Here is a 72,089-nt window from a genome sequence, read left to right as displayed (position 1 = left end):
TCTTTTGCTTCCTGTATTTTTTTATGTAGTTCATTGTCAAAGTAATCTTTCACTGCCTGTATTTACTCTCTTATGTCTTCTTTGAGTTCACAGAACATTTTAACCATGTATATCCTAAACTCCTTCTCTGTCATTATTCCTGCTGTGGCTGCCAATGATTCTAATGATATGGTGTCTTCATTTGTTTGGGGCACTTTCTTCCCTTTTCTTTTCATGTTGCTTGTGTGTCTTCCTCTCAAACTCTTTGGGTCTAGATTATTATTGTTTTTACCCTATAGGTTTGTAGTACTCTTGTAGGGTTCTAAGACCTCTCCTTTGTGGGGAAGGACAATGTTAACAGATCACAATATCAACAATATACCACCTATGAACAATTTGTTGTTATTAAGACATTTACAGTTTAGTCTTGTACAGAAAGGTTGGATTCAATTATTATCTAAAATATAATCAGTAGTTTTGTAAAAAAAAAGTTTACGTTTTTCACGGTGGACAATAAACTGGGGGTGGGGCTTGGACAATATGCTGAGGAGGTAGGATGTAAAGATATAGAGTTAATATATCTTAGGAAATAAAAGGGAGAAATCTAGTCAAGAGTGTTAGTAGCAAGAGAATAGACAGGACGTAATTCAGGGTAGGCAAGTACGTGGGATGCCAATAGAGTACGTAAAACAAACACACATATGTATTTAGAAAAATATAGATGTTAAAACAGTAAAATTTGGAGGGAATAAAAAGGAAAAGAAAAAAAGGGCTTATGTAACCTCTCTATATTATATTATTCATATGACTCAATCCTCAAAGTCCTATTTCATGCAAAATTATTGGTTTCACATATGTTAGGGGATGTGAGGGCCAGAGGATGGAGGGGTAGAAGAGAAAAAAAACAACCAACCAACCAAAACTCAAAGGAAGAGGCCAGGGTTGTAGCTAGCTTTAGAGATCTGTATCTTTCCTGCATCTCTTCTCACCCAGTAGGTGGTGTCGTCTGTGGTAAGCTGGTGTCTCACCCTCTGAATAGTTAAAGTAACCAGGGAGGGAAGACTGGTCCTGGCACAGGGTGCTTGGACGCGGAGAGTGGCACCCAACAGTCCCTGCAGAAAGACTGCAGCTCACGGGTCTCTTTTTGGGACCACTCATATGACTAGAGCGCCCAGTACTATCTCCCTCTTTTGCCTGGAAATTTCCCAGTTCCTGATCTCTCCCTCTCCCCTAGCAGTGCCCAATTGAGGAAACTCTTACCCCCGGGGTTTCCGTGGGCGGCTCCCTGGTCACACTGCACACCTGTGTTGGGCAGCTACTGTGTTGGGTTACTGATGCTGGGGTCAGGGAAGGTTGGAAATCCAGTACCTGGCCGCTGGAGATCCGATCTGGGAACTGCCTCCAGCTGAATGGTGACAATGTTGAGTCAAGATGGCGTTGGCCTGCTTTCAGCGCAGGGGCTTCTGTTGAGGTGTGGGGAGCCTGGGGAGGTTGGGGGAGCCAGGCGATGGCATTGCGCTGTGGGTAGGGAGCAGCTGAGTGACTTGTGTGGGAGCGAAGCAAAGTCTTGGCGATCTGTAGATATGATGATATGTGATTCTGCTAAGGCGCTCGCCAAATCTTTCATGGACTGGAACTTCCTTTGGGCTTTGGGTCCTGCTCCAACGCTGGGCATCTTACTTGAATGCTGAGGCCTGGAGCCCCGTCTGTGGTCACAGCACTGGTGATTTCTGTGGAGAACAGCTGGATAGGGGTCCTCTAACACTCTCAGAGATGTAGCAGTCCGACTAGGCAAGATCTGTGGGTCTGGCTGCGCAGGGCATGGGCAGCTCACTCCCTTCCCACTGCCACATTCTTCCTCATGATGTGAGATGATATCATAGAGTAGTTTCAATTTGCATTTCTCTAATTGCTAGAGATGATCAGCATATTTTCATATATTTGTTGATTGATTGCATATCCTCTTCTGAGAAGTGCCTGTTCAGGTCCTTGGCCCATTTGTTGATTGTGTTATAAGTTTTTTTGGTGCTTAGCTTTTTGAGTTCTTTATATATCCTAGAGATTAGTGCTCTATATGATGTGTGAGGGAAAATTTTGCTCCCAGGATGTAGGCTCCCTGTTCACCTCACAGATTGTTTCTTTTGCTGAGAAGAAACTTTTTAGTTTGATTCCATCCCATTTAATGATTTTTGGGTTTAATTCTTGCACTATATAAGAATCATATGATCATCTCAGTAGACACAGAAAAACCATTTGACAAAATACAGCAAACCTTTATGTTCAAAACACTAGAGAAATGAGGGATAACAGGAACATATCTCAACATTGTAAAGACTACCTATGCTAAGCCCCAGGCCAACATCATTCTAAGTGGAGAAAAACTGAAGGCATTCCCTCTAAAAACTGGAACAAGACAGGGATGCCCTCTTTCATCACTTCTATTCAACATAGTTCTTGAAACACTGGCCAGAGCAATTGGACAGACAAAAATAAATCAAAGGGATATGTGTAGGAAAAGAAGAACTTAAATTAGCACTATTTGCTGACGATATGATTCTATACCTAGAAGACCCAAAACCTCCACCAGAAAACTTCTAGAACTAGTAAATGAATTCAGCAAAGTAGCAGGATATAAAATCAACACCCATAAACCAAAGGCATTCCTGTATATCAGTGACAAATCCTCTGAGATGGAAATGAGGAAAACCACCCCATTCACAATAACCTCAAAAAGAATAAGATACTTGGGAATCAACTTAACGAAAGAGGTGGAAGTTCTATACAATGAAAACTACAGAACCCTAAAGAAAGAAATCAAACAAGACCTTAGAAGATGGAAAGATCTACGTTGCTCTTGGATAGGCAGAATTAATATTATCAAATGACCATACTACCAAAAGCACTATCCAGATTTAATGCAGTTCATATCAAAATCCCAATGGCATTCCTCATAGAAATAGAAAAAGCATCCATGAAATTCATCTGGAAAAATAAGAGACCCAGAATAGCTAAAGCAATCCTTAGCAGGAAGAGTGAAACAAGTGGCATTGCTATCCCAAACCTTAAGCTATACTACAGAGCAATAGTAACAAAAACAGCATGATATTGGCACCAAAACAGACTGGTAGACCAATGGTACAGAATAGAGGACACAGAGACCAACCCACAAAATTACAACTCTCTTATATTGGACAAAAGCTCCAAAAACATGCACTTGAGAAAAGATAGCCTCTTCAACAAATGGTGCTGGGAAAACTGGAAATCCATATGCAACAAAATGAAATTAAACCCCTGTCTATCCCTGTCTCTCACCATGCACAAAACTCAACTCAAAAAGGATCAAGGACCTAGGAATTAAACCAGAGACTCTGTGTTTTATAAAAGAATGAGTAGGCCCTAATTTTCATCATGTGGGATTAGGCCCCAGCTTCCTTAATAAGACTCCTATAGTGCAAGAATTCAAACCAAGAATCAATAAACGTGATGACCTGAAACTAAAAATCTTCTTCTCAGCAAAGGAAACAATCTATGTGGTGAATAGAGAGCCTAAATCCTGGGAGCAAATTTTTACCCCTCACACATCATATAGAGCACTAATCTCCAGGGTATATAAAGAACTCAAAAAGCTAAACACCAAAAAAACAAATAACCCAATCAATAAATGGGCCGAGGACATGAACAGACACTTCTCAGAAGAGGATATGCAATCAATCAACAAATACATGAAAAAATGTCCATCATCTCTAGCAGTTAGCTAAATGCAAATCAAAACTACTCTAAGATATCATCTCACTCCAGTCAGAATGGCAGCTATTATGAAGACAAACAACAATAAGTGTGGGCGAGGATATGGGGGAAAAGGCACACTCATACATTGCTGGTGGGACTGCAAATTGGTACAGCCAATATGGAAAGCAGTATGGAGATTCCTTGGAAATCTGGCAATGAGACCACCATTTGACCCAGCTATCTCTCTCTTCAGACTATACCCAAAGGACTTAAAAACAGCATACTACAGGGACACAGCTATATCAATGTTGATAGCAACACAATTCACAATAGCTAAACTGTGGAGCCAACCCAGATGCCCTTCAGTGGATGAATGGATTAAAAAAATATGGCATATATGTATATACAATGGAATTTTACTCTGCAATAAATGAGAATAAAATCATGGTATTTGCAGATAAATAGATGGCATTGGAGAAGATAATGCTAAGTGAAGTTAGCCAGTCCCAAAATAACAAATGCCAAATAAGGAGGCTGATTCATAGTTGCGTAGAGAGGGGGAGCATGGGAGGAATAGATGAATTCTAGATAGGGAAGAGGGGTGGGAGGGAAAGGGAGGAAGCAGGGGTTTAACAAGGATGGTGGAATGTGATAGGCATTATTATCTAAAGTACATATATGAAGACACAAAATGGGTATCAAAATACTTTATATACAGAGATATGAAAAATTGTGGTATATATGTGTGTTAAGAATTGTAGTACATTCTGCTGTCATTTATTTTTTTAAATCAATAAAAATATATAAACAAATGAATAAATCTAGGATAAAAAAGAAATAATTTCCAATGACAAATGGAAAAAACTATCAATATATGCAATAACATGGATGAATTTCAAATCTTCATGCTCAATAAAGAAGACAAAAAACAAAAACCATGGTCTATATTACTCAATTTAGATAAATATAAATCCCCAATGTACACACTAGCTTAGAATGACAGAACAAAGATCAGTGGTTGCCTGAAGACTAGGATAGTAGAAGGAATAGAGAGAACCGATGATACAGACACCATGAAAGTTTGGGGAGAGATGAAAACATTCATTTTCCTGACTAAAATACAGATGTACTCACAGGCCAAAACTCATTAAATTTGACAAATTCTTTTTGTGCAGCTTACAATACGTCAATTAAATCTCCATGAAGATATAAAAGAATGAAATTATTTTAATTTTGATATTTTTTATTACTAATGGTATAGAGCATTTTTTTGTTCTGTTAATGAGCATTTGGATATCTTCCTACATAGAGTGATTTCTTAATCTTTTTATCCATTTTTCTTTTATAGTTGATTTTTCTTCTAGACTTGTAGGAGGTCTTTATATATCCCTTTATTAGTTCTTTGCCAGTTATACATGTTGCAAATATGTTCTACCTTTTCATTTTATTTTCAGTCTCTTAATAGAATATTTTAATATAAAAGTTAATGGTTTCTATGTAGTTGAAATTCAATATTTTTCTTGGTTAGCTTTTTGTGTCCTACTTAATAAAACAAGATTTAATAATGATATCTTTATCTCCAAGTTACATAGGTAGACTTCTATTCTTCCTAAAAACCTTGCAGTGTTTATATAGTTAATCCACCTGCAATTGACTTTTGTGTATGCTGAGAGGAAGTAATTCAGGTTATTTCTCCATATTAATGGCCAACTGAATTAGCACCACTTATCAAGCCTGTTTTTATCCACTCACTGGCAAATTGACTCCTATCATATTGCAAGTGTTCATACATGTTTGAGTCTACTTCTGGATTCCCTGTCTTGTTCCATTGATTTGTCAGTATACCTCAAGTAAGTCAACATTCTCTTAATTAATTTCTCTTTACATCTGTTTTTCCTACTTTGTTCTTCTTCAAACATGTCTTGGTTATTTTGAGCTCATTATGCTACTCTTCATATTTTAGGATAAAAATAATTTCATAATTCTGCTTCTCATTTTCAAATGATATTTCAGAATTAACATACAATATATTTCTATCACAGAATATTTGTTATTATTCAAAATTAAGCAACTAAAATCACATTTAAAAACATCACATTTTTCCATACAGCTATAAACCAGAAAAAAAGTTTGATTCAATAGTTGAGCAATAAAGTAAGTAATAAACCTACCCACTTACATCAGAATAATAAAATGACATCAGATCATAAGTGTACATCAATATTCCAGTTATGCCTGATGCTTTATAGCAATGATTGCTTGAACCTTGATATGCCCACCATATTCTGTGTGTGCTGTACTTAGTCATGGAGGAGGACAGTATTGGACAACTAAATGTGATATTCAGCCAATTAGAATTTGTTCAGTAACTGTTGTTTGTTTTGCTTGTTTATTTCATTCCACGTTCAAGGTGTGAATGTCATGAGAGATGAGGCTGAATATCTGTGGATAATCTAAGGTCAAGAAAGTCATTATCCACAAGGAGCACACAGCATAGCTGTCCTGATCTTTTTTTGCTGCCTTTGCTGTCTCCCGGTGTTCCTGGAAATGTCAGGCTCAAATGACAGGGTCACTAAGAACTTCGTTGAGGAGCAATTCGATAAGGAAAATGTGATTTTAACACTGGTCCCAGTTACAGAGGAACAAGAATATCCAATTGAAACAAGTGTTTCTTCAACTGCAGAAATTAAACACGAAGTCTGCCTTCCTCAAATAAAACCGAATTGTAAAATACCATCCCTTCCCTTGCCGACCATTTTGCCTCCAATTAATAAGGTTTCTCGGGATACTTTGCAAAACTGGTGCCAACAATTTGAGTACTGATGGCCAGAAAATAGAGGTTTATTTGAGGCTACAGAAGCATGCATACCCTGAACAAAAATATGATATTCCTGAAACATCTCAGGAGGCCAGATTGAAGCCAGTTTCCAGGAAATGGAAGGCAGTGGCCAATACAGCAGGGCTTCAGAAAATTCATATAAGGTTAAAAGAGAGGAAGAGACTAACATGATTGAAGTGGTAAATTCAGCTCAGGAGTCCATATTAGCATCTGGGGCAAGGATCGCTGCCAGAGCCACTCAGCGCAAGGCTGTGAATTTGTGTCCCATCCCTACTTCTGTGGAGGCCTTTTGCTGCAAACCTCTGGTGTCAGGATGTGTGTGGTCCATGGCCAATTTCTTTCTGCAGAAATAGCAGGCTGGGTTCGCCTGCAGTTCCATGCAGGTCAGACTTGGGTCCCTGACACTCCCAAGAGGATGATTTCCCTCTTCCTGATACCAGCCTGTATTTTTCCACCCTTGGGACTAGAAGATAATATGTTATGCCCTGAATGTGTAGAAAGGAATAAGAAGATGATGAAAGGATTAATTATAACAAGAGAGAAAAAGCAATGCACTGTAGGAGACCAAAAGGTGCCACCTTAAGCAATGTTGAAGTACTATTTTGATCTGAAGGCAATTGAGAAGAAACAGACAAAAAGTTTTCTGTTTTCCCACTATTGGCTCCAAAACAGGACATAAATTTGCAAATATTCCTCTTCCCTCCCAGGACAAGTGGTAGAGAGCCATAGGTAAATCATCACGCAGCCTGATTATTGCTGGGCTGGTTCCTGACCAGCTTTCATTTTCAGTGTCTCCTGATCATTTGTGTCAGACTCAAGTATTAATTATACTTTTTTTTTAAGTAGAGCTAGGTTTATGGGAAAACGGAGCAAAAGAGTTCTTTTATACTTCTCCAGTTGGTGCGTTTAATATTAATTGTGTGTGTGTGTGCTGAAGATTGAACCCAGGGACACTTTACCACTAGGCTATAACCCTAACCCCCTGTCTTTTTTTGTTTGTTTATTTTTTGGTACTGGGGATTTAACCACTGAGTCACATCCCCAGCCCTTTTAATTTTGAGACAAGTTCTCCCAAAGTTGCTTAGGGTCTCGCTAAGTTGCTGAGGCTGGCTTTGAACTTGTAATCCTACTGCCTTAGCATCCTGAATCCTGGAATTATAGGCATGTACCACTACTACCAGCAAAACTAGCCCCTTTTAATTTTTATTTTAAGACAGGGTCTCACTAAATTGCTGAGACTGCCCTTAATCTTGCAATCCTGCCTCAGCCTCCTCTAAGTAGCTGAGATATAGGTGTGCATTATCACACCTGGCTTTAATATTAACATGTCCTATTAGTGTGGTACGTTCCTTAATTGATGAGTCAGTATGGGTATATTATTAATTTTGGTGGGGGGTGGGGTACCAGGGATTGAACTCAAGGGCACTCAACCACTAAGCCACATCCCCAGCCCTATTTTTGTATTTTATTTAGAGACAGAGTCTCATGAGTTGCTTAGCACCTTGCTAAATTGCTGAGGCTGACTGAACTTGAGATCCTCCTGCCTCTGTCTCCTGAGCCATTAGGATTATAGGCATGTGCCACCAAGCCCAGCCTATTATTAATTATTAACTACCTATTATTACTAATTATAATGAATAATTATCTTTATGTGGCACTGAGGATCGAACCCAGGGCCTCACATATTCCTTACAAAGAAAACTGATGAATTCTCTCATTGACCCCAAAACTAAAGGAAAGGCCCAGCTATTCCATTTTGCTTTCCTGAAACTTCTCAACATATCATTGTAATCTATTCCTAGGGTAACTTCTCATAATTTTTATTAAAACAATTTCAATAATGCTGAATATGCAGACATGAAAATACTAAAAGACTGAAGACCACCAAAACCAACATCATTAACTAGAGTTGGAATTTCCTCAGTAAAGTATGTTTGCTATGAACATACACCTTACAAGTGTTTTGATATCCCCGTATCACATGGACTTTTTTATTCACCATTATCTACACATTTTATAGGTATTGATAGAGGCATTCAACTGCATGTATAACTTTTTAAAAATGAAATTAACTTTTTCCTTTACCAAACAGTTTCCATCAGTCATGTATCAAATGGGAAACCTTTTCATCTGGAACTTCATTAACTATACATTATTTTCAATGATGGTTGTAAATGAATCTATATATTCTCTATTATACTGTACAGTATGGTAGAGATTTTTAAATGATCCTTAGCACACCACAAATCAATAATAGTACATTTCATTTTACTACCCATCCCAATGAAATTGCCATGTTCAATATGCTATATACATTTCTGTAACTGGGATAGTTACCAGAGACCACTGTTCAGTAAATTCTGAGTACCATCTGGTGAAGGAGAAAAAACATATGCCAGCCACAACAAAATGGGTTTTTACTGATACAGACTTCTCCATAGCATCTGCTTCTCAAAAGGAGGAAACAGTATTGATCTACCCAATCTTAACCTATTTAACCATGGAGAACATGGCCATCTCTCTTTTTTTTAACATTTAAAGCAAGATTTATTTTATTTTCTGATTGTTTTTCTCATACAAGATCATCTTGCATGTGTATAGAAATTTAAAAACAAAGACATTTCAGAATATACCCCTCTCCCCCCCCAAAAGACAATTGTATTGAAATTATAATAGGCTGGTCCTCCATTTCCATAGCCTATGCCTCTGATTCATTCAGCCACAGTTTCCATGTGCTTACTCACTCTACCCTCTTGCTTTCCCTCATTCTCCCTTTCTTCCTCCCTCCCCATCCTTTCTTCCTTTCTTTAATTCCCTCCTTCCTTTTTAAACTTTTAATAGCTTCACTATCTTTCTAATTGGCCTTTCTAGTAACAGAACTCCTTCTAATGTCCCTTACCTGAATTAAAACTCTTTCTTGAAATGATGGTAAGCCTCTAGAAAGAACATCTTACACTTGATTCATCAAGTTCAATTCCTAAGGCTCTCAAATCTCTCTTGGTATGTTGAGGTCACTATTAGTTAATACTCTATAAATATAATTGCCACTGACTGCTTGTGCCATGGATGCTGTCCAAGTATACAGTTGAAACTTATAATATTGATACTCCAGGAAACTGTCAGTTGATTGCTTGATGCATTTAAAGCCTTGTTGCATCAGGCTTCCACATGGTCTTTTTCAAAGTTTCAGAGGCAAATAGTTCATATTCTTTGACAATTTTTAGGCAATAGTTCATATTCTTAGACACAATTCTGTCATCCTGAATATCTTAATGGCTTAAGGTTCCTTCCACATTAGCATGTGGTTTAGTCAAAAGAGCAAAGGAAAGTCCACCCTATGAGAAGGATAGTTGGTGACACGTTTTTTCCATACTCAGCTAAGTCACAACATACCCACTTCAGCTCAGGGGTAGGATTTCTCTCCAGGATAAATAGAATCGATGTGATAAGTATTAAGCAATAAAATCAGACCCAAATGAAAATTCCAACCAGCTAATATTGAAGGGAGGCATCAAATATATCTGATATCTTTTTTGGTAAATAACAAAACCAGAGTTCCCTTGTAGTTGACTTCATTGTTGATCTCCTTCTCAGAGAGGGAAAAAATCCAGGATCTTCTTCCTGAGTTGGCATTGTATCTGAAATAGTTGAGTGTTTTTCTCCTGCTCTGAGACATATTTTTAGGAAAAGAGTGATGCATCCCACCTTCATTACACATTTCCATCTGCCATTTTTTACCTATTTATTACAAGATTTTACTACTCAGATGTGTGTCTACTGCTTACCTACATTGACAATGGCTGGAATAACCCTGCCTTGGCTTCTCATCTCTATTTCCTTGGAAGAAAGAGAAGAAAGGTAAATAATGATTTAACACACACACACACACACACACACCCACTTCGAGGCAATTAATCAGTCTTAGTTTAGACACATGAGGTGAGTTCTATCCAGTCCTTCATTTCCTTACCAGTATGCAAGTCAAATTCAGAGGAAATGAAATAGTACTCTTAATAGAGATGCCTTCTCTTGTTGGGATATGCGAGATAACACAACTAGATGTGGCACGGTCAAAGACAATTTATGTTGGAAAGATAAATGTGTGTTAGTGCATCATTGTTCTCCACTTGCTCTACAAGCATGTGCCCAAAACACTTCCAGTGGTTTTTCTCTGGAAAATATCTAAATTGATTCATTAAATATTTAATTATTCATTAAATATTCATTAAATAAATATTAAAATACTTATTGATAAGTCCTTCATGTGCTTATCAATAAATATTTTAATCACCCAATCTAGTTCTTCTTTGTGGGGAGGGGAGTTCAGATACTTTTTAAAGATGAGCTTTTAACTTTGTTTTCATTTTTATAACACATAGGAGAATCAAGCCTTGTTGCCCCCATTGGATGGAATCCTGGGTGCACACTCTTTTATAACTGGTTCTATGACCAGGTGACAGAACCCATGATGACAGGACTTTTACCTCATCTTTATTGTTTCCTATGACCCCTGTGAAGTTATCTTCAAGTTTAAAAACATGCCATCTTTTCTCAATTACTTTCATTGTCAAATTACCATGATCAGATGTACCTTTTTTTTTTGAACTCTGGTTTGCTTTTCTTGATTGTACCATAGAAGGACTCATTCCAGGTTTTAATCAAACTGTTACTAAATAAAGGATATGGAAATTGGTTAAGTTTTTATGATGCTACGTCTATTGGCTCATTTTTATACATATACAACTGATCTGATGAATTATAGCCTAGAAGACTGGGTTTCTTCACAATATGTTGTTTCAAATCTTTTAAGTGTCCTAAGATTTGGCTAGAATCAAGGGTAAGCAAAGTCAACATCTAACATGTAAGTAACAGACATCTTCCAGAGTTTAGTCTGCACATGTCTGCCTGGTACTTCCTGAATAATTCGTGCATCAGCATAACATGTCTTTAATTGTGCTACTTCAGCTACAGCTCTTCCTTTGTAAATCTCTCAAAACCTCTTTTGTTCCAGACCCCATTAGAAGTCATACTTTCTTTAGATTGCTTGATATATAAAGGTCAATAATATCTTGGGTGCAATAAATGTATCCTTCAAAATCCAACTAGCCCTAGCCCTACAAATTATTGTTCCTTCCTTATTAGTATGGCCTGGCAAAGATGCAGAATATACCTACCAAGAAGTACATATTTTCATTACTGTCTGCTTAAAGTTTTCTATAATACACTCCCAAGTTTTCCCTTCAAAATTGAACTGAATGTCTTGTCACAGTACTCATTTCTGCCCCAGGTTCCTTCCTTTTCTGATGAGGAATTTATCATGATAGTATAATTATAATGAATCAATTTAGTGCAGATAGATAGATGATCAAGTAAAAGTGCATCTCTCTAGTTTATGTTAGCACACGAGAGTTTACTAGGATGGTGGATACTAGGATGTACAATGTATACTGTGACTCTTTCCACGAGAAAGTAAATTAAGCCTGGCTTTCTTTTGATAAGAAGAAAATTATGCAACTTTGAAATCCTACAAAAGTTTTTTTTAAAGTGAATTTTACTTTTTGACATATTTACAAAACTTTTTTTTGTCACAAATCCTATAATCTTTGAGGGGAATTAGATGCAAAACATACCGATGCATATTATTGTTCCTTTCTAGCTCGGTTAATCCAACAGTGGCCATGTCCACAGTTAACTCTTACACTATTAAATCACCATCCTTGGCAAGGCACAACCTGAAATGGGATGATCATTTTTTTTTTCTTGCTCCCTGGACAAAGTGATTGTTCCTGGGTGGAGACACATGACTCAGACCAGATCAACTACAGTTCTTTTGTACAATGAAGCTAGGAAAGAAAAGTGCTCTTTCTTTTCTGATCACAAAGTAGAATAAATGTGAGCTTGATGCTTGGATACAGAAGGCTTAAGATTTATCAAGAATGCTAGCCTGAGAGAATGACAGCAACACATAAACTTGAGGAATGAAAAGGGGCGTGTGAGAAGAGACAAAGATACAGACAGATAGACATACAGAGAGAAAAACATCATCCCTGAGGCAGTTCAATCCCAGAATTTTGTATGGTTTGACTGACAATCCTGTTTTTATTCATATACTTCAGATTAAAGTTTTTCACTTGTAACTGAAGTAGCCATAAAGAGTGATCAAACTATAGTCCCTGTCAGTATTAATATTGTGTAACCCTCATTATGTTAATCACCACATCCTGGAAAGGTTCAGATATTAAACAAGAAACAACTTTAAGGTAAAATATACAACATTAAGTGGGGACCCAAAGAGAATAAAATTAAATACTTAATAAATAAGATAACATAAGACCAGTTTTGATACTCAGCACTGCAAAATAGATAGATAAAATGAGGCAAAATTAAGACAAACAAGGTAAAGATTAGAAGATGCTGACAAATCTTATTAAAATAAACTTTTCCCCCCAAAAAATCACACATACTCAAGTTAGATCTAGATTATATAAATGATATTTTATTTCTCATAGATATACAATATAAATCCAAGAAAAATTATGACTATCTTTCACAATTAATGATAAAATCTTGCTGTTCCTAGTTATTGCAGAGACTATGATTTTGCAGATACTATTAATCCTAGAAATAAACAGAATCCACCCTTTTACTCTTAGCTACTTCTCTCTTCCCTGATGTGACAAAATTTTCAATTTGTGTAAGATTCACATATTTATATTCTTCTTTGCATACTTGATAATTCACTTCTGGGCACTGAAAAAAAAAGGAAACAAAATATTTCTAGTGGATTACATGGTGAAAAGAAACTGGAGGGAAACGGGGCACTGGATAACCAGAGTCTAAACACCTGACTTCAGAAGCATGTACACCATGGAGATGGAGAGCCCAAATAGCAGAGTCAGGCCAGCAAAGTTAGTGTGTGAGACTTTCTCTATTGTTTGAGAGTAAGATAGAATTGGAGAGGACATAATATTATAATTTGATTTTCCAAGAACTAAAATAACATAAAATAAAATGAAATATTGAATAAAATAAAATGAAACCTCTGTCTCATCTTTGATTGTAACAGTACAACATATACTATGTGCAGGTTGATGTAAGAGAACACACATAATGCCAAATCTGAGACCATAAACATAAAAGACATATTCTCTTGCTAGCACAGACCATATTGCCTATAGAGAGAGGAAGATGAGGGAGAATAGTCCAAAAATTCAAGTCATAAGTATAAGATCAATACTGTCTTGGGTGCAATAATCCAACTAGCCCTACAAACCATTGTTCCTCCCTTATTAGTAGGGCCTGGCAAAGATGCAGTATACACACACCTAGAAGTACATATTTTCAGTACTCAATGCATAAGTATAAGATCATAAGGAAGGGACAAATAATCAGATTACACCTGATAAGATACAGTGCTGATTACCAATCCAGTTCTAAGTATATTTGATGCTATGTCTCTTAGCTCATTTTTGTACATACACAACTCGGATATGTGTATTCTGATATGATGATGTATAGTATAGAAGACCGAATTTGTTCACATTATGTTGTTCCAAATCTTTAATGGTGTTCTAAGCCACTGCTATAAGCAAAACATAAGCAAAGTCAACATCTAACATGCATTTATTCTAATCAGGACTTAGTGGAAGTCACTCAGGTAACCACTAAAGGTTCAAGATATTTTACCTGCTGGCCTTTTCCTTCAGAGAATCTTACCCAAAATCTACTTTCGGAAATTCTCTTTCTGCTAGCCTGCTGGATGTGTTGTTGCCATGTTAGCAGTTTCCATAAAGGAGTCTGCTATGGTTCCACCTACTATTTATAACTTGAGCATCCTTTTTCAGATTATGCACACAAAGAGATGCATCCAAGGAATGGGCAAGTGCATCATCAGCCTTTGGATTCTAACCTTTATGAGACAACAACCACTTTGTATCTGGTGTTCACTGATATGTTCCATTTGAAGTCTTTCACAGAATCCCGCAAACTTCCATGATGTAATTCTACTCACAGTGCATTTTAATTATATGATCATGTGGATCCTATCTTCAGTGAGTGCAAAGATAATGACCACAGCATGAGTCATAAAGATACAGACATTACCCCCGGTGAAAATCCAAATTTCCTGCATTCTTAGATATGCTGCCTTCAGTTCTACACATTGTATGGACTTAACTTTGCCTTTTTCAAACAACTTTTTACCATCAACAGGGTGAGAGAGATTAGGCTTCCAACATGCATTATTTCTCTCAGTTAAGGGATTCCCTTCAGGAAACCAGGAAGCTTATGTTGCTTTAGTAGGATGAGAACCATAGGTTCTGACTTTTGGTAATAGAAACTAGCAATTATGATGGTTCTATCGCCTGCCTCAAAGGCAGAGCTGCATTCTGCTTATGGATACATTTTCCCAAAGACACCCTTAAGTTACTATTCCGTTTCCATTATATCCACCACTGGATCCATTATTACTGGAATCTCTCTCTGACATTACTCAAGCCTAATTAGTGTTTCAGATCTCTTACTACTTGGATTCCCTTCAATAGTGGGAGCTATTGTCAAGGAAGTCTTTTGAAGTGACTCTATTAGTTGCTGCCATCAGGTAACATACAGGTCAAACTACCCAATCCAATTCTATTTCCCAAGCAAAGAAACATATTCTGAGACAGGAGGCCAAGGATAAAACAAGGGATTTTCAGACTGTGAGAATGACAGAGATAGATCATTTCAAAAATTTTGTCTTAAAACAAGACAGGGAGGAAGAGAACTAGTATGAATTCTCCAGAATATATTGAAGGAAGTAAAAAGAGGAGGCAGGACAGTGCAACCAGCTAGTGGGTTAAAGGGCAGGTCTAATCACAGGGCAAGACTCACAAGGAGACAGAGAACTAACTGCAAGGTATACAATAGATCCAGGAAGGAAGTAGCGAAGTAGATACTTTCAAATTTCTACACCACCAAAAGCATCTACCTGTTTATTCAAAAGGCAAATCCTCTAAGAAGTCATCTGCAGCCCACAGCATCTGTCTCAGTGCAGAGAGTATTAGAATATCCTTCACAGGGTTCAGCTCCCACTCAGAGACATAATTGCTGACCACCAAGATGTCAGAAAGAGCAAATCCAAGTTTTCTGTGGACTGTCTCTAGCTGTCATACAGAAATTAAAACACATGGATCTTGACACAGTAAAACAGATATGGCAATGTAAATTATGAAAATAATAACAAAAAGTAGGAGCTTAGCAATAATTTTACTATTGTTAAAAAATTGAACATCTGACCCCATAAAGTAGTTTCTGGAAGAACTTCATTTTGTCAGGTTCTAATATCACTGATAATTTTCATTTAGAATACATGCAATAGATTCATTATAAATTAGAAACAGAAAGTATAGTTTCTATTAGAGAAACTTCTATGAAATTGAAGTATTTTCTACATACACTAGAGTCCATGATTTTCCTGTTTCTCTTCACAAATTATTCTCAGAATAAGTAGAGTTGACTAGACTAATGCTTAATTCTGGCTTCGACTAGTTTGTCTCTGGAGCCGAACTACCTGAGTTCACAGTATGGCTCTGTCATTTCTTAGCACTGTCAATAAACATTGGAAATGCTGTATTCTGTGTGCCTTTTCTTTCTCACCTATACAATGTAGTAATGACGGGATACATTTCATAGGATTGTTGTTAGCAATGAATGAGAAAATCTATCACATAGTGCTTAATGAATATTAACTATTATTACATTTTGCAACTGGTGTCCCCACAGCCACATCCCTTTGGACTCTAATGTATCTGCCCACAGTGGCAAACAGATTAGTTTCTGTGAAGCTTAGCTTTGAACATATTGCCACCCTTTCAAAAAATTGCTATGATTCCCCACAATGCAAAAATTAAGCAACATTATCTCATGCAAATATTCCTTTCTCATTTTACCTCCCTCTGCAAAGACCCAGTCCTCCACTAAATTGAGCAACTCCATGCCTCCAGGCAGGCTGCTTTCTCCTCCCTTAAGATATTGACTTTCCCCAATTTGTCTCTTCACTCCCTATTTCTCCTTGAAAGCCATTTCCCAGTGCCACTTCATTGGTGAAATCTTCCCATGTGACACTTTCCTCCTCTAAACTTTGAAGGCACTTTGTTTTTAGTCATTTCATGTTACCTATCATACTTAATCATATCATATTGTTTTGTCAATTTTTTCTTATCCCACTTCCCCACCCTCTCACCCACCTATGAAATGATAAACTTTTTAGAGCAGGGGAACTGTTATAATTATCTTGAATCTAGTTACAGACTATCATACCAGCTTGATCTTAAGGTAATCAATAATAGACTTAATTGAACTGAATTACAATGAATGCAATTATTAATCAGTATCATTGTAAAGATTATATAGGTAGATATAGAGATAGATTATAAACACACATGTGTCTTTGTGTACATTTAATATTTTAAAAATTGAGAATGAGTCCTAATTATCTAAGAAACTATTTTAATTCTTCTTAAATTCAGTATATGTCTATTTTGTTTTTATACAAATGTAATGTTATCATAGTGACATATCCAAAAAAAAATGTGTTTACATGAAGCATAATTCATTACCTTGAGTTTCACAGGCACACAGCTATAGATGTCTGGGAAGTCACCTACTGTAATCAGATTGATGCTATCCACATGAGTGAGCAAAGCCAGATGTACCACACCTACATCAAACAGATACATATTGTTTTTATCATCACACACAGCATCAGTATTTTAAAGTTAATTAACTGTCAACCAGGCCATAGGTTCCCCACGGAACAATTTTAGATTTGGGAAGTTCCCCCACATCCACCCCTCAAAAAAAGTTCTCCTGGATTATTCACAGTATCTGGAATTTCTCTGACATGGGAAGTCCCCTTCATTGCATTCCATGGTGAGAAATGAAGATAAAAATAAAACCACATTTTGGGAAAAGTAAGTAAAATTTATGCTACAATATTACTAATTCATATTATAGAGAAAAGACCAAAGGGCTCTAATGAAGATGTTGGGGAGAAGAGACATCAAGGAGACAGAATGCATCAGAACTTCACAAATAAAAAGTTTTTAGCAAGCACCTCTCTATACACCACCATTGCAAGATTTTAAATTTCAGTGAGCAGGTAAATCCATCATTTCCTTTTTCTAATTTGATCAAATTTGTGAAAAACTGACTCATTCCCACTCAAAACACATAAAGCCAAGAAAAGTCAAACATGGGGCATTTTAACTCCCCGATCCTTTTTTCTTTCTCCAAAGCCTTTCTGCTGCCTCTCCCTATAAAACAGATTACTTTTCTGCTTCTTTGTGTTTTTCTTGCTGTTAAGTACAGTTAGTAATGAACAGTGAGGTGAATAACAAGGCCACGGGTCTTCTTTAAATTGCTTTTTTTTTTTTTTGTCAGGTGCTGGGGATCAAACTCAGGGCCTCACACTTTAGGAAATCACTCTACTACTGAGCCACATCCCCAGACCCTTTAAGTTACTTCTCAAGTTTTTATAAATTCCTTCCAAGGCAGATGTGTAAATAACTTGTAGCAGATAACTTGTAGGAAAAACATCAGATGCACAGACCTTGAGAATAAGCAAACAGAAGCAAAAGGAGCTCACTGGAGAGCTAATTGGGGAAATATATCAAGAAAGAAGGATTAATGGGACTAACTCTTGACAGGGTGCACTGAGGTCAGGGTAAAGCTAACCATTATGGCCATAGGTATCTCCGTATATTTCATAATAGAGATTTCTTTAGTAACGCAGACACAATTAGGTAACTCCTGTCCAGCCACTGACCCCAGCACCCACACTAACATAGGATCAACTGTAGAGGAAGATCTCCTGAATAGGATGGGCACCATGACAGTTCCACAAAGGACAAAGTAGTGTTAAAAACTCCATGGCCTGGGATCTGGGGTTGTGGCTCAGTGATAGAGCACTTGCCTGGCATGTGTAAGGCACTGGGTTCGATACTCAGCACCACATAAAAAATTAATAATCAAAATAAAGATATTGTGTCCGTCTACGACTAAAATATTAAAAAATAAAATAAACTCCATGGCCTAACGTGAAAGAAGAGTTGAACACATGATTGGCAAAGAGCAAAGAAGGAGGACCCAAACGTACTGATTTTATTGATTAAAAAGATGAGGCATATCATGCCAATGAATCAGGAGAGATTCAAATTTGCGATTACATAAGTCCTTCATCCTGCCCTACCCCCAAAACATTCTGCAATAAAGTCTAGTCAATTACCCCTAGTAGCAAAGTGGATTGAGACTCACCATACTTTATCATCTCCCTTCGTATTCTCTTGATCTTTGCCACCATCTCACCAGAGAGTTGTTCAACAGAGGTGGCATCAAACACAAATGCCACACAGTGGATTCTGTCCTGCAGTGATGGGGAATGAATATAGTTACGATGCCTTGATGTGATGGGTTCCATAGAATTAAACTGTAAGGGAGAAAGAAAACAATGTATGAATCAACAAATATTTATGAGCATATGCTATGTACCAGTCACTGTACAAGTGAACAAAACAGTGAACAAAAGAGACAAATCTCTAATATTACAAGGGTAACAATTTGGTAGAGAAAATCGTCATTATGTATGTAGGTGGCTGCCCTTTTACCTAGTCAGATAAGGCTTCTGTGAGCAAGGCTCACACAACATGAGGGCTAGAAAAAGGCAGAGTTAGTCTAGAAAAAGTATTGTAGATAAAAGAAGTCATGTGGGGAAAGACAGATGGAAAAGAATTCACAGAAAGGTAGTATTAACAGGCAGAGAGTGGGAAGGGAAATGCTTTAAGATGCAATGGATGTCTTTACTCTTAAAACTAGCAATTGCTCTGCTGGGATCTGTCCTACAGATAGAGTAGCAAAATGCAAAACTATGTAGAGAGAAGACAAGGCTGTTTGCCATAGGACTATTTGTAGCACTAAAAATCTGATATATCCATAAAATACAGTGTTCTACCACTTCTCTAAGAAAAGGAGAAGCACAAATCTATATGAATTTTCTTATATATTAAAGAAATAAACTGTAAACTTTTCAGGATTACTTGTAGAAAGAGGGAAGGAAATTATTTGAAGGTGCAGGGAAAGTAGATTCCTTGAATACTAAAGAAACAACTTGTTATTTCAAAAGTTCATAAAGTGGACAAAAATTCAAGCATATTTCAGACTTTTCTTTTGTATAACCACAAAATATGTAGATGAGGGGAAGTTTTTCCTTCATGTGTGAAAGGATGAGGAATGATAAAAGTAGAATATCACCATTCTTACGTCCTTATTAGTAAATGGATATAGAAATTGAACATGAGTAAATAACAACACTAGAGAAGCAAGAAAACCCAAAACATTTATGTCCTCATGAAAGAAAACAACACCATCTATGAAGTAGAATCTGATTCAGAATACATGTCCATATTCAACTACCAATGGTCAGGATCTACAGAAAACAGAGGACCACGTAAACCACACAGAAGGATACAAAAAGTAGAGTACAGAGTGCATAGAAGTCTACAGAACATCCAACTGGATATCTTAAAACAAATTTTAAGAAAAAATAAAACATATAAAGACAGGATATATAGGCTAAAAGGGATGGAATATATTTGATTCATTTTTCAGAAAAAGTCTTACATGTCTGATACTTATATAAGACTATTAGAGATTTGAATATTGAGCAGTATTTGATGAGGAACAAGTGAACATGTTAGATGTGATAAGGGTCTTTAGCTATGTTTAAGGAAAGATATATGCCCCTGTGTATTTATCTGTATACTTTTTAAAAAAGCAAACTGAAACAGTATCTACAGGTTAACCCTATTTTAAAGAATGAAATAAATTTACATGAACAGAAAATTAAGTCTCTGCTTCTGAATAGAAACACTGGATATGTAAAGATATGAATAAACTTTCAACATGAAAATGTTAATAAAATTTCAATCAAAATAACAAATCAAGCACAACCAAACATAACACAAGAAAGCTTGCTTCAAAAAGGATATGTGTTAAATTGTCAAGAAAAACAAGTCATAAATAAATAATAAATGTGACTTATCAAGTGATTAATTGAGAAATAATTGGCTGCTATGGTAATTAAAAAATTAATATGGAAAATTAAAATGATATTTTAAAGGAATAGAAAAATATATCAATAAAACAACAGAGAATAAATGAACAGATGATGGTGGCTTTGACAACAAATATTTATTTCTCACAATTCTGGAGATGGTAAAGTCTAAGAGCAAGGTACCAGAAGATTTGGTGACTATTGAGGTTCCTCTTTTGGCTCACAGACAGCTATCTCTATCCTTGAAAGCAAAGGAGATTGCGTCCCAAAGCCCCACCATCAAACCATGACTTTTGGGTATTTAGGGCTTTAACATGTGAACTTTGAGGTGGTGGAGGACACAACCATTCAATCCTCAGCACCTGGAGCTGAGATGTCTAAAGGGTCAGAAGGATTTCTGAAATTACTTAACTTACAAGCTTCTACACTGGCTCCAGTCTACCTACCTTCAGACTTCTGTTACATAAGAAAAATTACCTTATGGGAAGTTGAACAGAATTTATGGCTGTTATGAAGCCATGACAGAAAGTCCTTGAAATATTTTTATTCTTTGTGAAATTCACCACCAAAAATGAACACAGAAATTTCAACAAGTATATTTTAAAAAGAGGAGTGCTGATGCACTAAGTTAAACCAGGCTCTGATGTCACGGATAACAGGCAAAAATACACATTTTACAAATCAATTATAATTTTTTAATGATTAGCTTAATCTTACCTGATATCTGTCAGGAACGTGGCCTTTCAAGATGGAGACTATGTCTTCCGCACACAGGCCTTCCTTCTCACTCAGCCCCAGTGAGTCACACAGAATAAAGGGCAGGCATTGGCCATCATTCACATCCTTAATGGGATATGTCCTGTACTAAAAAAGGGAATAAACAAACTTCAAATGTACGTTTTTTGTTGTAAACTGTGATAAAGTCTACATGCAAAGAAGAGAGCTAGGGGCAAGATGGGCACTGGAAAACTATTGTCCTCAGTAAAAGCCTTTTCAAAAATAATTGCCTTGAAAAAAGAAGAAAAAGTTGTGTTGCCTAGAATATACCAACCTTCTTAGAAATCCCAGTTGCATCACAGCCCACCAGCACCTGATTTGTCACATGGCCTCGAAAAATAGATTTCACTGAGTTGATAAAGCTAGATTTCCCAGCTCCAGTTGGACCCAGCAGCAGAATTCTTATTTGGTGAACCATGTCTTTATAAGGCTTATAAGTACTCATGGCAAACAGCAAGGTCCTCTTGAGCCTATTTAAACACATTTTTTTTTACAATGACTGAGATTAGACCACAGGAATTTACCATAAATTTTCCTAGAATTTATTTCTTTTCCTATGTATAATTTGTCTTATTATTAGCAGTTTTTCTTCTTGCACAAAGACATGCAAATGACCTCTTTTAAATTCTATTGTAAAAGAAGGAAAAGCAAAAATAACAGTTGAAACTAAAGTCAGACATAAAACTTTTCAGACTCAAGCTAAAAGACCATATACATTATTAGGAATAAACATCAGCTGTTAAACATGAAGATAAATCAATAAAAATCTTCCAAAAACATATTATATCACATTTGAAGTTTATAGAAGTTAAGGATTTCTAACATGTCCTTGTACATCATTACCAGATTTTCTCTAGCTAAAAACCAACCATTTCTTTCACAATAGTTCTCCAAAGTAAACAAAAACAGACATTCCATCAAATAATTTTTTAAAGTATATAATAACATTAGAATTTATTCTCTCTACCCAGTGTTGTTCTTGTTCTTGTTTCACAATCATACTTTTAATTTATTCTAGACAATCTGCAAATTATCTGTGATAATTTGTGTTGCCATTTTTATTGATAGAATCTATCATAAAATAAGTCAAAAATCATGAACAGAATAGTATACTCTTAAAAATATTAACTTACACAATGACTCCTTCTTCCTTTCTTTCGTCCAATAAATCTAAAGGAAAGAAAAAGTAAAGTAGATTATGAATTGTTAAATGATTGATTGTCTGAATGAATATGAACAAATTCACTAGGGACAAATGCACAAATAGCCTTGCCATGAGGATAGTGAAGTAAAGTAAAAAGCAGGCTGAGGAAATGCTGGCAAATCTCATTAATATCATCTTGTTTGCAAAGAAGAGAGCTAGGGGCAAGATGGGCACTGGAAGACTGTTGTCCTCAGATCTTTCTTCACCCAATTGCTTATCAATAGTGGACCATTCATTCTAACATGGGCCTTAGGGGTGGGAGTGCATTCTGAAGCTAGAGCTAGAGGAAGGTAGATGCAGGGGAAAGACTGGGAATGCTCCAAGGTATTTTCCCTGAAAAAAATCCAACAGGTCTGAGATGATAATGTACAGAGACACTCAAACAGCAAGGGGGAATCAGACTTTCTTCAAAACCTGCTATCAACAATTGGAGCTCTAGGAACTTCATGTCATATCATCCCTCACCCCAGCAGAATAGAAGATAGGGCAAGTGATGTGGCAATCAAAGAACAGTGAGTGGTCGAGGTGTGCCGAGGACTTCTTTCAGACCCATGAGTTTCAGACCCACAGGTTTTTGCTTCTGGGAAAGGGACATTGTTTTGTTGTGGATTTAAAACCATAAGGATTCAGTTTAGAGATACTGGCAATCCTTTATAAACTACAGAAAAAGAATAGAATGTGAAAACCTTGTTTATATGGCCACAAGTAAAGTAACAGAGTAAACTTCATTAAATCACCAAGGGTAGTATTCATAGACTTCATTCAATGACTATAAAAACTAGAAAAGAATAACTATTGACAAACAGAAAAGCAACTTTTTGGTATTTTACAAAGCATTTTCTTAAATAAATATGATAACCAAAAAGAAATGTAAAAACCAAAATTATAAATACATACCAATTCACAGTACAAACACCTTATGTCAACCTTGTGATGAAAGCACATTTTATTAATGATAAGAAAGAAGAAAAGTTGTGAAAACAGAACATAGGAACAGAAACAATAAGTGAACCAATCTTTGGAATATAAAAATGAATAATTAATAAAGATAAATTTTAAAACTAGAAAAAGGATACTTATTAATATGATGATTAATTATTCTAAAATGTGAAATAAATTACTAATGTAATCTAAAGAAAGCCAAATTCACTAAATGTTGTGCCACCATGCACATATCAGAATAGTACATGTTTTAAAATTGTTAATACAAAGCATTGAAGAAGATTTAAAGTAGATAGAAACTCTCATATACTATTTGTCGTAACAGAAATAGGTACAACTACATTAAATATTTTGTTAGTATCCACTGAAGCTGAACATAAGCATATGGTATAACTTTATAATTTTATTCTTGCATTTTTTAAAAATATGCATATGTGTGAACCATATATGGTTTCATCATAATGTACTTTGTAAAAATGAAAAGGGATGACTCACTATGCAGAGAGAGAGTTAGAGCAGCTAAATTATGATGCCTTCACTTACTGTGCTAGGGAGTACTCTCAGGGAAAGAAAAAAGACAAATGACCTAGACCAATTTCCTTAAAAATATAATTTTACATCCTTGTAAATAAACTAATGATATTTGCTACAAGGAAGAGTACTCACTTTTTGAGTATCCTTAAAGGATGGCACAGAATTATATACAGTAAATAAATGTAGATCTCGTGAATTTACAGGGCATACCTTCCTGGACAGTGCCATGTAAGCTTGTGTATATGGGTTCCACAATCTTACCACCTTTGCATGTGTAAGGTGACCCATAATTTTCACTTTGCAACCCTGCCTGTTTTTGTCCAAGAAACTCATGTCCAATATGGAAAGGAAGAATCTAGATAGACACACAGAATATACCAGTACTGTTTCTTCCTTGAGATTTTTGATTGTCATTATCTTTGGAATTACGAGTATAGCTTCGTATAGAGATATCTGATTTTTAAGAGTCATATTTTTTTTTCAATGCAATCCTCTATATTAGCACAATCTCACAAATATACCATCAACTGAAGGGGCCAGAAACAGAAGAGCACATGATCTGGTATAGTTCTGTATATCTACCATTAAAATATAAGAAATATAAATTAATGTTAATATGGACAGAATAACGTTTGCCTCAGGCAATAAAAGGAAGACGTCATAAAGGAGTGGTCTGACCTAATGGTAAAATCTATTTCTTCATCTGAGTAGTGGTTATAAGAGGGAGTTTTATTTATAGGTTTGTCAGTTGGTATACTTATCAATTGAGTACTTCTTTTTATATGTTGTATTTCAATAAAAAGTTTATTTAACTGATCTAAGATGACCAACATCATGATATATCCAAGTTAATTTACCAGATTTTTAAAAAATTAAATGTTTGGAGCAGTCAGTAAGAGAGACTGAATCACTCATAGGGGGAAAAAAAGTAATAACAGATAAATTTGACCTTTGTTTTTCCATTGCAACATCAGTGCAGTGGAAATATTACAATTACTCAGCCTCCCAAATAAAATTTGATACAGAAATATTCTCATACAGTCATTCCAGTATAATCACCACAGACAATTACTTTGGAACATGCAAATGCTCAAGAAATATCATCCCCATTATACCTTCTTTAAATGGGTAGATATAAATATTTCATGTAATAAATGTAAATGACCAATGCACATATACTTGTTAGTGAATGGGATAAACAAATACGAAAATGAGGAAACATCCTTTCACAATCAAATCAGCAAATGAAGTTTGATAATATCAAAGACTAGCAAGGATACAAGGAAACTGTTATTTTCATAAAACTATTGGGGATGGTATTGACGAATGAAACTTTTGAAAGCAACTGTCCAAATGCAAATGTGCATAGTCCTTAAACAGAAGCTCCACTTCTGGAAAGCCAACATTAAAAAGTATTTTTTTGAGCACAAAGTTAACTGCATAAAGATAGTAAAGGAGGAGCATTGTTCACAACAACAAAAACTGGAAACAACTTAAATGTCCTTTAGTGGAAAAGTAAGTAAATTAATTATTGTTTTTTGATTGGTGGAAAACTCAGCTGAGTAGCAACCTAAATGTTCATCACTGGACTTGGACGAATCAGTTCTAAAATGTGGTATATACCCCACAACAGAATATTATTTAACCTTAAAAAGAAGGAAATCCTGACATTAGTGACAACGTGTGCACCTAAAAGTTATTATGTGCAGCAAAAGCCAAATAGCAGGACAAATACTCATGATCCCACTTATATGAGGAATCTAAAATAGTCAAATTCATAAAAGTTGAGAATTATGGCTGTGAGGGCCCATAGAGAAAAAGGAGAAGTGGAGACCAAAAGATAGTTTAATTATGCAAAATGTTTAAGTTGTGAAGGTCTACTACACAGCATAATGCTTATAGTTAATAATACTGTGAAGTACACTTAAAACATTTTTAAGAGGATACATCTTCATATACACACACACACACACACACACATATACACACATACATATATATATGTACACATATATTTCCATGTTTTTATAAGTTGTATTTCAATAAAAAGTTTGTGTAACCGATCCAAGATGACCAACATCATGATATATCCAGTTAATTTACCAGATCTCATATATGTATATTTTATATACGTATTTCTTTTTAAATGATGATTGTGTGTTAGCAAGCAATTTGTAGCCAGTTTCATTGAGGACCATCTATCCAGAGAAAAGGGCAAGTGAAAAGGTCACTTCTCCTTAAGGAGACAGATCAATTGGAAACCTACAAGCATAAAGAGAAGAAATCTACACAGATTTGCATGATCTGATTAAACCTACCTTTACATCGAAAAACTTCACATTCCTGAAAGGATGTAGTACAAGGTTGAGGTAGACCAAGTTCTTCACTTACTTTTGAGCTCATAGCCACCCTTTTATTTCCTAGATCCATCCAGAATCCAGCAGGAGGCTTCTTAATATCAACTCTGTAGCCAAATGCATCTCTATACATGTCATAGAACAATGTCTCTAGTCTATGTGATCCTGTTTTGTATTCTGAAATCTCAGTCTCTTGAAGTGCAAAAAGAATGACAGGAACTTCCCTTTCTTCCTGGAGACTGTCTAGCAGATATGCTCCAGTAACATAATTTTCACTGTAAATCACAGTTATTGTGGGTCCTTGGTTACAGCATTTCTCCAACAAGTTTTCAGAAGAGAATTCATGGACACTAGCCTTGTAAAGAAGGCTAAACTGCTTTCCTCCAAAATGATGTTGCAGTCTCTTTTCTTGCAACCATGTCAAACGAGTTGTCACTGCCATACTTCTCAATCTGGTGAAAAATCCAATATAGTTTCCATTAAATATTGAAAATAGATCCATGTACTTCCAAAAGCTCACAAAGCTCACATTTGTTTTTCTTATTAACATAACAAAGGAAAGGAACAAACACAAGGTGAGCAAGTAGCAAGAAAAACAATTACTCAGCTTTTCATTCTAAAAGATTATTTTTAGAAATCAGAAAAAAAGAAAACTTGTTTAATTGTAAGGCAGTAATTTACCTGTTTGAAGAGTCTGTATGAGGACTGGAGCAGAAGCTTGCTACTCTGTCCAGAACGCAAAGTAGGCACAAAATGGGAGGGGTAAAAGCTTCGGCAACTTGACGTTTGGGAGACTCAGGAAAGGAAACCGAAACACAGCAAGCCCCGCCCAACTGGCAGTGTGCCCACTCCCCTAGGCGAAGGATTGTTAACTGATCCAGTGCATTTAGACAGTAAATTTAGCTAAATATAATATTAGAAAGAACCTAGACATTGATGTGAGAGATAGGGAAACATATATGTTCACCGACCTAAGAATTTTTTAAAAGGAAATTCAACTAGTTTCTGATTAGGGACTTGTAAAAAAAATGCCAACTGTTCTACCTCCAAAATACATCTCAAATTCATCCACTTCTCTTGATCTCTGCTATCGATTTTATTCCAAACTAGCATACTTCCTCCTATAGATTACTACAATAGCCTCCTGATTCAATCCTCTGCTTTTCTGCTTGTCCCCTCCAATTCATTTTCCTCCCCATAACAGATTTGTGAGGCATAAACCAAAACCTGTATATTTCACACTGAAGTCCCTTTTATTACTTCACATTGCTGACCATCACAAATCTGTCACATATCCCTTTTAAATACCTTTTTAAAAAATTCAAATGTATATTCTTTACATTGTTGGGCAACCACTCTCCAGCTCCCTGTTGTCCACACAGATCCTCTGTTGCTTTATATCTGACTGGTATATTTACTTTTGCCCAGAAAGGTATATAAGGTGTTCACCCTACTAAAAAGAATAGCAATATCAAAAATATATATTTTAATCAACTTGTAGATATTACTTACTTAGTTTTTAAAATACCATATAAGTTGTTAGATATTTCTTATTTGCCAGGCACTTTGCATATATCTTACTTATATTTCAATAACCTATGAGTAAGATAACCAATGTTGTTGCCAGTTTTCAAGTAAATAAACAGAACCTGAGAGTTAAATGATTAGCTAAAGATCATCCAGTTACTAAATTTCATGGTCAAGATTTGAACAGAGGTATAATGGATTTCATTTGTCAAAACATTTAATTATACATTCTTAAGGTGTGCAATTTGGTGCGTGTCAGTTATACATTACTATAGCTTTAAAAAAAAAGAAAAAAACTCCACACTCTTCAAACAACATATTACCTTGTTTCTCTGTATTGTAAGGAATATTTTAATACAATCAAACTTCTTGGCCAGAGTTTAAAGGCAATGGCATCCATAAATAAATTTTTAAAATGTACTCCATTAATATGAAAACAAAGTAAAAAAATGTGATCTAAGAGATCTCCATCCTTCCACTTGAGTAGAAACCCCTTCCCAAAAGTCACTGTTAACTCCAATATCTTCAGTTTGCAAAGTAAGTATTAGTTGTATTCCCAACTGTGAATCTGTCTTTCAAAAAATACTTATTAAATGCCAACTGCAGATGCCAATAAAGTTCTTGCTCTCAAGAAGCTAGATTCTTCTCTGGGAAGCAGGCAGTCAGCAAACAAATGTCATCTAAGTACAAGTGCTATGGAGAAAAGAAAAGGAAACAAGAGTGAGGAGAGGGAATAATCGGCTGCTTTAGATCTTTCCAGGAGATGACATAGGAGAAGAGTGCTGAATGAAGTAAATGTGAGGACCATGAAAATATCTAGGGGGAAGAGCATCACAGACAGAAAGGCGAGTCTGAATGCCCATGAATGGCAGGCTATTGCAGGAAGTAAATCATTTTGATTTGAGCAGAGTAGGTTTGGAGGGAAATAATAGCAGTGGACACTGTGACTGCTCTGTGGAGAATAGATCATGAGAAGAAAGGACAGGAGAGTTACAAGCCTATTGCAATATCAGTTGAGAGATAAAAGTAGTAGATGCCCACCAGAGCGACAATGATGAAAGTAGTGAAAACTGGCCATATTCAGGATCATTTTAAGCAAGAGAATTTACTATTAGTTTGGGTATGGGGTGGCTGACCCTGATCCTGTCCTGTATTCCTCAGCAGTCTCCCTCTATTGACTACCCCCAACCCCTTGGCTTCCCCAGTTCTGTTCCTCTCTACAACTGTGTCCAGTTTCTCTTCCTTTTCCCTTCCCAAGATGGTTAACTGTTATGCAGCCTCTACAGAAATGGAAAAGATAAATAGCTCTCTTATGTTAACATTTTAATCAATAATTATTCTCTAAATTCTCTGTTCAGATTCTTTCATGGCCTTGACTCCAAAAAGTCTACAATGAAAATTTAAAAGGCTGAACATTGTTTCTGGTTGGGTTTTTTTGTTTGTTTGTTGTTTTTTATTTGTTTTGTTGTTTCTGTTTATTCACTCCCTTACTTAAACTAAATTTTCAGGAGGAGATGTGATTCTGGGAAATGAGGGAAGAACATGTGTAAAGAAGTACAGAAAAAAATACATGAATTGCTGTCTTCCGATGCTGTCTAACTATATGTGATACGCATTTGAAGTGTGTGAAGTCCTATCATGCAGATGAATTACTTTTTCTTCTTGTTCTTTTCAGTCATGGGATTTAACAATCCACATTAAATCTAATACTATCTACCTGGCATAATAGAATCTCGTATATTCTGAGTCCCATAAATGCATTTATCTTGGTATACTTATTTAAATTGTAGTAGTCCATTTATAAGTGAATTACTTTCAAACCACACCAACAAATGGAAGACAAATGAGCTCAGAGGCTTAGACACGTTTACTTGCATTATTAAAATCTCAGCAGGCATTATCATAGAATGTGCAAAAAAACACCACTTGTTTTATAAAAAATGTATATTTAAATATTATTTTTAGTACAGATCTTTAGTTCATTAGTAGACTTCCGATCTCTGCCCATTTCTGCAATCTCCTTTTGCAGTTTCATTCACATGACTTGTGTCCTGAATTCTGAAACAGCTTGTATTTGAATTGTGTTGAGGAAGGAAATAGGTTGAAGTTTACAACATAATAACAAACTTCTATGACATGGTTGGCCTCAGTGTCCTGAATTTTCTTCAACACCAGAGAAAAATCTTGCAATGGTTTACAACTGATGAGATCTGTTTAATCTAAGACCCTCTATAAACTGGTCAGAGACTAATATATTAAGGATGAGCCTTGAAGGCTTTCAATTTCCCATGACATTTAGGGATACCTTGAGGACTTTGACCAGCCTTGCCATCTTATACTTTAGCATCAGATTGAGCTATATCTTAAAAGATGATTATTCATCAACTCATCTCTGAAGTATTGGAGCTCACTTGGGTCCCTCCATCAATTTTTTCATTATTGTCTAATTGTGAGCCTGCCTTTTTCTATGAGGAAGTAACATGATAATCCTTAAAATTGTCCTTCTAAAAAAGATATCAGCTTATGTATCATCCAGTACAACCCCTCTTGCTATTTTATTGAGGAAGAGGTTGGGCAAGTTTGCACAAAGAACTTCTATTAGAAACAATCACTTTCTAACACAACAACCTGGCCTATCCACCCAAATCTCACAGGCTTAGGCATTGATGCTTAAGCTGTTTCCACAGCTTTAGCTGTTTTAGGATGATATGCTACCTTGCTCCATTCTTATGTTTTATCTACTATGTCCCTTAGCACTATTTTTAGAAGGAGTTTAGTGACTTTGACTGAGCTATATACTTAGTTTAATGTTAAATTTTGTAAAATTTCAAAACATCAATTTGCTCCTGGAAATCCACAATGGGTGGAACTGCAAATTGTTATTGAGGTTTTTAAACAGTGTTCTTTTCCTTTTAATCTTATTTCTGACTCCATCTATGTGGTACAAGCACTAAAAGTCCTGGAGGCCGTGGGAGCTATTAGTAATGCCCATAACGTATCTGCTTACTTTAATCAGCTTCAACAGCTTATCTGTAGCCGCACTGCTCCTTTTTATCCAATGCACATCCGGGCTCACACCTCTCTTCCTGGTCCGTTATCACAGGGTAATGCCTGTGCAGACTCAGCCACTAGAGGTCAGTGGATATGCTTGGCTTCCTCCTTAGAGGGGGCTCAATTATTTCACCAGAATTTCCATGTTAATGCTTTAACACTGCGCAGGCGTTTTTTCCATTTCAAGAGCGGATGCTCGTCAGATAGTATTACAATGTCCCCATTGTGTCACATTTCTTCATCCCCCTAATTATGGAGTGAACCCATGGGGATTGAAGCCATTGGTTGTCTGGCAAATGGATGTGACACACATACCTGACTTTGGTAACCTCAAGTATGTGCATGTTTCTGTTGATACGTGCTCTGGAGTTATTCATGCTTCTGCTTTATCGGGAGAAAAGGCACGTAATGTTATTACTCATTGCCTAGAAGCATGGGCAGCATGGGGTGCTCCTGCATCCCTTAAGACTGATAATGGACCTGCTTATACTGGCAGACAATTTACATCCTTTTGTTCTACCATGGGAGTACAACTTACTCATGGTCTGCCTTACAATCCTCAAGGACAAGGCATTGTTGAGCATGCTCATCACACCTTAAAGGAAACTTTACAAAAACAAAAAGGGGGAATAGGAGCTGAACACACTCCTAAAGAACGCCTGTCCTTAGCTCTCTTTACCATTAATTTTTTGAATTTGGATATTCATGGTCGCTCTGTGGCCGATAGACATGTGTCCCCTCAGCCCTCTGTGATTGGCTATGTTAAGTGGAAGGATGTTCTTACGGGCCAATGGAACGGCCCCGACCCCGTGCTGACATGGGCGCGAGGATCTGTATGTGTTTTTCCTCAGGATCGCACGGAGCCGTTGTGGGTCCCTGAACGCCTGACAAGAAGAGTCTTGACATCAACCGACCAGCAACAAGAGATACCACAGCAATCCCGTGATGAGGATCTTCACTCTGCTACGTGCTCTGGTTCTGGTGCTGGTGCCGATGGCACAGACGACACCAATGCAGTGGTGGGCAGTGGCACGGGCTTGGCCAATGCCGATGCCGGTTCATGGTAATTCTAGTGTCCTCCCCACTCTTTTCTCTACCTCATGTGAGATGTCTGCTCCCTGTGCCTCTCCTAGAGGGGACATGGAGAGCATTTTTAATCAATCTCAAGTTAATCTCACAGGAGTTTTTTGTTTCAGCCTTGGAAACGCTAATTGCATCAGCCTTAAGACCAAAAATTTGACTAACTGGGAGGACCCACTGCGGTCCAGTCAGGTCTCAGGGAGCATTATCAGTGCCGTACTGAGCCAAGTAGTTTCAGGGAAGCAATCAGGCTCAGGGACCCCCGCAAATAGCTCTGCTTTAAACATAACTACCTTGGCTATTATCTCCAAGGTACTAATCCCAGTGCCTCCTTCTTCTAATAGTACTTACAATGCCACTCATTTCAAGGCCTCCCCTTACTGTACCCCTAATCTTGGTTTCCCCCCAACATTTACGCCTTGTCAGGATCATTCTTGGGAGAAACATCAAGTTGCTAAAGGTTTCTCCCTTTCCCCCTCTCTTAAGAGGCATGTTTATAACTTTAACAACAGTGCCAACTCCTCTACAGGAGTAGGTTGGTCCTGGTTTCAATGGCTGATTTCCAATGAGAAGGGGGCTTCAGCCGATATTTCTGCATTGGCTCAATTGCTGGGAGCCAAAAGCTGCTGGCTAATGTTTCTGGCACTGTTAGGTAGAGTGAACGAGGTAATAGACTTACATCTGTTTCGTTCAACTCTCTGCTATATAATGCCACATTGCCCCCTGCAATGGTCTGTGTCCAATCCCCGTTCTTGCTCCTTTTGGCTAATGACACCTCGTCGGGGATGCTGGATTGTTCTAATGTTACCTGTCTCTTATCTGAGTGTTGGAATGGTTCTTGGACTGTAGCAGTGGTTATGAAAATTCCAACTTTTGTCCCAATCCCAGTCACTGTGGACCCAGATAAATTCCCCATTGTTGAGCTACTTAGAGTCCGCAGGGATTTTGGAATTACAGCAGCTATAGTGACAGCTGTGGCAGTGTCTGCTGCTGCAGCGGTTACGGCCGGAGTGGCCATGGCCAGTCAAGTACAAACTGCTGCCACCATTAATCAAGTTGTTCAACAAACTTCCACCATACTTGAATCCCAAAATACAATTAATCAACATATTTTGTCAGGGATTTTAGCTGCCAACCAAAGAATAGATTTACTCCAAGCTCAGGTAGAAGAATTGGCTGACTTGGTGCTTTTGGGTTGTGTTGACCAACGTGCACATTTATGCATAACCTCTGTCAGATTTAATGATTCCAGGAATGCCTCCCGCATCATTGGCGAATATTTGGCCGGAAATTGGTCCATGGCAGCGGAAGACATGATCCAGTCTCAACTAACCCAGATAGCTGTCTTGAACAGTACCCGTGTCGATCCTGTGACTTTGGGTCAATTCACCGATTGGATATCTTCTGCTTTTTCCTTCTTCAAGGAGTGGGTGGGGGTAGGCATTTTTGGTGCAATGTGTTGCTTCGGTATGTTCCTCTGTTTGTGGTTTCTCTGTCGCCTTAAGGCCCGCAGTGCTCACGATAAGGCTATGATCATACAAGCTCTTGCAGCTTTAGAAAATGGCAACTCACCTCAAGTCTGGCTTGCGCATCTTAAACAATAAACCTTTGACATGGTCGTTACACCCCAAGTTATTTTAACATTGCACTGGGATCGACATGACTTTCCTTGTTATTCTCTTAGTGTTGGAAAGCCCTTGCACTCTGCCGGTCTTACTGCCATTGCACGCAGATGGGTTTCCACACTAGTGCTTTTCTATCGCCTTAAAGTCCGTGCCTTTCTTTCAGGGTGCTGTCAACTTGTTTGTCGTTATAAACAGCCACAGTTCAGCCTCAGCTATCCCCCTTCGTCCACCATCGTCACGATACAGGATGCGAGGCAAGGCACTGCACTTGAGTGATCCTTGACGTGGACCTCAAGGAGAGCATGTCCTATTGCATGCGGGTTAGACGCGTCCACGCCCCGCCCCACGAAAAAAGGCGTCGGCTGATATGGCCTCAGATCTGGGGAAGGGCCCTCCTTAGGTCTGAGCCATACTATGCAGCCACTTCTGCACAGTGGGATAGGACCTCTACTCTCACCTGTATTGTTTTAAGAAAACAGAAAGGGGGAACTGGTGAGCCGCTTCTGCCATTTCTGCAGACTATGGTCGCCATTACAAGATGGCGCTGGCTCCGCTGTGGTCTGTGACAAACAACTCCTTATTTGGGAGAGTTGGCACATGGTTTTTCACCACCCTATGAGAAAGCTCCACGTGGCAGCTTCGCATTGGGGCTTGAGATGCTTTATTAAGGCTGGGAGGGGCATCCGAGAGAAAAGAAGAAGAAATATCAAGGGCCTGAATAAACTGCTGAAAGAAGATTCCTGAGTTGCGTCTTCCTTGCGGGCAAGGGGTCGCGACAGCCTCTAAATTGTGGTCAGGTGATAAGTCCCATCATCCTTAAGAGTGGTAGAGAAAGATGAGAGGATCCACAAAATTAGGGAAAGTCCCCTCCCAGATAAAAGAGAAGGCGTGGGCTCTCTCTCATCCAGCGAAGAGGTCTACGGAACAGAGTAGAGGAGAGTGTGGCTGTGGAGTCACTAATCAAGACCTCCGGAGACCAAGCAGGAAGCAGGTCTAATTTTATTGTGCAGTTACCATGTATATATACTCAAGGCAGTAGCTAAGCAGATTACAGGCAGCCACCAATACAATTGCTGCTAACTGTCCTTGCAGCGACCAATTGAGGAGTGAGCCGTGGAACAAGCACAGGGACTGCAACACATGGCCTCACATCCAGGGCTGTGCCTTCAGGGTAAGCAGCCTGCTGCTCACATCATGCCAGGCACGAGGGAATGACCTGCCCCTCAGATGCCCTTAACGTATGTCATGTATGCAGTACTCCATGCACTTGTCCCTACAAGAGAAGTTTCTCCCTACTTAAAGCCCTCTCTCTCACCAAACTTTTCCATCTTAAATTCCAAATGGACATTTAATTCCACTGCATGCTTATATTCCTAAAACATTATAGAGCATCATTTTGCTACTATTTTCCTCTTTAGCACAAAAAGGAAACTTAAAGTCTCTACATTCATGTTCCCAGATACTGTGGTTCACAAGTTCAGTGCCTCAATGTTTCTTCCTCTTCACCTCTATAGTACTTCCTGCTATTCCTTTTCAGGATCCCTCTCTCCTACATAAAATTGCTCCACAGCTACCCTTAATACAGAATAAAGAAGCCCCACCTTCTGTCCAGATGTTTTCCTGGACTGCCTCATTCACATTGTGGAACAATGGTTAATCTTCCAACACCTTCAGTCTCTCCCAAACCACAAGGGCTGTGGCTTGTTTTGTTCCTCTGGATCATAAGGAGACAAATGTGCTTTGCATTTTATATTTATTCTTACTATATACACATAATAACTCTTCAGGTTGCCCTCTGCTTTTGTTATCAAAACTTACTTCTGGCTCTAACTGTCAATTTCTATGACCATCCTGTTTCTAGACCTTGTTTAAAGACCCAATCTCTTCCTTTGGATCATGGCTCCCAAACATTTACTTGAGCCCAGCTTCACCTGCAGCTGTACTTTAAGAACATTCATTTTCCCTTGCCTAGATCTAAGAAATTCCAATACTCTTAACACCTAGAAATAACCAGGAGAGACTAATTTTGATTAAATATAAATTAGATTGTTAGAATATAAGTAACCATTGAAGCAAAACATTTTTGAGAAATTGGAAGAAGAGAATTATGAAGCCTTTACAGGTAAAAAAATAACTGAAAACTATTTTGGGGACTTGTTTTTCTTATTGATAGTCTTTACTGATAGTTCTAATTTTGACAGCTATCAAGAGGACTTCAGAATCATCTGGTCACTTACATAAGACAACCTTCTTATTAACTTACAATGGTAACCTTATTTGATCATTCCACTTTGGATACATGACTAGGATGGTTTGGAATTCAAATGAAATCAGGCACAGTTATCATTTGAGGAAGAAACTTTATTTTTCACAGAAATAAAACACTAATTTGTTAAGAAATACAGGCTCTTTTTAATTTACATTCAATTATTTAGAGATTCATATTTTCATCCAGAGACAAGTAAAATACTTTCCCTCTGATATTTCCATTTGTTCTCTTCAGCCTTTCATTCTCTTTGCCTTCCCTTCTATATGGAGAAATATTTAAAGTAAATGTTACTCTGGAGAGGATAGGAGAGAAGAGTTATCACGGGTATGCTTGTGTATTATCAGGTACTATGCTAAGCTCTGTGAATACAAAGAGACAAAACCCAAACCCTGTTTCTCAAAGAACTCACAATATATATAGAAAAGCAGATATCTATCTAATCACTTTATAATCAGTATTCAATGTGATCAGAACTCATATAGTTACATAAAGTGCTATAGATGAATGAGTAAGGATTTTGCCCGAGAAGGGTGAGAAAAGTGTCACAGATACTAAATTGTAAATGGTTCAGAAACATGGAGAGTAGTTTGTGGCAGGACATATCTTGGGCCACCACTTCTCAAGGATTGACCTTTGGGTTGGTCTGAGGAGTGACTGATCCTATCAGCCATCAGTTAGATGTTGTCTAGGGCAGAAGGCAAATCAGGAGCAACAGCAGATACTGAAGAAGGACATGAACAGATGGACTGGGGCATCCCAGTCTAGATTTGTGCCAAGAGTCAAAATCCAGGCAGCTAATTTCACTGGGAGAATTTTAACAATTATGAACTTTCATCTGAAAAGAAAACAAAGGGGCAGAAATGAAGCATCTCTTCAAACACAACTGTCAGGACTAGTCAGGCCCCATCCACCCAATTTAAGTATAACTTAAGGTTTTTCAAAAAACACCAGTGCCTTACAAGAGGAACAGAAAAAGCCCAGCTTACCAATTTCCTGAAGAGGCAAGTCCTCTAAGAAGTCGTTTGCAGCCCGCAGCATCTGCCTCAGTGCAGAGAGAATCAGAACATCCTTCATAGGGTCCAGCTCCTGCTCTGAAGCATAATTTCTAACCATCAAGATATTAGAAAGAGGAATGCCTAGCATTTGGTTGATTAACATTACCTGTGGAAAAACGTATTTAAAAAGCATGTCATATTTGAAATTTGACTGGATTTTAAATAATATCCAAGAAACTGAAAAAGCCATAGCTTGATAAATTCTCTTCAGAATGTAATTATAATTCAGAAAACTATTGTTTAAAAAAAGTATAAAGTTGAATAAGCCAAGCAATTGATTCCAATCCTTTGCCTTTGGATATGTTGTGTGAACACACACATACACACACACAAACACACATACACACACACAGAGTATGATTCTGATACTATTACTATAATATCCAATTACAAACAGCATTCTTCACCTGGTTCCAAGAAGTCATCTTTTTTGTCATGTTTAGAAAGTTCTCTTGAAGAACTTCATCACAATCATTCACTTTAGTAAGTAAGGCTACATGTGCTACACCTGTATCAAACAGATAAATCTGTTATTTTATATCATAGACAGCAATATGTCAAACAGGTAATTAAATTGTGTGAAAGCCACTATATGTAAGGTAATTTTAAGAACTGGAGAATGAAATATTCTCAGTAAATCTCAATATGGAGCCTGAATTTCTTCTCAAGGATAAATGTTTTTTCTTCCAACATGAAAGATCCACCTTTTTTTATTTCTTGCATACATGACAATAGTGGAGTGCATTACATTCATAATTATCCATTCACAGCACAATTTTTCTTAACTCTGTATATAGAGTATGTTCCTTTTAAATACAACTACATTTGCAATAATTGCAAAAATCTACTCTCCCATTCAAACTGTGTTCTAAAGTCGTCAACAGGAGTTATAGTGGTTGCTGTACTCGGAGAACTAAAAAACAAACAAACAAACAAATAAAAAAAGAGAGAGAGAGAGAGAAAGTGAGAAACACTGTGATCATATACCAAAGCAAATGCCTTGATATCACAGCTCCAGTAAGAATCCACTACATTCTGCCTCAAACCAGAGACTGGAGAAATAATTCATACTTGGCTTCTAAACTTACCAAAGTTCTGTTTTGCTAGCAACTGCTACCGAGGAAAAAACGATAAAATTAACGTTTCCCAATATCAGTCAAATCTCAGGATGTCCTAAGACTCCTTTACCAGAGCTTTTAGAAATCTTGTATTTCTAATTCCTATTACTAAAATGACTGTCTTCACTTTAGTCTCTTTATGTAAGTCCCAGGTAAATAACTAGCAAAGTTAGAAAATTCTTTCCATTAAATGCAGCCAAAAAATTCTGGGCATTATACATAAATCAACAACAAAAACTGAAAGGTGGAGAGAAGACACAATGGCTAGAAAGGTTGGGAACGAAGAAACATTCCAGAGGTGGCTTCCGTAGGTTTTCTTTTCAACACATACATCCCAAATTCCCTGCTGGAGAAACCCACCACCAGGAAAGGTCAACTAGAACTGGAAAAAAAGAAAAGAAAAGAAAAAAAAAGAATCTGGTCTCTCTAGCTAGAGCTTTAAAAAAGGGCAACCTAGCAAGATGAGTACTTTCTTAAAATGGCCACACTACTCCAGCTAAGTACTACATAAATAACTTCAGCCTTACCCCATGCAACCACCTTAGTGATCTCAACAGAGGCTACTGGGGATTTTGGACATCCACCACACTAGAAATAATGAGTCATCCTCCTCTCTTTCTCTGGCAGTGTTGGGGGAGGCCAAGTAATAAGCTTCTGTGATGAAGGCCATATAAGAAGAAGTAACAAAGTGCCATGCCCCCCCAAGGGCCTCATGGGTTTTCCCCACTCTACTGGTGTTAAGAGGGTCTGCTAAAACACAAGGTCTAAGTAAGATCCAGAGCCCCGTAACATAATTTCTGAAGTATCCAAGATATAATTAAGAATTATTTCTCACATCATAAACCAGGAAAATTTCCACTTGAATGAGAAAAACTAATCAGAAGATCCTGATACCTAATCTGATGAAAAATATTTTTGAATTATTTGGCTAGAACTTTAAAGCACAATTATAGACACACTTAACAATCAAATAGGAATGCACTTGAAACAAGTAAACAATAGAAAGTCTTAACAAAGAAATAAAATATATGGAAAAGAACACAATGAAAATTATAGACATAAAAAATATATTACCAAAATGAGAAAACACACTGGATCTGGTCAAAAGCAGAATAAAGAATACAAAGAATCAGAGGATATGAAGATATATTGATAGAAGTTACCCACTCTAAAAAATAGCCAATAGAAACAAATAAATAAATACACAGTAAGATTATGAAAAAGGATCTAGAATTCCTGTTTTCAGAGTCCCTGAAGAAGAGAGATGGCACAGCTAAAAATAATGATAATGGAAAGAAAAATTGGCTGGGAGAAATTATTTGCAAACCATATATCTAACAGTGGACTCATATCTAGAACTTAGAGATCTCTTCAAACTCTACAGTAAGAAAAACAAAAACAAAACTCAATAAATAGTTCAACCTAAAAATAGGCAAAAGCCATGAAAAGATGCTTTACTGAAGAAGAAATACAAAAGAAATAAGCACATAAAAAGGCATTTGATGTCACTAGACAAATTATAATGAGATATTACTATATACCTATTAAAAGAGTTAACATTGTTTTAAAAATTAGAAACAATACAAAATATTAGAAAAAAATACAAATAATACTATTACAATACTAGTGGGAATATATATTGGTACAGTTTTACCTGAGAGTAACTCGGTAATTTTTTAAAATCTAAACATACACTTACTATATTTTTCTCAGCAATAATACCCTCAGGGATCCATGCTAGATAAATGAAAATGTGTATCTAAAAAAACTGGAAGCTATCAAAATATCTTTTGATAGATAAGGGTTAAATAATCTGTGGTATATCTATACAATGAAATATTAGTCAACAATAAAAACAGTGAACAATAAATGCATGCAACATCTTGGATGGATTTCAAAGAATATTAAGCCTAGTCAAAAAGGCTGACAGAATATATGATTTCATTTACACAACAGTCTCAAATGACAAAAGATAGTAGTGGTTGTTAATAGCTAAGCATGGTGAAGAAATAGATACTATCATGAGGGAAATGTTTGTTTGTTTTGGTTACCAGGGATTGAACCCAGAGGTTCTTAACCACTGAGCCACATCCACCCCCCCCCCTCATTTTTTATTTAGAGACAGGGTCTTGTCAAGTTATTTAGGGCTTCACTAAGTTGCTGAGGCTGGCTTTGAACTCACAATCCCCCTGTCTCCCAAACCACTTGGATTGCATGCATACCCATTGTGCCCAGCTGAGGGAAGTCTTTATAGTGATGGAATAATTCTGTATCCTGATTGTAGTGACAATTACATGAATCTACATGTGATAAAATAACATATAACCATGCATGTACATTGTAATAATGTCAGTTTCCTGTTTTAGATCTTCCATATCTATAATCACATAGCCTGGGAAGGTGACCCCCAATCAAGCCACAGGAAAATAACATCAGAAACAACTATAGCCAATGTAGTCTTTAAGTTCTTAAGATTTATATATTTAAGGCTTTCCTTAGGTCAAGCCTTTGAATGAGCTCTTCGTACTATTGCCACCAAACCCAGGGCTCAGGAAATTGGGTAAAGGGTGTATGGGGCCTCTCTGTACTCTCTTTGAAAATTTCTGGACATATAAGTTATTCCAAAATGAAAAATTTTTGATATGATGAGACTCACCACATTTTAATACTTCTTCATGAATTTGTTTGAGCTTTGCTACCATTCCAGAGGAGAGACTCTTAACAGAGTTGATGTCCAAGACATAAGCCACACAGTGAATCCGGTCCTTCAGTGACGGAGAGGTGATAAAAGTAGGATGCTTGGGTGTGATTGGATTAAAGGGATTAAACTGTTATAGAAACATAAAATAACATTCAAAATTCAGCCTCCATCATTAAAATTCACCACCACTAACCTACAACCTGAAACTATCCCTCTGCTGCCCCAGCTACTCCTTCCCCACATCAATCATACCCCTTTCATTCCTCCTTTCCACTATGAACAAAATATCATTATAATATCTTTCTTATGGAAAAAGACCTTCATTCCTTTGTTAAAAATGATTATTATACACTGTATATATCGAAGTTAAGTGCAAATAACGCTTTAGAAAAAGCTAACTTAAAATTCTAACCTCCAGAAATAAATGATATTAACATTTGTTTTATACCATTTAAGACTCCTCTTTAAATATTTTACATGCTGAAATGGACTAAAGGATACAGATAAAAAGAGAGAAAATATATACTAAAAATGTCATTTTAACTAAAATGCTATAATTTCTTTGAATTTTGCAGAGGGAAAATAAACTGAAGTGAAACAAAAGAAATGTCAACTTTCAAATTAATGACTCCTTAACACAAGACAGTAATCTTTCTAATATTCAGAAAATGCATTAAAAATCACAGGAGTTTGGAAATGTGTCTGGTTTTGATTGTATTTCAATACTAGGCTGAACTGATTGATTCACTTCTACACAAATTTAGTTAGCATGCTCATGCTTTCTCTCATCTCCCTGCTCTGTTCTCTTCCCTGAATCTTTAAATCTTCTTTTCCCTGACCAGATTGAGAGCTCGCTAAGAAAATGAATTGTGTTTATTTAACTATGCTTTTTGCAGTAGCTGTCTTCATGTCTGGTAAAAAACAGAGTTTTAATAAGTAATTTTTGAATGTCTAAATAAGAAGATAAAAGTTCCCAGTCAAGCACAACTGAGAGTCAATGGAGGTCACTGTTTAGAAACTGAGGCTTATTCTATCATACCCAATATCAAAAGGAAATACAATAAAGGTTAACTTTTTGAGTGTTTGCAGTGTATAAGCTCACCTAATATTATCAGCCACCCTTTGAAGTGGACACTATTTCATACATTTAAAATGAAAACATGGAGAGACAAGTATGTTAACTTGTTTGTAGGAGCATATCTAATTAGCAGCAGAGCCAACCTTTGTATTTCTAGTATTTCTTTTTCTGTGCCTGTCTTTCACTTAGCATAATGTCTTCTAGGTTTACCCACATTGTCACAAATGACCTTTGTATATAGCTTTGTACTAGTAAATTCTAAGCACTTATGGTATAATATTTCAAAATAATGTGGTTAATTGTTCAATATATTGCCTATATGATCAAAAAAGAATAAGAAATTAAACAACAACTTTACTGTTGATTCACATAATTATAAAAAGTGATATAAACAATATCCCCATGACCTTTTCCTTGAATTGAGAGGAGAAGAGTCTTGCCTTTCGGCTTTATTTCTCAATGGTATAGACAAGAACAGCAGTGACCCTGCTTTTCTTACATGTGTACTAACTCATCTAAAGTGGTCAGTTGATATTGGAGTCACATTATGACAGTTGAAAATGGTCTTGTGGGGTAAAAGTTCAATGACTAGTAGTAATGAAAATGGTTTGAAATGGCTTATAATTGAAGAAATCTTACTTGGTATCTGTCAGGAACACAGCCTTTTAAGATGTAGGGTATGTCATCCACGCACAGTCCTTCATCATCTGTCTCATCCAACCCCATCGAATCACACAACATAAATGGAAGATATTGACCATCTTTTCCATCTTTAACAGGATATATCCTATACTGTAAAGGAGTCACATTAAAGTTCATTTTTTAACTAATATTCAAAACAGAACAATAGGAAGAACAGTGGTCTTCAAGTATTTTGACTCTCAGTTGTGCTTGACTGGGAACTTTCATCTTCTTATTTAGAACAATTGTAACACAGTGGTCTTCAAATATTTTGGTCTCAGGACCCTTTAAAAGTCTTCAAAAAATACTAAGTATCTCCAATATGAGGTTCTATCTGTAGATAATGGACATACTATGAATTAAAGTTTTAAAAAGTTAAGGTTTCTTTTAAAAAAAATAGATAAAATTGTAAGAACTTATCCTGTACAACATAATGTTTTGAAGTATATATACATTGTGGAATGACTAAATTGACATATATATAGCCTCATATCATTATTTTTGTGATGAGAAATTTTACATCCCCTCTCTTAGCATTTTTAAGAATAAAAATGTTATTGACTGTAGTCACCATGCTACAGATCTCTTGAACTTATTTTTCCTAACTTAAACCTTACATCCTTTGGCCAACACACACATCTCTCAACCCTGTCAAACCAACCTTGGCCCCTGGGAACCAACATTCTACTATCTACTTCCATGAAATCAACGTTTTTAGATTCCATATCTGAGATAATATAGTATTTCTTTTTCTGTGCCTTTCACTTAGCATAATGTCTTCTAGGTTTATCCACGTTGTCACAAATGACAGGTTTTCTCCTTTTTGATCCCTGAACAATATTCCATCACATACGTGTACTATACTATATTTTATTTCTGCATTCATCCACTGCTGTACACTTAAATTGATTCCACATCTTACCTATTGTGAATAATGCTGTAATAAATAAGGGAATACAGATGTCTCTTTAAGATATTGATTTCATTTCTTTTGACTGTACACACAGTAGTGGATTTGCTGGTCATATCGTAGTCCAATTTTTAGTTTTTTGGGTTTTTTTTAGGAAAACTCCACACTGTTATCAATGATTTCTGAACATTCCCACCAGCAAAGCACAAGTGTTACTTTTTCTCATTTTTACCAACACTTGTTATTTTTTGTCGTTTATGGATAGTAAACATTCCAATATAGGTGAGGTAGTATCTCATTCTGATTTTAATTTGTGTTTCCTTGATGATTAGTGATGCTGAGTACTTTTTCATATAGCTGAGAATCATCTGTGTCTTCTTTATTAAGAAATACTGATTAAGGTCCCTTGCCCATTTTGTAAAGCAGTGTTTTCTTGCCTTTGAGTTATTTGAGTTTCTTGCATAATGTGGATATTAACTCCTTTCCAGAAGTATAATTGGCAAATAGTTCTTTCTGTAGATCATGTCTTCACTCTGTTGATTGTTGCCTTTGCTGTGCAGATGCTTTTTTGTCTGATGCAATTCCATTTGTCTATTTTTTTTCTGTTGCCTGTGTTTTTGGTGTCACATCCAAAAAAAAAATGGCTATCCAAACCAATATCATGAAAGTTTCTCCCCAGGTTTTATTCTGGTAGTTTCATAGTTTGAGATAAAACATTTAAATATTTAACTCAGTTAAAGTTTGATTTTTTATATGGTGTGTGAAAATGGTCAACTTCAATTTTTTGCCTTGTTCATACACTTCTTCTAATATGAATTATTGAAGAGACTGTCCTTTTTCTGTTGTGTGCTTATGACACCTCTCTTAAAAATCACTGTATACATGTATGTAGACTTATTACTGGGCTCTCTATTCTGTTCCATTGGTCTATGTGTTGGTTTTTATGCCAGTACCATGTTGTTTGGTTCACTATAAATCTGCATTGCATTTTTAAGTTAGGTAGTATGAGGATTGTTTGGCTACTTCAGATCTTTCATGATTCCATGTGTATTTTAGATTTCTTAAATTTCTGTGAAGAATAAATGGGTCTAGGTTTATGTAACAAGGACTGCATTGAATCTGCATGTCATTTTGGGTAGTGTGGTATTTTAACAATATTAACTTTCCAATCATAAACACAAGTTATCTTTCAATCTATTTGTCTTAACTTGTTTCATCACTTTTATAGTTTTCAGTTTAGAGATCTTTCACCTCCTTGGTTATATTTATTCCTACATTATTTTTAATAACTGTTGGTTAGATTGTTTTTTCTGGATTGTTTTTTCAGATAATTCACTGTTAGTGTGTAGAAATACAACTTATTTTTGCTTCTTGATTTTGTTTCCTGAATTTGTACTAAAATTCATTCATTAGTTCTAACAAGCAGTTCGGTAGTTTTAGCAGATTTTCTATATATAAAATTATGTCTGTTTACAGGAATATTTAACAACTTGCAAATTTGGCTGCTTTTCATTTCTCTCAATTCTTCTCTAGTTGGGAATTTTAGTACTATGTTTAATAAAGAAGTAGATTAAGTAAGCATCCTTACATTGTTCTAGATCTTAGAGGAAAAACTTTCAACTATCCCTCATAAGTATGACATTAGCTGAGAGTTTGTCATCTATGGCCTTTACTGTGTTCAGGTACAATCCTTCTATACCTAAATTACTCAGTTTTTATCAGAAGGGAATGTTGTATTTTTGTCAGATGCTTTTTCTGCATCTATTGAAATGATCATTGGTTTTTATCCTTCATTCTGTGATGTGTCTCATTATTTTATATATTATATATATATATTGAAGTATCCTTGCATCCTTGGGATAAAGTCCACTTGATCATGGTGGATGATGTGAATGATTTGGATATAATCGTCTAAAGTTCTCTTTTCTTCTATGTAGTTTGGTTTGTTTATTTTGGGGCTTGTTTGGATTGTGTTTTGTTTTATCTGGCTTTAGTATGAGGGTGCGGCTGACTTCATAAAATAAGTTTTGAAGTACCCTTTCAAATTTTTGGAAGCATTTGAGAAGAATTGGTATTAGTCTTCTCTAAATGTTTAGTAAAATTTGGCAGTGATCCAGCTATACCATCCTCTAGGTATTTACCCTGAAGATTTAAAGTCATCTTACTACAGTGATAACATGTTTATAGCAGTATGATTCACAACAGCCAAATGATTAACTGCTTTGGTGTCCATCAACAGATAAATGGATAAAGAAAATGTTATATATACATATATACATACACACACAATGGAGTTTTATTCAGTCACAAAGAAAAATAAAATTATGGCATCTGCAGGAAAATGGATGAAGCCAAAGAACATCATGTTGTATGCATATACAAATATGCAACAACATATCTCATCAATATGTACAACTATAATGCACCAATTAAAAATTGTGGAGAAAAAAGAATTCAGCATTGAAGCCATCAGGTCCTTAGCTGCTCTTTGAAGACATTGTGGACTGAATTTCTTTACTTTTATTGCATCTATTCCGTTTTTCTACTTCTAAATTATTCAATATTAGAAGGTTATATCAATGAATTTGTGTTTCTTCTATGTTATCTATTTTGTTGACATGTATTTTTCATAATAATTTCTTAGGATTCTTTGTATTTCTGTTGTGTTGCTGTACCATAAAGCTAAATTTCAAGCCCCATGTCTTAGTTTTGTGGTTACCATGTGGCTTACAAAAAAAAATCTTAACAAGATTTTTTTTATATTATTATATAACAAGTTTTTGTTTGTTTGTTTGTTTGTTGTTTTGATACTGGGTATCATACCCCGGGGCTCATTACCTCCAAGTTACCTTTTTATGTTTTATTTTTATTTTGAGTCCCCGGGTCTCACAAAGTTGCTAAGGCTGACCTTGAAATTGCACTCTTCCTGCCTCAGCCTCCTAAGTCACTGGGATAACATAACATGCACCACCATGCCCAGCTATAACAAGTTACTTTTAAATTGATGGCAATTTAACTATCATAGTCAAAAAAAGTAAAAATAAAAATAAATCCTCCTCATTTTTATTCATCTATGTTTCCACCACATCTTTTTATAATACACTTCTCTTAATAAATCATTGTACCTATTATTTGTAACAGTTTTGTCTCTTAACTTTTAGACTAAAGTGATTTACAAACCATTAAACTATTAGAGTGTTCTAAATTTGACTTTACCTCTTTTTACCAGTGAGTCTTCTAGTGTTGCCTGTTGGAGTTGCTCACTAGTGCGCGTCTCTTTTAACTTCAGTAATTCCCATTAGTATTTCTTCTATGATAATGAACTACCTCCTCTCTTATTTCCCTGAGAAAATCTTTATCTTCTCTTCATTTCTGAAGGACAGCATTCCTCATTCCTTGGTACAATATTTGTGGAGAAAGTGTCCCTGTGTCAACCCTTAGAATATATTATCTCACTCTCTCTTCACCTGTAAGGTTTCTGCTGAGACGTCTTCTACTAGTTGATTTGAAACTCCTTTATGTGTCATTTGCTTTTCTGTTACTGATTTCAGAATCTTCTTTGTATTTGAATTTTGACAGGCTGATTATGATGTCACAGGGTAGCCTTATTTGAATAATATCTAACTACAGATCTTTGACCTCCCTTAACTCGATAGTTATATCTTACTTTGGCTATGGAAAGGTTCATGAAACTATTTCTTTAAATAATTTTATATCTCTTTATATTTATCTTTCCCATCTCTAAAGAATCAAAATTTCTTCCTTTGAAGCCATCCCATAAGTCCCATAAGCTTCTTTATTCCTTCCCATTTTTTTTCTTTTCTGAGAGTTTAAACAACCTATCAAGTTCACAGATATTCTGTTTGATCTATTTTGCTATTGATACTGTCCACTGAACTTTTAAAAATTTTTCAATGTATTTTTTCAGCTTCATAAATTGTTTGATTTTTAAATTTCCAATTTCTATTAAATTTCTCATTCTGGTCACATTGTTCTTATTTTGTTTTCTTGAAGTTTGCTTAGATTCCTTAGGACTGATATTTTAAATTATTTGTTCAGTAGGTCATACTTTCTATTTATTTAGGGTCAGTTTCTCACCCTAATAAATAGGGTGGTTAAAATAAAATAGTGAGTTAATACTTTTGGTGATAAACTATTTCCCTGATTGTTCTTGATCCTTCTGGCTGTGTGTTAATATCTGGTCATTTGAAAACATATGCCCTTATACCAATGTTCACAGGCTGACTTTGTCTAAGAAAGCCTTTCAATAGTCAGCACATCCAGAGTTTCTTGGCAGACCATCGGACATGGTTCCAAAGCCTGGACACTGCATCCAATGTGGTGCTACAACATGACAGAAGCCTGAAAGTCAGTGTGGCCATAATGATGATATGGTGAGCTTAAATCCTGGAGATGCAGAAGCTTCTGTACTGCTAAAGCCTGTCCAGAATCCATGATCCCCAACAGTGGTGTAGGCCAGAGACTAAGTCCACCATGCAACCTTGATGTCTGGGGCTGTCTTTTATCCCCCCATGATCCAGAGGCTCAGCATATGAGTACTGGAACTGGACTTTACCAAAGTAGTCTCAGTGCTAGAGCCCAAGGGAAAGTCTTGTGATCACTTCCCTCTCTCCATGCTGTGCTTCTGAGGTTGGGGTGAAGGACTGAGGATAATGTAAAACTTTCCTTCCTACCTTCTTCAATCTTATTATTGTGCTACTCCTAGGTCCTGTAATATCTCACCTGGTTTTCTTTGCTCTTGAGAAGGTGTTTTCATAAATGGAAAATTGTCAAAATTGATGTTTCTATGGAGAGATATGGTCAATGAAGGGGCTTACTCTGCCACCCCTTCAATCTTCCTTTTCTGACACGTCTATCTATCCTTCCTTTTCTCATATGTCTTAAAAAATAAAATTCCGAATAAATGTTAAGTTGGATAACATTTTCTTGGAAAAAAATCAATGTATTTTCCAAAAGCAATTTTAGAACAGAATGGCATTGACTTAGTTTTCCCAATCAATTTAGTGTCTGAATTAATAGACAATATTTGGATTCTCATATCTGTTTCTGATTCAATCTGTTGTGTCAAATTGTATTAGCTGAAGTCACATCAGGCATCATATGATGATATTTTAGTCAATGAGAGATTGTATACAACCTTTGTATAATTTTAGTTATAAGGGAGCTAAAAAAAACCCTTTGCCTTCTGACATCATAGCTCAATGCATTTGTGGTGATCTTGATGTTAAAAAAACAACTGTATTGTTGTTACTTAAAAATATAGCGATAAAATCATATACAGTATGCGATACTTAATACTCAATAAGTGCCTATGCTACTAGTTTATGTATTTACTATACTATTTTTGTCATTATTTTAGAATGTATCTCTTCCACTTATTACAAAAATGTTAATTTTAAACAGCCTCAAGCAGGTCCTTCAGGAAACAATTCAGAAGAAAGCATTATTATCATAAGGAGATAACAGCTTAATGCAGGTTACTGCCCCTGAAGATCTTCCACTGGTACAAGATGTGTAGGTGAAAAACAAAACATCAGATTATTCAGACCTGTGAAGGCCTAAGCTAATGTGTATGTTTGTTTTTAACAAAAGTTAAATAATAAAAAATTAATTTTAAAAAAGTGGTAGAGAAAGGATATTAGGAAAGATAATATTTTGATATATGATGTGTTCGTATTTAAACTGAATATTATTACAAAAGTGTAAAAGTTTAAAAATTTAAGCTCATAGGTTAAAAATGTTAATTTGGTTCGGATGTGAGGTATCCCCCAAAAGCTCACATGTGAAACAATGCAAGAAGGTTCAGAGGAGAAATGATTGGGTTGTGAGGGTCTTAATTCCAATCAGTGAATTAATCCCCTGATAGGGATTAACTGAATGGTAATTGAAGTGGTAGGGTTTGGCTGGAGGAGGTGGGAATTGGGGTGTGGCTTTGGGGTGAATATTTGTATCTGGCAACTGGAGACCTCTCCCTTTGCTTTCTGATTGACATGTGAGCTGCTTCCCTCTGACACACTCTACTGCCATAATGTCCTTCCTCACGTCAAGCCCTAAGGAATGGAGCCAGCCTTCTATGGACTAAGACCTCTGAGACCATGAGCCCTCAAATAAACCTTTCCTCCTCTACAATTGTTCTGGTCAGATCTTTTAGTCACAGCAGAAAAAAAAACTGATTAAAATACTAAGGTAAATTTATTATAGAAGACAAAAAATTGTGTGTGGTGCAAGAGATTGAACCCAGGCCCACATGCATGCTAGCCAAGCATTCTACCACTGAACTATACCCCTAGCCCCCAAAAACTGTTTTATAAATTTAGTGTAGCCTAAATGTACAGTTTATAAAGTCTACAGTGGTGTATAGTGGTATCCTAAGCCTTCACATTCATTCACTGCTCGCTCACTGACTCACCCACAGTAACTTCTAACCCTAATAAATGCACCACTCCTGATAAATGCGCTGTAAGTAACACAATTTTTTTTATCAATATGCTATAGTTTTACTAAATAGTTTCTATGTTTATTGTGTTATGATTTCCTACAGCATTCAGTACAGTAGCATGTGGTACAGGTTTATAGCCTAGGAGCCATAGGCAATCACACATATTTTTGTTGATTAGTAGACTATACAATCTAGGTTTATATAAGTACACTCTATGCCGTTTAAACAATGACAAAATCACCTAAGGATACATTTTTCACCTAATGTCCCTATCATTAGGTGACACATGTCTGTATGTAAGAAAATCTAGCCTCACATACATATATAATAAGAAAAGGAAGGAGTAATTCAATAGCTTTCAGATAATCATGGATATCTTTCTTTATTATAATATATCAAAGTTCCACAAGTGACAACTTCTTAAATATTTGTTGTAATGCAGAATCTATGATAATCTCATACTCGGTCATATGAAATCTACTGGTCAATCTTAAATTTTGAATATACCTTGTGCCCAGGAATGATTTTGTAGTTGTAGATGGACAGAATGCCTTTATTTTATTTGTTTTTGTTTTTTTTAATTTGGTGCTGAGGATCAAACCCAGTGTCTTACATGAATGAGGCAAGCACTCTACCACTGAGCTATAGCCCCAGCTCAGAAATGATTTTTAACTTGATACTTTGATCATTTGTGAACATTTATTCTCTGCATTATCCTGATGTTCTAAGTATTGACAGCTTACCTCATACAATATTGAAACAATGCATTTTTATAGACCACCACTAATCCCATCATATCTCTCTCTTGGTGTTGGGAATCTGTCAAGGTCAGAGTGGTAGATATAATTTTTTATATTATATATTAATATATAATATAAAAAATATTATATATTTTATATATTATTATTATATATTTTATATTTCTAATTTTCTTAAAAGCTTAAATTTTATTATTGGCAGCAAAGACTGTCTTATTATTTCCCTTGGATTGATAGTCTCATTTTGTACATTTTTTAAAATGTGTCAAATATCCAAGTATGAATATGCAGGTGGATGATCAGTCTTACCTTGTAAACTTGATGTCATATGAAAAAAGTTTAGTTCAAAACTACATTTCTACAGTTCTGTTCCTAAAGACAGCCACTGTATCTCATTATGCTTTAGAAGCACCTTACATGCCCGTCACATTGCATCACAGAGTATTACCATGACATATGTTCAAAATTTAAGAAACAATTATAAAATTAATCATTGTTAGTGATTCTTCAAGAATATTATTAAGTAAAGCTGATATTTGGGGGATTTTTTTTTCCTATCAGCACAGTAGTGGGGAAAATTACATTGTTGGAGGCCACAGCTTGATTTGTACTAAGGTATCAGCAAGTAAAACTATGTTTGTATAACCAGTTCAAGTGTTGGTACACTATAAAAAGCAAAAATCATCTTAGAATTATTCTCAAAATAGTTCTGAACTCACAGATATCCTTAAAGTTTCTCAGGGACAACCCTGCATTCAAAAATTTACTTTAAGAATAACAACTTTAACCAAATTTTCTTCCTAGGTAAACTCAATGTGTTCACAAGAATGTTTTTCAGAAGACCTCTGAAAATTTTTTATTATTTATTTTTTTGGATAGATACACTTCTAACATAGGAACAGATAGGAAGGATTTGGGAAGAACTAAAAAGAAAAAATAGTTTTTAGAGACTCCAGACACTTAATCACAATTTTTCCATTAGTGGAGAGAGCACTGGTACAATATTACTTCCAAACCAGAAAGTACAGAACCTGTCTTCGGCAGATTGTAGTCCACCTTGAAGTCAAAAACTCCCATTAGCCCATTAAATACCTAGGAATAATCTCTGAGATTATGATCCTGGAGAATGAGTCTTACTCATTAAAAGAATTACATAAATCATTAAGTATATTGAAAACTTCAGGAACACCAATATGTACTTTCATATTTTTTTAACCATTAATTTGGTTCCTTTACCACTTCAGTTATTCAAAGAGAAGGGTTTCCAAGCAATAAAATACTGTTTCCCTCACAAAAACTCTACCCTATATTACTTCAATTTATATAGTATTTCAATTTCATTTAGAGTATAGGATCTAAATTTTCTCTTGAAATAATATCTTTAGGGTTTTGACTTATAAAGAAAGAAGAAACATTATGTTCTGAATAAAACCACTATCAGAGCATCTATCACATTGAATAATACTTATTTATTACCTGCTGCATTCTGAAATCCTTGAGCAAAGAGACCAAATATTCTTTTCTATTTAGTTCTCTAATGCCATTTCAATATTTAGCAAATAGAAACATTTCAGTTAATGCTTAATGAACTGAATTTTAATTTTAAACATTTCAATTAATGCTTAATGAACTGAAGTATCTTATCTTAGATTCTGAGCCAAGGCTGATACGTTAAAATAAATCTGCTCAAAAAGAATCTAGTCACCATCAAGAAAAAAGATGTGCTTCATGAAAATCCTAGAAAATGCTTTAATTTATTAAGTGAAACACAAAAGCTGAATGGAACTCTTACTCCCTGTGCTAAATCTGCGTTGACAATGCACAACATATTTCCCATCAAATGATATTATAGTTAGCAGAAAAATACACCCCAATTATGAAATTTTCTATTCATTCCCTTTATTACTTTTTGTTTGATTTTACAACATAACAAGCATAATAAAGAAGTTTCTAGATAAATGTCGCACCCTAATTTATAGCTCTTTAGAGCAACAATAAAGATGAGGACATATTTCCTTAAATACATTTGTTTGTAAATAAGATCATTTTTAGGAGCATAGATAGATTTATTCCTTGATACATGACTTACCAAAATGAATATTTTGTTTTCATGACCATTTCTTAAGGCTGGACTTACATACTAAAAAATTATTGTATTTTATAGTATTGTATTTCATTATTATACAAAAGAAAAACTGAAAAGCATTTCAAGCCTGGTAAAATCATGTGGGGCAGAAGTAAAAATGGACATCAAAAATAACAGACAAATATTTCCATATTTTTAAAATTTTGTCTTACAACAAACACCAAAAAAGGCATTTTTATTATAATTTCTTCTTGCATCCATAAAAAGCCAAAAACTTCTCTGGATAACATTATTCAAAGGAGGTAATTCTGATTCAACTTTTATTCCTATTTCACATTTGACTCAGTATGTAACTATTGGTAGATTAAGAAGAGAAGTTATGTTATAAGAGGAAAACAGCAAACAATGCATAAGTCTATTAATTATAACCAATAAACAAAATCCTTAGGGAATTCTGAAATAACTTACCTGTTCAGTAATACTAGTGTTATCAGACCCCACTGGGGCTTGGCGAGTTGTGTGGCCATGGAAAACAGACTTCACTGAATTGAAAAAACTGGACTTTCCAGAACCAACTGGACCCAGGAGGAGAATATGAATTTTTGAAACCAAGTCTGCATGGGGCTTGTAGATTCTGAGGTCTGCTAGGAGCTTATTTTTGTGCCTATTAAAATGTAGTAGTTAAAAACAACAGCCAAACTTCATAAAGAACAACTTCTCTTTTCTTCCCTTTCTAAGGATTGTTTTAGTTGCTTACTTATTATTTGATAGTAGTACCTTCTATAGAATGATATTAAATATCTATGATTAGGTATTTTGTGATTAAAAAAAAATGCAATTATCTCTAACACACTCATTAACCAGCAATCAAACTCTTATTACACTATTAGCCCGAGACCACAAAAATTTAATGAGAAATAGCAAAACACTGAAGGTGGGTTATTATTTTCAGTAAAATATATCCTATTAAGGATAAATTAAAATAAAATATATGTAATGTAGCATCTATAAAAATTGAAGAAATAGGGCTTAGTTTTTAATATTAACTAAGGTTCCCCCAAAACTCTTCTCATAAGGAGAGGATTAAAAAGAATTACCTAAAGTGATTATCCAGATTTTACTTGGAAAACCCTGAATCTAATAGGTGCAGAGTGAAACATGAAGTCAAATTGGTCAATTGTCATCAAGTGGATTTTAGAAGTTTCAAAGTTGGTAATGATTTTGTTATTGATGTTCTAAACTACCTTGAATATTTTATGTCAATAACAATTTTTGTTTGTCATTTGAAGTGATAGAATTTTACATTCTTACTATTTCATTATCAGTTTATACAATTATTCTAAATAAAATAAGCCATAGATTAATTAAGAACATAACATACTGTGTGGCTGTCATCATCTTCTTTATGCAGCCTAGATCATTCTTAATTCCTATGGGAAATAAGCAAAGCATATGCTTTTAAATTGAACGTTCTTATGTGAACAAGTCTGCTTCCTAAGTAGGACACTTAATCTGCTTGTGTAGCTCTTAAGTTTTTCAGTTAGGAATTAGGCATTACAGCATAATGAGAAGAGAAGCAAAAGTAATCCTCTCTGCATGTTGAATCTCTCTGAAAACTCTTCCATAACTATGCCTAAGGTCCTAAGGCTGATCTTTAGGTCAGGTCATATGTCAAAACACACCTGCTCTAATAGTCATTTCTCTCTCTCTCTCTCTCTCTCTCTCTCTCTCTCTCTCTCTCTCTCTCTCTCTCTTCCACCTCCATCTACATTTCTGTCTTTATCTCTGTCTCCACATATATACTTCTTAACTTTTCAAAACAATCTGTACTCTTTGAATAATAAACTCAAAATCTTTTTGTCTCCCAAGTTTCCTTTAGGAGTTTATCAAAGTATATCATCTGTCATAAAATCAGATTATTTCTCTCATTGTTCCTTAGTCTTGTAGATCAATTATAATCTATGGGGAAAAGAAAGACTAGAACCAGAATATAGGATGTAGAGTTATCTAATATAACATACCTTCAACTCGGAAAACTTCACATTCCAAGTACTGAATGTCAGTGGAAAATTTTATCACTGAAAAATCAGGTTTTCTGAATACACGTTTCTTTGGATATATCCAGAAATTAAGCTTATCAGATGAGTAAAATTCCAGGTAATCACTCGTAACTTTCAGTAGATTCAAAAATAAAGTTGACATTACAGTTAAACTATCCTTTTGAAAGATAAAAAAGATGGAAGCACATTGTTTTTCAGAATCGTCAACTATTTTAGGAATATGATCAAGTGTTAAAGCACCAACAATACTTTTTTGAAGGTAAAGCATTGTTATAGTGGGTCCCTGTTGACTGCACCTCTGAACCATCTTTTGAATGCTACAGCCATGAGCACTCTCCTTATAAAGAAGACTCAAAGAAGCATTTCCAAGTAGAATCTGTAAACGCTTTTCTTCAAGCCAGGTCAATCTGGGTGTCACTGCCATTGTCCTGTATCTAAAGGGGAAAAAAAATCATATATGTTGAGAGGCCAGCACAGCACAGCACAGCAAAGATTTCTGTTTTAGTTGCTGTTGAGTTTTTTTTCTCTGACCCAATTAAAACACACTATTAATACCATAAGCAAAAATCATACAGAGTATAATAGATTGATGTAAAAATAACTTGGAAATGAAATATATTAACATTTTAACATCAGTTGATGAGTAAACTGAAAACTGGATAAATAATTTAAAAAATAGTCAATTAGAATAGAGGTCTACAAACTTCTTTGTTTATTTCTTCTTTTTAGATATACTTGACAGTGGAATAGATTTGACATACTATACATACATGGAGTATAACTTCCTGTCCTTGTGATTCTATATCATGTGGAGTTACTCTGGTCGTGTATTCATATATGAACACAGGAAAGTTATGTCTGATTCATTCTACTGTCTTTTCTATTCCTATCTGCCCTTCCTTCCCCTTTGTCTAATCCAATGAATTTCTATTCTTCCCCCATATCGTGTGTGAGCATCCGCACATCAGAGGGAACATTTTCTTTTACTTAGCATGATAATCTTCTTTTCCATCCATTTACTGACAAATGCCATAATTTTATTCCTCTTTATGGAATAAAATCCCTCTTTATTCTATTGTGTATATATACCCTGTTTTCTTTATCCACCTGTTGAAGGGCACCTAGGTTGATTCCACAGCTTAGCTGGTGTGAATTGAATTGCTACAAACATCGATGTGGCCACATGACTAGAGTATGCTAATTTTAAGTTATTTGGGTCTAGGCAGAGGAGTGGGATAACTGGGTCAAATAAACATATTTTGATGGGGCTGGGATTGTAGCTCAGTAGTAAAGACTTGCCTGGCACATGTGAGACACTGGACTCAATCCTCAGCACCACATAAAAATGAATAAATAAAAATAAAGGTATTGTGTCCATCTACAACTAAAAATATTTTTTAAAAATGTTTTGATGCCATGAAGTTGGCAGCAATGCCTTAAATGTTTGCATTTTTTCATCTCCAAGGGCCTCTTCCATCCTTGTCAGTGGGAATGCTAACCTTATCTCCTTTCATACAACACTACAAACTTCTTCTTAATAAACTAGGTAGCAAATATTTTAGGCTTTATGAGTCATATAGTCCTGGCACTACTCAAAATTGCCATTGTACAATAGAAGCAATCACAATTTGTGCTAAAATTTGGATGTGATTTGTCTCAAGGTTTATGTACTGGAAGTTTCATCCTCAGTGTGGTGATGTTGGCAAATGGAACCTTCAAGAGGTGGGGCCTAGTGAGATATTGATAGGTCAGTTGGGAGCATGTCCTCATAAAAGAACGACCTTGGCTAGTTCTAATGAAAGGGTTGTTATAAGAGCCTGAGCTGGCCCCATTCAGTTCTTTTGACTTCCTGTTAGCAATGTGTTTTTTTTCTTCACACATATGCTCTCACAATGTTCAGTCCATGTGAGGTGGATGTGATGCAGCCAAGAAGTCCCTCACCAGAGCCAAGTCAATGCCAGCATCATACACTTAAACTTCTAGAAGAGTGAGCTAAATTAGCCACCTTTCTTTATAAAGTTAACCTGTCTCTAGCATTTTATTATAGTAACAAAAACGGATTAATACAATTTTTTTTAAAAGAATGATCATGTTCCAATAAAATTTTCACTACAAAAACAGATGGCTAGTCAGGTGTGGTGGTGCACACCATAATCTCAGTGGCTCAGGAGACTGAGGCAGGAGGGTTGCAAGTAACTTAGCCTCAGTAACTTAGTGAGACCCTATACTCTCAAAATGAAAAAGGGGCTGAGAATGTGACTCAGTAGTTAAGTACCTCTCAATTCAATTCCTGATATTAAAAAAAAAAAAGATAAACACATGCCAAAGTTTATCAACCCATGAATTAGAAGATAAAACTGAAGAATTTATACAGAAAATAGCTCACAAATAAAAAATAAAATATGGAAATAGTTAACAAATATAGAAGTCCCACAGTAGCATACTAAACTATTAACAGTCATTTAAATGAAAAAAAAAAGGTAGAAAAAGGATAAACTGTAAAAATGCCTGTATTCAAAAGAATTAGAGAGCTCACAAGAGAGGGAGGAATTATGTGACAGGCTAAGACTTGGGAAAGTTAATAGAGGTAAGATGGGCATTTGAGAGAACATTTTCCTGAGGTGTGGCTGTTAGCTTTAGAAAAGTCACTTGAGAAATTAAGCAAAGCTTCTGCTAGACTTATAAGCTAAGAGGGGGGAAAAAAAAACTTCTTTGGTGTGCAGCAAGGAGGGTGTCTTAGAAACCTTTCACAGCCCAGGTTGTGGATTAGAATTCTGAAGAGCCCTAAGGAAGATGTAAGGGTGTACTATAAACATACAGATTTGATCATTCAGCAATCTCAGTCCTTGTTTGGATTAAGGTGAACAAGAATTTAGACTGTCAATAATTTTTGTTGCAAAATCAAAATGAATTTTACCTGGATGAAGAGAACATGTTTCTATCTTTACATTATTTCTATATTTTTCAAAACTCAATGCCTCACACTTGATCATAAACAAATTGAGAAACAGAGAACATAGTAGAAAATCAAGAGAAAAAAAATGAACAATAAAAACAAACCCAGACTGATAATAGAGTTAACCACAAAGATTTAAAAACTACTAGAGTTGGGTAAAATAGAAGCATCCTTCCCATTCATCTGTGGTAAGAAGAGTCAAGGCTGAAAAAATAAAAGTAGAAACTATATTCCAAGGAGAGGAAGAAAAGGAAGAGCTCTGGGAATTAAGAAAGAGGTGATAGGAAAAAGAAGCACATAGAAGCAGAATGACAATTCAGAGAAAAGTACAAAATTGTCCACAACTCTGACTCCAGGGGAAAAGGAACCCAATGCTTTAATCACAAGATTCTCTTTGTGGTGTTGTCGTTACCATGGTTTCTTTTATTTGAGTAGTACTGGGAATTGAGCCCTCCAGAGAATTCTGCTCATTAAGAAGACCCTTACTTAAAAGTAGAAGAGATATTCATTCCAACAGATGTGCAAATCTTAGTAGAGAGACACAAGAAATATGAAAAACAAAACAACATGACTTCTCCAAAGGTTCATAACTCTTCAGTAACTGAACCCAAAGACATTCAAAGTGAATAAAATTCCAAAGAATTCAAAAGATTGATTTCTAATATGATTTCAAAGAGGATACATATAAACAGCTGAATGAATTAAGACACATAATACAGGATATAAAAGATCATTTCAACAAAAAGAGGTAGAGATTCTAAAACAGAACCAAAAAGAAATCTTGGGAATGAAAAACTCAATAAGCCAAACAAAAACTCCAGTGAAATTTCAAAAATAGACTAGATGAAGTGGAAGAAAGAATAGCAGGGATTCTGGACAAGATCAATGAATTATCACATTCTGACAGTAATAAAGAAAAAAAATTATGAACAGAACATACAAGATTTATGGGACAATTAAGAGACCAAACCTATGAATAATCAGGTTAGAGAAAGGGGCTGAGGTATAGGCCAAAGGCAAAGAAAACATAATCAGTGAACTCATAAAAAAATTTCCCAAATCTTGGAGAAGATATAGACATCCAGGTACAGGAGGCATTTAGAAACCCAAAACAGAGATAGCCAGAAAAGTATCTCCTCATGTATTAGTCAAACTAACAAAGTATAGAACAAAGAAAGAATATTGAAAGTTACAAAAGAGAAACACTAAGTTGCTCATAAAGGTAAACAATCTTCTTAGAATAAAATCTAAAGAACAAAAAAGTATGTAATAATGTTTCTCAAGCCATGAAAATTTAAAAAAAAACTGCTAGATTACTATCTATAGTAAATTTGTTTTTCAGAATCAAAGGTGAAACAAAAGACTCCAAGGAAATGCAGAAACCAAAGGAATTTGTGAGCAATAAGCCAGTATTGCAGAAGATACTTAAAAAGAATCCTATACACAGAAGACAAAGCAAGACAAACACAATTGTGAGAGCACAGGAAAGAATAAATCTTACTAGAAGAGTATATGAACAAATGAGAATTAAGATGGATTCCAGCATGAATAATTCAGTAAAACATTAAACCTTTAAGATGATCAAGGGAAAAGGAAACTAACATAGATCATTCAAAACAATCAGGAAAAAAAAGAAGACAAAAACAATATTTATCTTTACTTTTCAATAATATCCCTATATGTAAATAATCTGAATTCTTACCTAAAAGATGCAGACTGACTGATTGGATCTAAAAAACAAGAATCCAACTGTTTGCTGTCTGCAAGAAACTCACCTCAGCAAAGAATAAAGAGACTGAAAGTAAAATGATGAAGAACTATATGCCAATCAAATGGAATCCAAAATCAAGCAGAAGTAGCAGTATTCATATCAGAAAAATATAAATTTCAAATAAAAATTGGTCAGAAAAGACAAAGAAAGTGAATACAACACATACTGATAAAGGGAAGAACCTATCAAGAAGATATAATGATTGCAAATATATAGGCACCAAACTCCAGAGTACCCAATTTTACAAAATAAATGCCACAGAACATCAAGGCATAGACAGGCCCAGCAACACAAAAATAGTGGTGACTCAGTACTCCATTTTCACAAATAGATAGATCTTCCAGACCGCCTCCCCCCTTGCCCCCCCAAAAAAGTCAACAAAGAAATTTCAAAATAAATTATACTCTAGATGAAATGGACTTAATAGTCATCTATAAAGAATATTTGGTTCAATGGCTGAAGAATACACATCCTTTTCATCAGCACACAAAACTTCTTCTAAAATACGTTTCATTTTAGGCAATAAGGCAAACATTAACAAATATAAAAAAAATTTTTTGAAATAATTTCTTAAATTTTTCAAACCATAATGGAATAAAACCAAAAATGCATAGCAAGAGAAGATGAATAAAAGACACAAACACATAAATATTGAACAATACACTTTTGAATGACCAGTAAGTCAACTGAAAAAATCAGAGGGTATTGAAGAATTCCCAAAATAAAATGAAAATGGGAACACACCCTACCAGGACCTATTGGACACAGCAAAAGCAGTTATAACACGGAAGTTTACAGATGTAAGTCCTACATTATATAAAGAGAGAAATCTCAAATAAATAACATAAAATGCATCTTAAAATCTAACAAAAGCAAGAACAAAACAAATTCAAAAATCAGCAGAATGAAGGAAATAATGAAGAGCAGAGCAGAAATGAATGAAACAGATTAAAGCAACTGTGCAAAAGATCAACAAAACAAAGAGTTGGTTCTTCAAAATATAAACACTCTTAGCTAAACTGAGAGAGAGAGAGAGAGAGAGAGAGAGAGAGAGAGAGAGAGAGAGAAAAGATCAAAAAAATAAATAAACAAAATTTGAGGTAAAAGGGGAACACAACAACAAATACCACTGAAGTCCTGAGAAACATTAAGGAATACTTTGAAAATTTACATGACAACATATTGGAAAATCCAGAAGAAACAGAAAAATTTCTAGACATATATGTCTAGAATTAAACCAACAGGATATAAATAACTTAAATAGACCAGTAACAAGTAATGAGATTGAAACAGTAATAAAAAGCTCCCAAAGAAAAGCCAAGGACCAGTGTGGATTCACTGCTGATTTTGACCAGATATTTAAAGAACTAATAATCAAATCTCCTCAAAGTATCCCATAAAATAGAAAGAGAGGAAAATTTTCCAAACTCATTCTATGAAGTCAGTATTATCTGTTACCAAAATATGATAAGAACATAATAATAAGATAATGCTAGAAACTAATGTCTTATTTGCAAAAATCCTCAAAAAATACTTGCAAATTAAATTCAAAATCATATTAAAAAGTATAGCATGATTAAGTTGGTTTCATTTAAGGGATTCAAGTGGGGTTCAACAGACACAAATCAATAGAGGAGAATCAATAATAAAAACCAAATGGTCATCTCAAAAAAAGCAGAAAAAACAGACCTTCAATAAAATCCGAATCCCTTTAGGGGTTTTTATCCTTTAGGATAAAAATCCTGAAAAAACTAGAAGGATCATACCTCAACATAATAAAGGCAATACATGAAAAACCAATAGGCAACATCATACTGCATGGGGATCACTGAAAATATTTCTTCTAAAATCAAGAACAAAACAAGGATATTTCCTATCACTGCTCTCATTAGCTTTAGTACTAGAAATTTTGGCCAGAACAATTCAGCAGGAGAAAGAAATAAAATGGATACAAAAGGAAAAGTAGAAGATCCAAGTAGTGCTGCTTGCAGATAAGACTCCATATCTAAAAAACCAAAGAGTTCACCACAATTCTCTTGGAACTGAAAAACAATTTCAGCAAAGGTACTGGACATAAAAATCAATGTACAAAAATAAGTAACTTTTCTACATATCAATAAAAAAGAACGCTCTAGAAAGAAATTAGGAAAATAATCCCATTTAAAATACCCTAAAAAAAAAATAGGAATAAACCTAAGTAAGGAAGTGAAAGACCTCTACAAGGAAAATTTTAAAACTTCGGAGAAAGAAATTAAAGAAGACACTAGAAGATAGAAAGAAGTATAAATGTCCAATAATTATATGAAAAAAATGTTCAAAACCTTTATCCATCAAGGAAATGCAAATCAAAACCACATCGAGAATCCAGCTCACTCCAGTAAGAATGACAATTATCAAGAAAATTAAAAAATAAGAAGTGCTAGTAAATATGTATAAAAACAACAACAACAAGATGAACATTTATACACTGTTGATTGGAATGTAAATAAGTACAGCCACTATGGAAATCAGCATGAAGATTCCTTAGAAAGCTAAAAAATTTTACTACCATATGATCCAGCTCTACCACCCCTGAGTATATATGCCTGAAGTAATCAAACCCAACTAGGTATAGAGGATCACACCACATGTTTCTTCTAGTAGTTTCTGAGTTTCAGGTCTTATGTTAAAGTCTTTGATCCACTGATCCATATACAATAGATGTATCTTCATATCCATGTTTATCAAAGCACTGTTTATAATAGCCAAGCTATGGAATTAGCCTAGATGCCCACCAACAGATAAATGAATAAAGCATATGTGCTATATGTACATAATAATGCATTATTCAGCTATAAAGAAGGATTATATCATGTCATTTGCAGGAAAATGGATGGAACTGGAGGTCATCATGTAAAGTAAAACAAGCTAGACTCAGAAATTTAAGTATTACATGTTTTTTTTCTCATGTGTAATCTAAATTTTTTAAAAGATAATATGAAAATAGAAAAACTATTCAGGAAGGGGAAAGGTATCTGGTCAAGAGGGAAGGGGATAAGAGAGGGTAATAGGGAAAATGGATATGATTTAAGTATGTTATATGAATATAAGAAAATATCACAAAGAAACCCATTAATTTCCTCAGTCTATACCAAAGGACTTAAAACCAGCCACGTCAATGTTTATAGCAGTTCAATTCACAATACTAAACTGTGGAAACAGCCTAGATGCCCTTTAATAGATGAGTGGATAAAGAAACTGTGGTATATATACACAATGGAATATTACTTAGCCTTAAATAAGAATGAAATAATGACATTTACAGGTAAATGGAAAGAGTTAGAGAATATCATGCTAAGCGAAGTAAGCCAATCTCAAAAAAAAAAAACAAAGGCCAAATGTTTTCTCTGATAAGTGGATGTTGATCCAAAATGGGTGGGGGAGGGCAAGGGAAGAATGGAAGAATTTAGGATTGAGCAGAGGGGAGGAAGAGGAGGGGAGGGTGTGTGTGGTGGGGGAAGATGATGGATTGAGATGGACATTATTACCCCTATATATAGGTATGATTGCATGAATAGTGTGACTCTACATTATATATGACCAGAGAAATGAAAAGTTATGCTCTACTTGTATAAAACATAAAATAAAATCATTTTTTTAAAAGAAACCCATTAATTTGTACAATTAATACTTGGTAATAATTATAATTTAAAAGTTACTATAGTTGGTGTGTTCAAATAATTTTAAGTAAAGATTGTATGATTGACAGTAAAATTTTAAAATAAGAATAAGAAAAGAAATTCTGAATTTAAAAATATACAAATTAATAATTAACATAATTCATTTAACTGTAAATATATATATATATATTTCATATATTTTCTAAACTGAAGCACTGAGGCCAAAAGACAATGAAAGAGGAAACAAACAAACAAACAAAAAACTAAAGCATATAGCAAAATTGGTTAGGTTATATAAAGCCAGAGAACCAGAAAAAAACAAAGCCAGCATACAGCAAATATGAACATGGTGCTATGATCCCCCCAAAGCAATCAAATCTCAAAATAGTCAAAGCACTAAAGTTTGAATAAGAATATAAGCTAGATATCATAATTATATAGCTACTCATACATTAAAAAATAAAATACACTTTTAAATAATCCATTAGTGAGACAGATCTTAATGAAATTAAAACGATAAAAATATCCTTGTCAAAATTTATGGAATGGAGCTAGAATATGATATAAAGTTATATGTCTTTAAACAGATGAAAAGAAGAAAGAAGAAAGGATGAAAACAAATGACACAAGCTTTTACTTCAAAAACTCAGAAAAAAGATACCAGTTGACCCAAACAAATGGGGATAATTAGCAGCTATTATAGATCCAATTCACCCCATGGCACAAGACTGCTGAATAAAGGGTGCTACAGTTTCAATGAATGCTAAAAAAAAAACATGTGTTGAAAATTCCATCCTCAATGCAACAGTATAGGGAGGTGGGCCTAGTGAGGGATTTTAGGCCATGAATGTATTAATGCTGATTATAAAAGGACTGTAGGCCCAGGGTTCACTCTCTTGCTCTGTCTCATAAATGTCTCTTATCTTTCCACCTTCTACCATGGGATGACATGATGAGAAGGCCCTTGCCAGATGCAGACTCCATGACCTTGGACTTTCTAGCTTCCACAACTGTAAGAAATAAATACCTGTTCTTTATAAATTACCCAGCCCCTGGTATTCTGGTTTTTTGGTTCTTTTGTTTTGGTTTGTTTTTTTTGGTACCAGGAACTGAATCCAAGAGCACTGAGTCACATCCCCATCCCTTTTTTAAATTTTCATTTAGAGGCAGGGCCTCATTGAGTTGCTCAGGGCCTTGCTAAATTGCTGAGGCTGGCTTTGAATTCTCAGTCCTCCTGCCTCAGTCTTCTGAGCTGCTAGGATTAAAGGCTTACACCACTGTGCCCAGCTGGTATCATGTTTCGATAGCACAAAACAGACTAAAACACAAGGCCAATATGTTAAAATGACCCCTATTTCTTGTACCAACACAGTTTTACATAAAACGTTTTAAGTACCATTTACATTACTAAAAAAATAAATAAATCTAGTAATATGTCTAACTAAAGGAATGTTTCAAACATGTATAAGGCCTGTACACAGAAAACTATAAAATATTACTAAGCAAAATCAGATTTATAGCTTAAATAAATGAAGGCCTTATAATGTGTTCATGTACTAATAGATTCAATGTTAAACTCTTAATGAGATTTTGTGGACAGTTATAAGGTAATTCTAAAATTTCTATGGAAATGGTACTTTGATTTCATGTTGCATGTTGCCTCTCGGCTTCACTCAGTGGAGGGGGGCAGGGATGCAGAGTCAAGACACAGACACCAGGAGCTGGGTGAAAGTAGGCAAGTGGGGAGCTGCCAGCAAGCTCGTTTATTACAGAAGAGCTTATAGTTTATATAGGGCATGTTTACCAATCATAATTGTATAAGCCAGCAGTACAATATCTTGAAGCCAATCATCATCAAGATCAAAACTAACTGTACTATGGGAAGTAGGGGAGCCTGCCAAGCGGTCTGAGAAGGCAAGAAGGGTCACTACTGGGTGTACAGGTCCCTTCACTCATCACCTTAAGCCATGGTGGGTTAGATCATCAAGTCTCTGCCTTCGGTTTCCCTGGCAACCAATTGTGAGGAAGTGGTTTTACTTCAGCTGCTAAGCCAGAGCAGAGCACTCCTTCCTGCAGTTATGTCTGCTAGGCCTGTATGTGCATAGGCTTTCCTCACACACTTGAGCTGCTCACAGCCACTGGTTATGAGCCGAGAGTTGTTTCTCCCACATTTCCTCCCTTTTTACTAATTTTGAACCAGAGATTACTTTTGGAAAGTCTTGATTGATGTGTTCCCTGCAGCTTCTTACATATGTTAAACTAAACCCATTCCATAGCAGCCATCCGTGCTGCAGGTCGACTCTTACCCACAACTTCAACCTTGCAAAGGAACCAGCTAGCCATTCCAAACATCCTGACCCCTGGAGACTGCATAATCCATGTATTTCTACATTTGTGATGAATTGCTATGCAACATAGAATACTAATACAAGAAGATAGAATGAGATAACTAATTAAAGGCCTTTTTCCAGGGAAGAGGTTTCTAAACAAGAACAACCCAAAATCTAGGTTAGCAAATGGAAGGAAATAATAAAGATCAGAGAATAAACAAGTGGCATAGAGATTTAAAAAATGATTTTAAAAAATATAAAAAAAAATGTGTTTTTTTAAAAGACAAAGCTGGCAAAACTTTAGAGGCTGAGGGGGAAAAAAAAGACAAGACTCAAATAAATTAAATCAGAATTAAAAGAGAAAACTACGACCAATACCACAGAAATACATAGAATCAGTTTTTAAAACTTATATATCAACAAATTAAATAACATAGGAGAAATGAATAAATTTCTAAAAATGTATAATCTACAGAGTCGTGAGGAAATAGAAAATATGAATAGTCAAAAACAAGAAAGTAGATTGAATCAGTAATAAAAATAGAAAAGTCTTCCAACAAAGAAAAGACTAATACTAGATTGTTTCTTAACTGTTTTCTACAAACATTTAAGGAAAAAAGAATACCAAGTTTTCTCAGAATCTTCCAAAAAATTGAAATGCGGGGAATACTTCTAAATTCATTTTAGAAGTTAAGTATTGTCCTGATACCAAAGTTAGATAAGACCATTAAGTGAAAGAACAGGCCTATATTCTGAATGAACTTATATGCAAAAAGCCTCAACAAAATACTAGCAAGTTCAATTTAAATCATATAACAAGATCATTCCTAATGATAAAGTGGGATTTGTTAAGAGGAAATAGAAGAAAAGACCCTAAAATTCATGTAGAAACACACTAGACCCCAAATAGCTACAGCAATCTTGAGCAAAAAGAATAAAGCTGCAATTTCACACTGTCAGCTTAGAGCCTTCTTGAAAATGATGTAATATTCTACAAACTTCATCTTCAAATTTAGTGCAAACTCATTCAAGTGCCCAAGAACATTCTTTCTATTATCTCTAATAAGATAATCCTGAATTTCACATATTTCACAGGAAAAAAATAGCTACTTCTAATAGTTTAAATAATCTAAAATTATAATAAAATATTACAGTGACACAAAAATAAACAGCCTTGTCACTGATCAATTTCATAGCCAGGGGCCCCTGGGAAACAAAGCTAAAGGAGTCTCATAAACAGAGGCATTAATTATAGTGATGTGCAACTCCAGACAAGCAAGAATGGGACAAGCAGGAAAGGGAGGAGGAGCCAAGTCCAGTCAACATAACTGATTAGTCTTTTTTCTTTCTTTTTTGGTTGTTATTGTTTGGTTGTTTTTTTTAACTGGGGATTTCATCCAGGGATGCTTTACCACTGAGCCACATCCCCTGTCCTTTTTTTTATTTTTTATTTTGACACATCTTTATTCTATAAACATTATACATTAAAAAAATCTCTTCAAGGAAATAAGGAAACCATAAACAACACAGTAGAAAAAGCAGTCAAAGTAGATGAAAAGGAAATTCACAGATGAAGTCACCCAAACAATCTTTCTTAAAATATGAAACTGTAAACAACTATAAACAGGGTATCACTCCACATCAAAACAGAAGTCCAGAAATACTAACTGTTGATCAAGATATGAAGAGTCCAGAATGTTAACACTGTCCTGATAAACATATGCAGTTTGAGAGAAATATATTCATACCATTATTGGTCATAATGACATTTGAAAGTGGGACATATGAATTTTGACACATTTACACAGTGAAAGTAACAGCAAAGTGATTGAACTAGCACTATTCCTGTCAGCATAAATGAAGCTTGAATAGTTAATTTTGAATAAAAAAAAATTGATAATGAGAAACAATATAATACAATTTTTATAAAATATTAGCATACTAAGTAATACTAGACACACACAAACACACACACACACACACAGCAAAAGCATAAAAATAAGCATGACAATAATTTACACCAAAATTTAGATAATGTTTCTCTCTAGGAAGGAAGGGAAGAGGAGATATAGTACAAGGAAGATTCAGAGATTACTTCAACTTTATATGTAACAGTTTTTCTAAGGAAAAAAAATCTATTCTAATAAAGCAAATCATATTTAAAATCCGATAGAAACGTATGAAGAATATACAAGCGTTTATTTTTTCTTCTCTATAGTTGTCAGTGTGTAAATTTTCATGAAAATAAAAGAGCAAATGAAAGAGAAAATCCAATCGTTAGAAGCAATTTTACCTTGATATCTTCTCAAGGTAAAGCAAGCAGGCTGTTTTCTTCACACAGCTAAGAAACCAAATGGCTGGAAGCCTCTTACCTGATGCTGAGAGTTGGATCAGCTCAGGATTAAATGGAAGATTGATTATTTTGTCTGAGTTATGGAGCAGCCACTGGGTGGAGACAAGAAAAGAAACCGAAACTCAAAGCAGCAAACATTCAGCGTCAGCATGCCAAGTGCCAGTAAGTTTCTTTTTCCTCAAGAGGAAAAAGATACAGTTAGGAAATGTAGAGGCTCTGTGCTTGAGATTGGAGTCTCTGATAAACTTCATAATTGTGGCATGCTTGGTGACTAGGAAGTTTCTTGCAAAGACACAGAATGCCTGGCTGCTAGGAAATTTCTGTGCAAAGACACGGAATGCCAGACTGCTGGGAAACTCCTGTGATAAGACACAGGATTCCTGGCTGCTGTAGCAATATCCTTCATGAGAAAACTCTGTGTGGAGTCTTATCAGTTTTGATATCATCTCAGGCACAGAGCTCCTGAGGATATAAGGACTTGTAGGTATTCTGACCATGGAAATGTACAGGGAATTGTTTCTCTGGTGAGAAAACTCCCAGGGGGTCACTGATGCTCTGTCTTCCACCCTTGGAATGCCCAGCAGTTTCCCCTTGAAGCTAGTAAGATAACTATACAGGTGGAGTATCTAATTACTATGATGATGTCCTTAGAGAAAAGGGCTCTGGGCTCTGTATCTTAATCATCCTGGACTTTGATCTCAATTATCTAACACCTGGAATTAATGGTGGAGTAGGCTGGTATCCAAAACCAAGTCTCCCTTTGTTGGAACAGACAATGGTTCATCTTTTCTGTGTTCTGTACACTGGACAGTTCGTCTTCCAATTTATACACTCACTCAGTCAACACTGTTCCAGACCCTGGGGGAAAAAAAGGGTGAGTGAGATAAAAACAGTGTGCTCAAGAAGAGCTGTGTACTCAGCAGAGATGGGTACGGAGGCAATTACACCTCTGTGCTGAGAGCTGTAGAGGAGGAAGGACTAGATTCCCTGGGAGCCAGGAGAACAGCAGCCTCATCCAGTCTGGGCACACTAATGAAAGGCTTGACAGCAAATCAGATTTTAAACTGAGGTATGAAGTGAAGGCAACTGAGGGAAGTGAGATAGCTGCTGTCCTCAAGATGCTCCCAGCATTTTAATATATCTGAATGGAGTGAGAGCATCAGCCTCACAAGGAATGAGCCTAGGGAGGTGATCAGGACCCACAGGTCTCAAAAAGTCTTGTTAATTAAATTGAATGGTATGATAAAGACAATGGGAAGTTATTATGACTGTAAAACAGAGGAACAGCTTTATGGAAATGTAATGTCATAGAAGGGTGTATCCATTTTCTCTTGCTTTGTAAAATTCCACGAACTTTGAGGATTTAAAACAACTGAAAGTTATTATCATCCAGTTTTTATGGGTCAGAGGCAGGTATGACTCTGCTCAAGGTCTCTCATTCAAGGAGTTGCTAGTATGGTCTCTTCTGAGGCTCTGGAAAGAATCTGATTCTAAGCTCATTTAGATAAGAGACAAAATTAATTCTCTTTCAAGTATGAGAACTGTTTCCTTGCTGCCTATTAATCAAAACCTGTTCTAAGCTCATGGATGATGCTCCCAGTTCCTTGGCAATGGCCTTCATACTCATCCAAGGCTCACCCAACATGGCAGAACAGAATCCTCCAAAACAAGTAACAGAATCTCCCTGCCCCACCCCATCTGCTTTCCCTATGATTTGAATCTCTGCCTCCAGGAAAACCTTCATTCTTTTAAGGGTTCACCTGAATCAATGAGGTGATAGATAATTTGTCTTTCCCAAAATCAATAAATTAATCATGGGAATGATATCTCATCATATACAGATCTCTCCGACTCTTGAAAGAAGTTATACAAGGATACAGGTCATTGGTTGTAGGTGGGCATTCATATAGAATTCTGTCTACCAAAAAGAGTAATGCAAACCTGGAGTCAAAGAGACCAGTTTTCAGCCTTTTGTGTTTGCTTGCTTGCTTATTTATTTATTTATTTATTCATTCATTCATTCATTCATCCTTCCATTAATTCATTAACCTTTTCAATAAAAAAAAATTGAGCACCTGTATGGCAGATTCATGCCAGACTCTGAGGATAAAAATCAACATAGATTCTACTCTCATTAAAACAACCTGGAGATAAGCTAGGTGAGGCAATATTTGCACCTAAGAATAAGATTAGATGTAATAAATAATTTAAGGCAGAAATTAAATAATCTTTCAGCTTTACAAAATATTTTAAATTACTAAACTGTGAGCAATAAAATATGAAAAAAATATCATTTGTACTGAAAGAATCACAGGATGGATTGATGTCATCTATGCTGGGTTATTAGTCCTTTTGAGTTAATGGTATACTTTTAGGATCTTCTGTGTAAATCTGTTTTTAGCTGCTATACAGTTAAAAATACATTAAGTACATATATGCATATTACAAGTATATTGAAATTTTCACAAATGAATCTTAGAGAATATTATTTGTTTCTAAAGCAATAAAGCTTTGTAAAAAAAAATAGGAACATTTGAAAAGAGGATATTCCCATCTCTTAAATCCTGGACTGGTGGCAACAGCAAGTGAAAATCATTCTTGATTTAAACGCCCTCAACCCTGATTCCAGGCCTTAAGGACTGGAGTGGTAGGAAGTGTGCTGCCAAATGAGATGCTCCTGTGAGTGGATAGAGGGGCAACCTCTAAAAATGGGGAGCATCCCCACACCATGTGGATAATGCAAGAGCAGTGTTTCTCCCCCTTCCTAATTCTTCCTGCTCTTCTTTGACCTTGAAGTCCTGTTTTCCAGTATGACCTTGGATCAAGGTTACATTTTCCTCCTATCCACTTGGCTTTCTCCTCTCATGGTTCTTTTCTTTTGTATTTTCTGCTTCCTCGACATTTTTTTCTTTCTTTATTTCTTCTTTCTCTTCTGTAGTGTGTCTCCACTTCTGCCTGTTGTTCTCTAGCTTCTTAATATATATCTTAAAAATAAATTAAATTAGCAGATGAGTGAGAACTTAGAAGCCTCTAAGACCGAACAAGAGCTTTGGTATGACTATTCTGACATGACCCATTTTTCTGAAGGGAAAATAGAGACTGTTTTAAGTAAATCATTATTTGGAGAAATATGCCACACCATTTCCCAATTACTTTGAATTTATAAATGAATCTGGCAAAAAATAAAGTGTCTCTCTAAAATTATTGAAACTAGTATGTAATAAGTATAAAATACCGCAGTTATAATATTTTTTAATACTGGAAAATGTGAAAATAACCTTTAATATGTAACTTCCATGTAGGTATTTCCTCTAAGGAAATACTTTGAGCTTACAAATTTTACTACAGGGCATTTATCATGCCATAGTTTATCACAGCCAAATATTTGAAGTTACTCACATAGGTTGTTCTTCCTGAGGGAAAGTATCATGTTTAAATAAGTTCACAGTTCATCTATAATACAGAATAATGTGAATCAATAAAACCGATGAGTTAAATACTTAATCACAAGGAAAATAATCATTTTATTGTTAAATGACAACATCATATTTCATAATATGTTCAGTACAATCTTGAACATAAAATAGGGAAGATATATTTAAAGAAAATGTGAATTCCGTTCCTCCAATTCAAGTGTTTTAAGTCATTATTTTCTCTAAATCAATTAAGTTCAGTTCTGAACCACCTCTGCCCTGATGCTGGGAGTTTATCCTGAGTTATTTGGAGAGCTCTCAGTTTTCAGAATTAGAATAAGGATATCAGAGTCCTGGAGAAGGGCAGTAGGTGTCTAGCAGTACCTGGGGTATATGTGGTGCTAGGTAAGCAATCCATTCCAGTAGCCCTTCTTCCTTGTGACCTGGACAAGCCTAGTTCTACATCTTTTCTCTCTCTCTCTCTCTCTCTCTCTCTCTCTCTCTCTTAGATGATAAACATTTACTTTACTTTTTTTGCAAGACATTTTTTATTTGTTCTTTTTAGTTATACATGACAGTAGAGTGTATTTTGACATTTACACATTCATGGAATATAACTTACTCTAATTAGGATCCCATTCTTATAGTTGAATATGATCTAGAGTTACACTGGTCATTTATTCATATGTGAACATGGA

The 72,089-nt window shown here is 35.5% G+C and overlaps 2 protein-coding genes, 1 non-coding gene and 1 pseudogene across 4 annotated transcripts; 1 reads left to right on the top strand and 3 right to left on the bottom strand.

Annotated features, from left to right (window-relative positions):
- Nucleotides 1–6,255: 6,255 nt before the first annotated feature.
- On the top strand, nt 6,256–7,130 carry LOC124091902 (developmental pluripotency-associated protein 2-like; annotated as a pseudogene).
- A 5,893-nt stretch (nt 7,131–13,023) lies between these two features.
- Nucleotides 13,024–27,256, bottom strand: Ifi44 (interferon induced protein 44). The gene is made up of 9 exons (XM_046443203.1): nt 27,132–27,256; nt 26,412–26,902; nt 22,547–22,583; nt 21,688–21,883; nt 21,354–21,500; nt 18,842–19,013; nt 17,146–17,246; nt 15,516–15,690; nt 13,024–13,297 (listed from the first exon to the last, which is right to left on the bottom strand). The coding sequence occupies exons 2-8, from the start codon at nt 26,890–26,892 to the stop codon at nt 15,520–15,522; spliced, it is 1,305 nt and encodes a 434-aa protein (XP_046299159.1). The 5' UTR covers nt 26,893–26,902; nt 27,132–27,256; the 3' UTR covers nt 13,024–13,297; nt 15,516–15,519.
- An 8,817-nt stretch (nt 27,257–36,073) lies between these two features.
- On the bottom strand, nt 36,074–68,150 carry Ifi44l (interferon induced protein 44 like). 2 transcript variants are annotated; one of them, XM_046443202.2, is made up of 9 exons: nt 67,998–68,150; nt 54,871–55,343; nt 54,231–54,279; nt 53,318–53,513; nt 42,594–42,746; nt 40,832–41,003; nt 37,465–37,565; nt 36,989–37,163; nt 36,074–36,837 (listed from the first exon to the last, which is right to left on the bottom strand). In XM_046443202.2, exons 2-9 carry the CDS (start codon nt 55,331–55,333, stop codon nt 36,824–36,826), a joined length of 1,323 nt encoding a protein of 440 aa, XP_046299158.1. In that variant the 5' UTR covers nt 55,334–55,343; nt 67,998–68,150; the 3' UTR covers nt 36,074–36,823. The 2 variants fall into 2 exon arrangements, with proteins under 2 accessions (XP_046299158.1, XP_046299157.1); XM_046443201.2 differs by having other exon boundaries at nt 67,919–68,065.
- LOC124092015 (U6atac minor spliceosomal RNA) lies at nt 56,308–56,430 on the bottom strand. The gene has a single exon (XR_006851489.1). It is a non-coding gene; the product is annotated as a U6atac minor spliceosomal RNA (small nuclear RNA).
- Nucleotides 68,151–72,089: the final 3,939 nt, after the last annotated feature.

The sequence above is a fragment of the Marmota monax genome, unplaced genomic scaffold, assembly GCF_021218885.2.
Source record: "Marmota monax isolate L192 unplaced genomic scaffold, Marmota_monax_Labrador192_F-V1.1 WCK01_AAM20220418_F8-fsc00046, whole genome shotgun sequence".
Taxonomy (NCBI): Eukaryota; Metazoa; Chordata; class Mammalia; order Rodentia; family Sciuridae; genus Marmota; species Marmota monax.
Note: the sequence above shows the minus strand (reverse complement) of the source record. Positions and strands in the feature narration are given on the sequence as shown.

What these genes read in the sequence shown, in the direction of transcription:
- Ifi44 (XM_046443203.1), bottom strand. Translation starts at nt 26,892, where the DNA reads ATGGCAGTGACAACTCGTTTGACATGGTTGCAAGAAAAGAGACTGCAA. An exon ending in TGAAGTTTTTCGATGTAAAG is followed by an intron (nt 22,584 to 26,411) that starts GTAGGTTTAATC and finishes TCTTTCCTTTAG; the next exon opens with ATTTATTGGACGAAAGAAAG. An exon ending in CAACTGGGATTTCTAAGAAG is followed by an intron (nt 21,501 to 21,687) that starts GTTGGTATATTC and finishes TCCCTTTTTTAG; the next exon opens with TACAGGACATATCCCATTAA.
- Ifi44l (XM_046443202.2), bottom strand. Translation starts at nt 55,333, where the DNA reads ATGGCAGTGACACCCAGATTGACCTGGCTTGAAGAAAAGCGTTTACAG. An exon ending in AAGATGATGACAGCCACACA is followed by an intron (nt 53,514 to 54,230) that starts GTATGTTATGTT and finishes ACATTTTAATAG; the next exon opens with GCACAAAAATAAGCTCCTAG. An exon ending in TGAAGAAGTATTAAAATGTG is followed by an intron (nt 37,566 to 40,831) that starts GTGAGTCTCATC and finishes TGTTTGATACAG; the next exon opens with GTGTAGCACATGTAGCCTTA.